The following is a 72,089-nucleotide window of genomic DNA, read 5'->3' as shown; positions in this document are numbered from 1 at the left end:
TTCGAAAGTAAACCCCATCTTTGAAAGAATCATTCTTCCCATTTAAATAAAGGGAAGAAAGATTCTTTTGAAGATGGGTTTACTTTCGAAAGAGCAGTGTCTACACTGGCTTTCTTCTTTTGAAAGAAGCTCTTTTGAAATTAGAATATGCAAATGAGGTGATGGATATGTAAATTTATCTCTTGCATTTTTATTTACCTCATTTACATACCTCTTCTGAAAGAGGAATTCAAGTGTAGACACACCCTATATGGATACTAACAACAGAAATTTTGGTCCTGAACCTTTTTGAAAATGTAGTGCTGTGTCCGTATGTGAAAATGTGTCCCCAAGAAATACCATTATAACGTGCCCTTCTGTCTGGACAGACAGCACAGCCTAATATCTGTATTTGTAATTCCTTAAATGGTGTTGATACACCTATTTCATACTGATACTTCATAATATATTCATAACTCTTAATACCCATTGTGTACATATATCAGACAAGAATGTTAGTGATAAGTGAGTTAGTTTTCAAATGAGACATCACATGGCACATTTATTGTAGTAATCTTTATTCGGCGTGTAAATACAGGGGTACTTAGTGTCACAAGTGTATTAATGGTCAGATTATAGTGCATCCATATTTGGCATCTTGGAAGGGTGAATTTGTGTAAGTCCATTCCTTGATCTTCTTGGCTATGTCTACACTAGCCAAAAACTTCAAAATGGCCATGCAAATGGCCATTTCAAAGTTTACTAATGAAGCGCTGAAATACATATTCAGCGCCTCATTAGCATGCGGGCGGCCGCGGCACTTCGAAGTCCCCTTATTCCTATGAGCAGATGGAATAAGGGGACTTCAATGCAGCCGGGGTCCTTCCGAAAAGGAGACCCGTCGGGATGAGCCACGCGGCGGCAAGCTGCGTCAATTTCGAAGTAGCCAGGGTCCATTTGAAAAGGAGCTCTGTCTGGACGAGCTGTGCGGCGGCGAGCTGCGTCAATTTCGAAGTGCCGCGGCCGCCCGCATGCTAATGAGGCGCTGAATATGTATTTCAGCGCTTCATTAGTAAACTTCAAAATGGCCATTTGCATGGCCATTTTGAAGTTTTTGGCTAGTGCAGACACGGCCCTCTTGAGACAATCTTAATCTGACCTGAGTAACATATTTTCTCATTGCATTATTATTAAGTGCTAACCCAAACCTGTGTTTCTCTGGACCATGAAGGGGCCCCTACTGTGACTTCATTGTTCAGATCCTAAAGAGTGCTATGCTCCAAGGATAGCGTGACCTATTTGTCTGCGTTTTAAAAGATTTAGAAGCTGTGTCTTTTCTGGACACAGGCCGTGTTCACTAGAACAATGAAAAGGGTTCACGTGAAATAATAATAGCAATATATGTTTTACAGCGTGTTCCAGTAAAGCAATTCAAAATGCTTTGCAAATTAATTAGCCTCACTGCACTCCTGTAGAATCTGTATTGGCCCCTATCTGTCTACGGTCTTGGAGGATGTCGTGTGGAGATGCTAGACAGAGGAAGCTGTGCAAGGGTGATTTACTCTAAACATTTTGAGTTGGTGGGAGAGCTGGGAATAGAATCCAGGAGTCCTGACTCTCATCTTCCTGGACTATGCCTATAAAACAAAAGCTAAACATGCAACATAAGTATAAATAGGCAGCACTGAAGATTTGGAAGGTGCTGGATTGATTGTTCATAAAGGCCACAATTTAAAAATTTGATATTTCTATTTCTGCACTCGCGCTGATGTGGCATTGTTTCCAAAGATGCCGAACCCCATGTGGGTAGAAATCAGGCCACTTGCATTTATGGGCCTAAATATGGATTGAAGTGCCTTACTCCAGGTATTCACTTGAAAAATGCTGATATTTTTGTTAAGTCAAAGAAAGAAATTTGACTGTTGGTTTCAGAGGCTTCTTGTCACTTATCAGTCTGAGGCATCCTCATGTCAGATCTATGCTGCAATTAAAATTGGTAAGGAGTGTTCCCAGGAGTACATGCAGGGATGTATTTCTGACCAGAAAAGACCTGCGCTGACAGAGGGCAGCTTAAACATGCTAACAGCTGCTGACTGTAGCTGGCAACGTTGTCTATATTTTCCACGTTGGGCCATATCTTTTGCTGATGTAAATCTGTGTGGCTCTGCTGGAGACAAGGGAATATTGCAATCATGGGTGGTGTGTATAAGATGCAAAGGGCAGCAATGCCTCCATGGAGTCTTAGTGCTAAACTTCTTCCTATTCCTATTTGACCTTACCTGCAGGCTCCTACAACAGGCTGTAGCAGCTTGCAGACTGATGATAAAACCACTTTGGGGGTAGGGCTGGATTAAGGGCCCACTGGGCTTAGAGCTGAGAATTTTTGATGGGCCTACACCACACTCTAGTATTCAAAATAGTAATTTTTATGAATTTTTTTTAAATAAAATAAAACACTCGGCGCAAAATGTCTGCAAGGTTACTTGCTTTACAACTTTCAAAATCTGCAATTACAGGATCTAGAGCCAATTGTTATGGGTCTGGAGCTTCAGTTCCCTCAATCCCCTCCTTAATAGGGCACTGTTTGGGGGAAGAGTCAATTTAAAAGTGAAAAGCCTTCCTGCTTGCCAGACCTATTAGCATAACATCAAACCTGTGGAAGAGCCATTTTACTAGTAATGAAAACTTTTTTAACAGGCATGCGTCAGCCCTGTTTACAGGCCAAAGCAGTTTGTGCATAACTATCTGCAGAATCTTGGTTTAATAATTTCTCTAAATAGTTTAATTTGTGGCTAAAGATTACAAAATTGCATATCTAAAAATCCTTAAATAGATGTTTAGATACAGCCTTAGACCCAAACTGTGGGTCACGACCCAAACGGGTCACGATTACATTTGAAAAGAATTGCTGGCTGGGCAGGTCCCTCGGTGGCTCTTAAGAAGCCATTCACACTGAAATGGTACTCATCTTCTTAATTAGCTTAACAGCCTCAGGGCTGTTAAGACAATCCACTCAAGTACTATTTCAGCGCTCCGGGGCAGGGAACTGCCCACCTGCCTGTGAAAAATGTACAGGGCAGAGAGCTCGGGAGCCAAAAAGCAGCACCCAGCTCAGGTGAGGTAAGTGGAGGGGGTGGGCTGGGGGTTGGCAGACTTAAGCCTGGAACTAGGGGCTGGGAGCTGGGCAGGGCTGAGATCCTACTGGCTTCCAGCCGGGGGGCCCCCATATGCAGCTGGGGTTCCCCAGCTGGCACTGCTGGACCAGGGCTCCAGGGGTTGAGGGTTCCCCCAACCCGCACCCAGTGGGGGATCCTGCGGCTGGTGCTGCCGGCCCGGACTCTGTGACCCAGCTGGCTTCCAGCTGTGGGGTCGTGGTTCTCTCCGCACCTGGGTGGCTGTCGCTGCCAGACAGAGCTCCACATCCCAGCCAGCTTCCACCTGCAGGAGTCCCTGTGCCTCCCCTAGCCCCCTCCAGTCCCTGCGTATGACTCCCCTAGACCCTGAGTGAGACACTCCAGCCCTGAGTGACTTCTAGTCCCCTCCAGACCCTGAATGTGACTCCCCTTGTTACCCATGCAAATTTCTCATCCCTTCCACACTTAGGGACATACACACCTTCACCCAATCCGTAGGCCTCAGGGCGTGACTGTTTATTTGAACTCCCACACTTACCCAATTCCTAGGGCTCAGGGCATAATTCCCTGCAGGTCTGCAGGATCTGTGCCACTGAAAAAGTCTTACACAGTCATATTCTTATTCTCTATTTATTTACAATTACCAAGAAAGCGGAATACATGCTAAGCACACAGCATCATGCTCACCAACCCTGATAAGGCAGTCAGACTTCCCCTGTTGGGGCAGACAGAGTCACTCTCTGGATGCCGGAGCTCAGGACCGGGGGTGTGTATGTGTGTGTGGTGGGAGGAGGGACAGGTGAGTCCTTCTTTCATCTTTCCTGCTTGATGTTCTGTTCTGTTTCCATCTTGGACCCCAGTTTAAGTAGTGAAACTTGAGTCCTGCTTAGCTGTACCTTGACCAACTATTTTAGTATAATTTTACTAACCAGTCATGACCTATTGTAACAGAATTACCTAACCAATCATAACCCACCACCTTAACTGATTTTCACCTAACAAAATTAATTATACCGCAGACAGAAGCAATTACAAATCAGACAGAGAATATATAGAAAACAGTAGAAAAGTGAAGACAATATTCACAGAATGGTGATTCCACAGCCTCAGCTACTGATAAGTCATTGCTTGCCAGATGAAATGCTGTTAACCAAGTTTTCTTTACCCATCTTGAGATCTAACAGTGGGTGGCATTAGGATTTGGTCATCTTCTTAACAGCCTGATGTGATACTATTGTATTGAAATGTAGCTGGAATGTGAATATGTGACTTGTAGCTTCAGAGTTAATGGCTGCTGCTCTTTAGCCTGGCTGCAGATGAGCTCTAGGCCTCTCATTATGGCTAGAGAAACCATATTGGTTATACTGTTACACCCTAGCCGCTGATTGCGGGGTTTAAGCCGGGGGAGCAGTTTGGGGATGACTTTCCACCACCACAACTCTGATTAACTATAGTAAATGTAGTGTTATTTTATTAATATATCCCCTCTTCTATGAAATAACTACAATGACTATATAAACATGAGGGGGCACAATTTTATATTCTTGCCTCAGGTGCAAAAGTAGCTAGTTAAGCAGCTTGTCCTGCCCTCCAGTACCCCCATTTTTGAATTGCCTTGGGTCACCAAGTCTTCCTGAATTGTCCAAATGGGTCCCCAGTGCTGTCCTAGATGCTTGGATCTTCAGACATATAGGTTTTTTTTTTTTTTTTTTTAAACAAATTCTAAAAAAGACCACCCTTATCTAAAACACCCATTTTAACTACTGTAGGACAAACATGTCCATCCAAAATTGTCTTGTAATTTTTATCCATCCCTACTCTCCTTTCACCCTCTTGAATGGGACAACATTCCCTTTCTTCCAAAAGCTGGACAACTGAGTTTCTCTTCTACCTCTATTTGCTGAACTGGTTTTAAGAGACCCCTCCACCAAAATCACTACTTTGTAAAGACAGAAAATCATTTGATGTGCCTAAAACTTAGGAAACATTTTAACAAACATAATTAAATTTCTTGTTATGAAAACTGCACAGATTTGTCCTCCCTCTTTTAAAAAATACAAACAAACAAAAAACCCTGTTGTTATGAACACCTCAAACTGCTCTGACTGGTTAATTTACTACATATTTAAGCTCACTGAAACAAAATACATTGTTTTTAACTTGGAATCATTATGAAGAACTGAAGAGTATATTTAAAATATAAAATCAACTTAGAAACACTGAGGAAGAAAATCTAAAACAGAGAAGAGCTGCATCTTGTATTACATACTATTTTAATGTTATATTCAGCAGGGCAGCTGACTTGCGCTTACTACAAAGATTTTGCAAATAAATCTCTGACTAACTTTAGGGTCTGTTTTTTTAAAGAAAAAAAACCTGTGATGTTTTTTATTCCCAAATTTAGTGCTTTTAATTTGGTACCTTCTGCATGTCCAGTCTTTCCAACCAGGCAAGGAGTAGAAAACATGCTGCATTTTCTTTAGAAATAAATTTTAGAGGAGGGTTTTTCTTTTTTCTTCCTTAAATGTTGTTTGCTAAATGTGGGTGCAGGGGTTTGGCTTGAATGGGTGAGTAGAGAGCAAAGGGGAAGAGTGGGGAGAAGGCAGGCCTGAGAGGAACAGAGGTAAAGTACAGCAGGGACCCCAGAGTGGGGAGCTTGCCTCCTCAAGCAGCAGCTTCACCCATGATAGCAATGTACAGTAAAGAGAAGTTGGCTCTAAAATCTACACTGTAACAGGTGACCATCTGCCTCATTTGTCTGGATGGTGAGGAAATGTCTTTGTAGGCGGGTGGCAGAAAACACTGAGACTTCTACCTAACAGTGCTAGCCCTAGCCTCCCTAGTGTGTATTTCCCAATGTACCCTAATGCTCTGCTACTGGGTTCCTGTGCCTGCTGACTCCTTCTCAGTACGTGGTAGGTAGAACAAATCATCTTCACATGCCCACTGCAGAATTTAAATAGATGTATAAAACTTCAATTAGGCACACCTATCAGTTCTATTAAAGAAGCCATGCACTTGAGGGACATAAATCCAAAAAGTCTCTGATGGAAAGAATGGAAAACTGTTTTTTCTCCTTTTCTATTCGTAGTTCATCTAGATGGGGTTATGAAAAAGCAATTGCCTTTCATCTTTGGGACCACAGTTAAAATACTCATCCAAAGGAAAACCGTGAGCTGTGCCCTCCCAGCTCACTCCATATTCTTCACAGCTTTTCATATCCCATTAAGAGTGTAAATGGGCTCAATTAAATTTATTAGGTCAGGGCAGCATAGGGAAGTTCATCTGGTTAAGGAGACATAGGTAACTTTCTGTCATCCATATGAGTGGATTAATGAGTTATCGATGGTGTGATTATCTATACATGTGCTTTAGACACACTGAGACCTGTGCTCCATCCAGGCACAGGTACTTGTTTGTGATGTGTCGTGCACTACCAAAGTATTCTAATCAATGGAGACAACTCAGTAAGCAAGACCCTTGCCTTGAGGAAGCTTCACATCTAAGAGATGTGAGAAGCAACAAATATTCCTAGTTATCTTTCTATGTGAATTAGTCTGCTCAAGATGGTGACTTAAGATTAACTAGCTTCAAGAGAGTGTATTTTGAGCAGGTAGATGGAAGCATACCTTGCCAGAATATGGTGTATCTCAGACTTAGCATTGAGAAAAGGGCTGAGATTGGAATAAAAAAAAGAGTAAGTAATAGTCAAATCATTCTCTGTTAGTGTTGTCACACTAGGACCTACTAGAAGTCAAATAAAAAAGGAATCGTCTTTTTGGAAGGTATAATGAGCTTTTTCGTTTTTTTTCATTTTGCAGGCCTCTCAGGAAGGTGATGGTGCCCTCTCGGGGTTTCATGTTTTTTCCAAATTCACTATGGCTGTTTCTACACAGGCCACTTCCGATAATACAGGGAGCGAAAGATGCTAATAAGGCATGGATGCAAATTCCCCATGCCTTATTAGCATAACGTCACATGGTCTGGAAGACTGGTCTTCTGGACTCCAAAATGCTGTGTAGAAGCGTGGCCACTGGGGGTGCTTCTGGAAGGAAGACCTTCTTCCGAAGGTCCCTTCTTCCCAAAAATTTTTGGGAAGAAGCGGTCTTCAGAAGGAGGGCTTCCTTCCAGAAGCCCCCCCTGGTCGCTGCACTTCTATACAGTGTTTTGGAGTCCGGAAGAACAGTCTTCCAGACTCCAAATCACGTGATGTTATGCTAATAAGGCATGCAGAATTTGCATCCATGCCTTATTAGCATGCCACTTCTGAAGGAAGTGGCCTGTGTAGAAAAGGCCTGTGTTCTTTTGATCCCTGACTTTAGCTGGACTCTGTTTTCTTAGTGTGTGGCAGTACTAAACAGTGTATGGAAAACAGATGAGTACATTTGACTGAAAGAGCATAAAACAGCTTATACAACGGCTACCTGCCCTATATTTGTTAGTGAAGTCATTTTAGCGCCTTTTTCTAAATAAATAATTTTGTCTTGTTTGCAACTTCAGCTTGAATTATTTCCAGTTTCCTTCCTGAGGTTAACTAGACTTTTCAACTGAATGGCCCCACCCTCAATTTTTTTCTGCCTTTTTTTGTCCATGAGAAAAGTCTTACACAGAACAGATTCTGTGCTGTAGAGGCACAAAAGGGGTGGTGGTATTTTTCTGAAACTTCTCCTGACCGAGCCTTATGTATTGCTTCTGAATCAACTGTTGTCATATTATACAGAAGTGTAACATTTCAAATATAATATTCAATATTTCTCAATTGTAGACTGGAGCTTATTTTTGAATTTGGAGCTTATTTTCCTGTGTTCCTTTTATGGTTGAGTTGACAGGTTAGATCCTATTTTCATTTTTAAAGAGAGAGAAGGTTCTCTGGGCTTTAAGGATTAGAACCTGTGCCATGTCTGGTAGCAGAACTCTTGCAGATCTGTACAGCAGAGGAAGTGGAAATACCTCCTGGTTGTTCTCCATGTATGATGGAGAAAGGTGTGAAAGGGGAAGAAGTTGTGTGTCTGACAGCGCTTTGCCAGTGTAGTTCCCAGCCTAGGCCCGCTTACAACCAGCCAGCAGACTTGGCCCCGCTCAGCTCTTAGAGCAGCACTCCTGCAGCAATTCAAAAGGGCTCAAGGCTCTGGCCGCTGCCACAGTAACGGTGGTGATGGCCAGGAGCTCTGGCACTGATGTATTGTAAATTGATTTTTTCTGGCTGTCCACTGAGGCTGCTTTTATGTTCTGACTTTCCTGTCAGAAGTGCCATGGTAACCAGGCAATTTGAAGCAGGCTAATGGGGTGCTAACATGCATACTCAGCGCCTTATTAACACAATGGCAGCCACAAGAATTTCGAAATTCAGACTCCAAATTACAGATTGACAGTGTAGATGGGGGCAGCTTTGAAATAAGTGCTCCTCTTCGATATTCCCTTTCTCGGATCTAGTTCTGTAGGAGTAAGGGAATGTCTAAGTCGGGCGCTTATTTTGAAGCTGCCCCCATCTACACTGTCAATCTGCAATTTGAAGTCTGCAGTTTGAAATTCATGTGGCTGCTATTATGCTAATGAACCACTGAATATGCATGTTAACACCTCCTTAGTCTGCTTTGAATTGCCCTGTTACCATGGCACTTCTGACGGGTGAGTGAAAGTGTAAAAGCAGCCACAGTGAGTGGTTGATGGGAGAAACATTTTTTCCATCAATCTCCCTTACTCCTTGTGGAGTACCAGGGTTGACTGTAGAGCTCTGGTTGTTCAATGAATTTTTTAAAGCCTGTCCTCACTAGGCATGCTAAAGTGAACCCTGGAAGATCAATCATGAATGAGTTAATCTTCCAGAGAGTGTAGGTGTACTATTATTGTGGCTTCTGTCTACCTTTGTTACAATCAGCAAGATGACCCTAGTATACTCCCAGTCCTGAATTTCCTCAAAACTATGTGCTTTGCTATGTCCACTCCTCTCCTGGACAGCTGAAAGAAATAATACCGTTGGGCCTATAAAGACACACAAGCTCATCACATCTTATTAACATAACTGGGGATAAATACAGTTTAAGGACGGCCCTGAATTCATTTATGGTACAATAAAATGAATTTATTAACAACATTATATAGGATTAAGAGTTGAACTACAAAGAATGAAGGTGTAAACACTCACAATCAGAACAAACATGCTCCTAAAAACTAAATCTAGCAAGATATGTTTTGTTCAGGATGGCTTCTTTCACTAGTTCTTGCCAGCTGTGGTAACTTTCCCTCAGTCTCTATCCTCCACCAAAAGGGGCTGATTTCCCTGGTCATCTTGAGTGAATGATCTTTGTTTCAGCAGGTGTCTCACCTATATTCAGTTCCAGACACATTAGGCCCCTCTTGATTGAAGGACTCATCTTTGTTAGCTTGTAAGAACTCCAGCATCCTGTGTGTCTCTAGTGATAGAGGCCCAAAATGGCTTTTTGCCCTTGCTTAGAACTTTCAGATTTCAGTGACCTACTTTCAAGAGTCAGGACTGACCTTTTGCTGGTCTTCCCTTTTGTGGGCTTCCCATTCTGCTATATGATTTCTGTGTAAATAGAGCTGCTATTGCTTTCTGGTTTCATTAGGCTTAATTTACATAGCCATCTACCTGTCTCCTACGAGCAGACTGTAGAACCTAATATCAAAGGGTATCCGTAATACCTTTACACAATAACATTTCACAGTGATCTTACATACCACTAACATACACACCACATACATACCACATACCACATACATACCACAAACATTAGCTTTCAGAAAAGACCTCACTCCACACACTCTCAACCCCCGCACCCACCAACAACAAAAGAAGAAGAACTCTATGTGGACTCCCCCTGACAGTTGTAGTGAAAGTCTCGATTTCTAGGTACAATGCTTCCGCAACCGTGGTCAGGCTGACGTTATACACAAACAATGCCAAATGAGACACAGTCTCAACTATGCTGAACGTTGTGCTGTCCAGTCTCAAAAATAACCCAGATATTATAATCAAACCAGCTGACAACGGGGGTGCTGTTGTCATCATGAATAAATCAGACTATGAACAGGAGGCAGCCAGACAACCCTCCAACACCACATTTTACAGACCTCTCTCCGCTGATCCCACTTTGGAATTCCAAAGGAAATTACAACAACTAGTTAAGGAACTCCCTGCTGCTATTCGGTACCTTATTCATTCAGACACACCATCTGAGCCCCAGCCTGGATTATACTATTTACTTCCCAAAATCCACAAACCTGGAAACTCCAGACACCCTATCATTTTGAGTATTGGCAGCTTTACCACTGGACTATCCAGTTACATGGACTCCCTCCTCAAACCCTATGCCACCAACACTCCCAGCTATCTGCGAGATACCACTGACTTCCTGAGGAAATTACAAAACATCAGAGAAGTTCCTGACAACATCATCCTTGCCACTATGGATGTAAAGGCTCTGTACACTAATATTCCACACAGACTGATTACAAGCAATCAGGAATATCATCCCTGATGTCAACACACCCAATCTAGTGTCTGACCTCTGTAACTTTGTTCTCACCCACAATTATTTCTGATTTGGGGACAATTTATATCTCCAGATTAGTGGAACTGCTATGGGCACCCACATGGCCCCACAATATGCTAATATATTTATGGCTGACCTGGAACAATGATTCCTCAGCTCTTGTCCCCTATTACCCCTCCTCTACTTAAGATACATTGATGACATCTTTATGATTTGGACCCATGGTGTAGAGACTCTAGAAGAATTCCACAGAGACTTTAAAAATCTGCACCCCACCATCAATTTATGCCTCGATTACTCCACGCAAGAGACAATTCCTGGACACTACAGTCAAGCCCTTAGGTGCAATTGCTTTTGCTCTGATCCAACGGACAGAGACCAAAAACTACAAGATCTCTACCAAATATTCATAAACTTGAATTACCCACCAGGAGAAAGAGGAAAAAAAACCAAATTGACAAGACCAGACGAATACCCAGAGACCAGCTACTCCAAGATCGGCCCAAAAAAGCCAAGAACAGAACACCACTGGTCATCACCTACAGCCCCCAACTCAAACCACGGCAACAAATTACTAAAGACCTACAACCTATCCTTTATCAGGATGCCATACTCCAGAAGGCCCTAGGTGACATGCCTGTTCTCTTCTACAGATAACCTCCCAACCTTATGAGGATCCTCACCAACAGCCACAGTCTATACCGCAGGAATACTAGTCCTGGAAACTTTCCCTGCAACAAAGCCCGCTGCCAGCTTTGTCCACATTATCTTTTCTGGAAATACCATCATGGGACCTAACCAGCTTATTCACAGAATCACGGGCACATTCTCATGTTCCTCAACTAACATCATATATGCCATCATGTGCCAACAATGCCCAGATGCTTTGTATATTGGACAGACTTCAAACTCTCTCAGACAAAGAGTTAATGGGCACAAAACAGACATCAAAACATTCCTGATCCACAAACCAGTTAGTCTACATTTTAATGGAATGGGCCATTCTGTTAACGACTCAAGAGTTTGCATCTTATGGAAGAAGAATTTCCAGTCTGCTTTGGAAAGAGAAACTGCTGAACTCTCTCTTTCACATTCAAATTCGACACATTAACACATGGTTTGAACCGGGATGCAAATTTTCTGGGACATTATAGAGGCTCTTTTGCATACTAGGCTTAATCTAATTCTTGACTTGCCCCCCACCCCCACCCCTCTGCTCTCTGATTTGCTCACCTTGATAATTTTTTTCTGATTTGTCAACTTTGATTACTGTTTTTGGTCCTCTGTGCCTTAAATATTGAGTCTGTTCTGGTCTGGCTGTGGTCTGAAGAAGTGGGTCTGTCCCACGAAAGCTCACCTAATAAATTATTTTGTTAGCCTTTAAAATGCTACTTGACTGCTTTTTTGTTTTGATAGTATATAGAGTAGCACGGCTCCCTCTGTTTCTAATAATACAGTATAGTATACAATTAGATAACTCAGTAGCTTATCACTTGAGGTTAAGCCACCTCCACCCTCAATGTTTATAGACCAGTAAACCTTTGAAATGGATTCTTCTGAAAAGAAAAAAGCCCAGACCAGGCTTCTCTTTCCTGCTCAGTGTAGACGTCAGACTGTCTTGTCTGTAACTTGTTAGTGTGAGGTTTGCCTCCACCCCTTGTTAGCTTGATGAGATTTGTTTACTGCTAATATGTGAATGGAGGTAAACATGCATTCCTTTGTTTATGATAGGGAGTTGTTAATACATCTCTCTGATATTGCTGGTTTACACACATTTCAGCCATTATTCTGGCATTTATTCATAACTCTTAGTAAGCAATTCTGTCTATATATCATGAAAGAATATTAATGAGTGAGTTACTCATTTTCAAATGAGACCTCACAAGGTCTGTTTTTGAACAAAGACTGTTACAATAGCGTATAGACCAGTATAGGGTATGAATGCAGGATTGCTTAGTATCACCCTCAAATGTGTTTGGCACGTTGATCTTGTTTGTGATGAGGTCTGGTACTTGAACAGAAACTCCAGACTCTGTGATAATGCTAATTTATTGCTTTATCATGTGACAGGCTGTTGCAATCAGGGATATTTTTAAAGCCCATTTTACCAATGATTATCAGTGTCCCATTAGGATAAAGAGATATTTTGTTGATATCTCAACTTAGTGTCAAAACTGTAAATAAACTTCAGTGTGGAATAGTAACAGAGAGGCGGCCGTGTTAGTCTGCACTCCAACAAAACAAAGCAGCAGAAATGTAGCACTTTAAAGACTAACAAAATGATTTCTTCAGTGACGAGCTTTCGTGAGACAGACCCAGTTCTTCACATCTGAAGAACTGGGTCTGTCTCACGAAAGCTCATCACTGAAGAAATCATTTTGTTAGTCTTTAAAGTGCTACATTTCTGCTGCTTTGTTTCAGTGTGGAACATCATCTCTGTAAGAGCAGTAAATTACAAGATGCAATGATGAAATTTAAAAGTGATGAATCAGTCAAATACAAGTTATCATTAACCCACGACAGCACTATATGCTTCCATGCTTCACCATGAGGTGACAGTACACTTTGGGAGCAGAATTAAGATGTCATAAAAATAAATAGATGGGAGTTAAAATGGATCTCTGTTAGCAAGAAGGAATACCAGTAAAGTTCCGAAAGGGAAATCTTGTTGCACCTGGTGTAAAACTGCTCCTTTATGTATTTGTATCTTTCTGAAATATAAATGCCTTTTTACATTATTAAAATAGCAAGTAATTAAGTACCAGTGTTCTTTTTCTACTTCAGAGGAAAAATCCTGCCAGTACTGTGGTTGTAGGCCCAGGGGGCTGCATAGGAGCACAGTAAGTGGAAGAGAGAGGGAGGAAACCGAGAATGTTTAACATTCAGAATTTGTCCACAGCTGATAATTTATTGGAACTCATCTGTAACAAGGCCTGGCACTGATTTATAAGTTGATTTGAAAAATAAATAAAAGTGATAGAAACCTGCATTCGGTTTTAATGATAGACTGTTGCAGCGTGAAAAGTAAGGATATGAAACATTGCAAGGAAATTAGATATTATGCCCTCAAGACAACTGCAGCTACCAGCCCATTAATTGTTAGATATTTATTATTAAAAATTTCTTTTCATGAGTGACTGCAGAATATTTGCTCTGTTAAAGTTGTTGAGTTCCGACACGAATGAAGCGTATTGGAGCTCATTTTTTTTGCTCCTCTGTGCAAGTGTGTGTATTTGTGTGTGGCCAACAAGCCAACCGAACCAAATAGGTGATGAATGTTTATGGCACAAACACACAAGTGCTGCCTCTAAATTGACGCAGAATAGGGCAAGGAATGCTGAGGAGTTGGCTGCTGTGCTGTACCTTAACAATGAAGGGCTAGATTATAACCTAGACTGGAGGACCTGCCGCTCCCAGGGAAGTCAACAACAAAACTTAAGATAGCCCTTCAATTGGTATAAATTGTCTTCACTCAGTCGCAGTTTATACCTGCTAAGGAGCTGCTTCATTGTGTCTTGCATGTTGCCAGAAGTTAACTTACCCTGCAGTAAAGTATCTAAACAAAAACTTGATGGTGCACACTGTTCATAACAGCTTGGAAGTGGGGAAAAGAAATGTGTGTTTTAATCACTGGTCCTGAGTAGCTTTTTTTTTTTTTTTTTTTTAAAACCATCGGCCTAGATGTTGTATTTTTCTTGCTCTTGGTGAAGAAGAATTTATTAAATTTTTGTGGGCCTTTTTTTGAAATGAAGGATCCACAAAAATAGTTCCCCCCCTATTGTTTCTCATGCTGCAGATCTGCCACTAAAAATAACCCTTGAAAATGCAGTAAGACTTGGGGTTGTGGCTGCTTTTCTGATCCTCCTATTTAGCTCAGTGTCCAACGACAGGGTGTCAGTGATGGTGGATCCGAGGTAAACGAACTCGTGGATGACCTCTAACGTATAGTTGTCAATGCTGATTGATGGGGATTCAGCAATATCCTGACCGAGTACGTTTGTCTTCTTTAGGTTGATGGTAAGCCCAAAGTCCTTGCACGCTTTGGAGAACTGATCCAGCAGTTTTTGAAGCTGGTCTTCTGTGTGAGACACTACAGCAGCATTGTCTGCGAACAGCACGTCTCTGATGAGGACTTCTCACACCTTAGACTTAGCTTTCTGCCTTGCAAGGTTGAACAGTTTCCCATCAGATCTTATGTGCAGCAAGATGCCCTCTGTTGAAGATCCAAAGGCATGCTTCAGGAGGAGTGCAAAGAAGATCCTGAACAATGTCGGAGCAAGGACGCATCCTTGTTTGATGCTGCTCCTGATTCTGAAAGCATCCGATAATGTGCCATCATATTGGATGGTTCCTCTCATGTCTTTGTGGAACGACTGGATCATCTTGAGTAACCATGGAGGACAGCCTATCTTGTGGAGCAGTTTGAACAGACCATCCCTGCTGACCAAGTCAAAGGCCTTGGTCAGGTCGATGAAGGCTATGTAGAGTGGCATTCCAGACTCGGCAAGAGAGTGTGGAATAACAACAAGCTGTACACTCACACCAAAATGCAAGTCTACAGAGCCTGCATCCTCAGCACCCTCCTTTATGGCAGTGAGACTTGGACCCTGTATGCCCGCCAGGAAAAGAGGCTGAACGTCTTCCACTCGTGCTGCCTCAGGCGCATCCTTGGAATATCATGGAAGGACAGAGTGACCAACACCGCCATCCTCAAGCAAGCTGGAATTCCAACCATGCACACCCTCCTCGGGCAGCGTCGACTCCGCTGGCTTGGCCACATCCACAGGATGAATGATGGAAGGATTCCAAAAGACATCCTGTATGGTGAGCTAGCCTCTGGCAAAAGACCTCCCGGACGCCCCCAGTTGTGCTACAAAGATGTCTGCAAGAGAGACCTCATAGAGGTAGACATCGAGCTGGACAACTGGGAAGAACTAGCAGATGACCTCAGCAGACGGAGGCAGGGGTTACACAAGGGCCTTCAGAAGGGCGAGGTGAAGATCAGACAACTAGCAGAGGAGAAGCGAGCGCACAAAAAGCACAATAAGGACTTGCCAGACACCCACTACATCTGCAAGAGATGTAGCAAGGACTGTCACTCTTGTGTGGGTCTTCATAGTCACAATAGACGCTGTAAATGAAGTCCTCAATTGAAACTTTAAAGGGCGCGATCCATAGTCTATGCAGACTGAAGGATGCCTACTACTACTAAGACTTGGGGAAAGATTATCATGCACTTTTATTGAGATAGGATTGAGGCTTCCTTAAGACACTGAACCAGCAGTCCTGTGTCTTATTCCAAATCTTACCACTGATCTGAGGGATTTGGACTAGGCGAATTTCATTTTGTTGTACCTTAGTTTCTCCATATGTCAAACGTACAAAATACTTATCTTTTGTACAACGCTTTGATGTCCACAGATAAAAAGACCTGTGTGTGGGGAGGAAAGAGGGGATATTTACTATTTATGTTGCAGTAGCATCTGAAAGCCTGAGCTCCTGTATAGCCAAGACATAAAGGGTGTGTCTACACTTGCATTCCTCTTTTCAAAAGGGTATGCAAATGAGGTATAAATTTGCATATTTGGCATCTCGTTTGCATATTCTAGTTTCAAAAGAGCTTCTTTTGAAAGAAGAAAGCCAGTGTGAACACTGCTCTTTCGAAAGTAAACCCATCTTTGAAAGAATCCTTCTTCCCTTTATTTACTTGGAAGAAGGATTATTTTGAAGATGGGGTTTACTTCTGAAAGAGCAGTATCTACACTCTCTTCTTTTGAAATTAGAATATGCAAATGAGGTGCCAAATATGTAAATTTATACCTCATTTATTTTTCTTCATTTGCATACCTCTTTTGAAAGAGGAATTCAAGTGTAGACACACCCAAAGAGATGATTGCTGTCCTGAAGTTCTAATGTTCTAATTGAAAGTCTTTTACTATTTTAATACCAATTATTAATCCAGCAGTACTGTATTAGAAATAGACTAGTAAGATAAAAGTGGAACTTTTTCCTATCCCACAAGGATTTTTTGAGATTGTCTAACACCAAATTGGGATGAAAGTCCAATCTAAAAAAAAATCAGTTTGGGTCAGTCAAAATGTGTTTATAAGATTTTTGTCCTTACAGTTGAAATGTATTGCTTTAGAAAATTTCAAACTTTGTTTTCCATAATTTTTCAGATTGGGAGATTTGTCTAAACAGGCTTCTTCTAGGAAACAATTTTTGTTTTGATGAATTGGCATTTCCTGTTGGAAAAGATGTTCCATTACAAAGTTTCCAAACAGCTGTGTAAGAGACACTAAACCTATTTAAATCTCTGTTATTTTGATCATAATGTGTCTGGTGCAATGATCACCTTTCCATCCTGTTTACAGCACCTTGAACAGTGGGCTCTCAATCATGACTGGTACCTCTTGGCTGTATCACCACAAAAGTCTAAGTAATTATTCTTGCACCTGTGCCCCTATTTTTTTTCCAACTGACTAACAAACTGTAATTTACCCCTTGTTTCTTTTCCCACTCATGATGATCCAGCAGACCATTTATATTTTACTTGGAGCGTTTTTCAAAAGCATGAGTGAAAGTTAGCTGCATAGCTTTCCCACTGATAACCCATATGAATGATGGGCCTAAACTGTCCTTTACCTTTTGAAACTTTCCCCTTACATAATTTAAAAAAAAATGGTTTGAAGCATATCTCTGTTGTAGTACTGTATGTTTACAGGCCTTTTTAGTTACTATGATGTGTGTGAGACCATACAGTTTTCAAAATATGGAATTAAAAAGTGAACTTGATTACATTTTCTGCAGTGCAAGGAAGACAACCATCTATTAAAGAAGATTCACCGTCATAGGCGCATATGAGTAGTAAGATTTTGCTCTTGAAATGAGAAACTAGAACATAAATTTACATAACCCTCATTAAAATAATTTATTCCCTCCCTCAAGACCCTGTATCAAAACTAGATCTTGGCCAAAAAAAAAAAAAAGTAATAACTTTTTAATCAAATTTCTCCTCTTTTTCTATTTGTGAATTGTGTTTAAAAAAATTCTTACGCTTACTTGTTTATTCAAAATTATTTGTCATACATTTGGACAATTCATAGTCTGAAATTCATTTCCAAGTGGTCAGATGCAAGTTTTAGCTGGCTGGCTTTTGAGAAGATGTATAGATCATATGATACATTTTTATTCCCTGATTGGGTGAGTGGAACTTGTAGAATCAGTGTTATTTTGATTACGCTGGATTACAACTTCTGAAACTTGCTTTCTTTATAATAAAATCCATTGCTTCCACGATCATTCTAAGCCATAACTCATTCACTCGGGCATGAGTGCTCAGCCTGGGGATCATGACTTTTGGGGTAGGTGCTAACAGAGCTAGAAGAAGTATATCCATGCTTTTTTAAAAGTAATTGTTCAGTTCTTGTCACAGCCACCCTCCTGCCTGCTATGGCAGAGTGCATGGGACTGTGCTCAGTACATGTGGCAGCTGGGGGATTGAAAGGCTGTGAAATGAATTGGGGTCTCTGGCACGGCCATTCAGAGCACTATTTCTGGGCCACCAGGGCAGCCCTGGAAGGTATTTTTAAATTACATTTTTCATTTTAAATCAGCTAGACTCAGAGTGGTTATCAAGCTAATGAAATTCTTACATCCCTCCTTCGGCTGATGGGAATAAAACATGCAGTACAGTGTCCTAAAACCATAGCAAAAAAGAGCAAACTAAATGACACTACAGTATAAAAAGAAGAGGAAGGGAGGCTGTGTTCAGATGCCAGACTAAGAGATGGAGGGGTTTGGTGGGGGTTATAGAGTGGGTTGGGACCTAAATCCTAGCTCTACCACAGATTTCCTATCTATTTTATCTCTGTGTCTTATCTGTGAAATGCTATTTCCTTCTCTTTCATTCTTCATTTCAGTCTGTTTATGTAGATCATAAGCATTTCAGGGCAGGAACAGCCTTTTATTATGCGGTTGTTCACAGATTTCCACATGGGGCTGTTTGGCCATCTGTAATGAAATTAACAGCAAAACCCACGATGTTTAAATTGCATGGAAATCATATAAGAACATGTATTATCCTAGTACCAAGCATTATAAACCCAGGAAATGCAGAATGTTTGCACTTGAATAAAATCAAAGTAATGAATGTAGTTAAGGCACCCAATCAACCTTTCCTCTGCTTTGCAGTGACGTATTGGTTTGCTTTGCTGTCTTGAAGAATTAACTATACTTACGCAACTATTATTAAAATATTTTAGTGTGTGAGGTCCCAGATTAAATTAAACCAATATATCTAAGGGTAGACCCCCACAACATCTTCTGCCTCCCATTCACTGCTTTGTTATGGGATACAGAATGTTAAATTACAGAACACCAATTGTAATCTTAATTCTGCTTCCATTTTAGCTGTTTTTTCTCTCTCTTGGAATTTCCTTGAGATATTTCAAACGACAGGTTATACCTCTCTAGTCCAGCACCCTTGGGATCTGATTGGTGCCAAAGGAGAGAATTTGCTGGACCACAGGAGGTGAATATTATCTAGCATATTAACAATTCCACTGCTTACTGGGCTCTTAGGGAAAAATTACAGCTAAGTAACAGCACAGAACTCCCAGAGCCAGGACTGTGGCTGTAAACAAACTTTACTTGATCACGGGCAACGTGGCCACACCCATGATAAGTGGACACCCATCTAATTAAAATCATGCCAGACAATGGATGTTGCTGGATGAGAGAGTTCTAGACTAGAAAGGTTCAATCTGTATTAAAAATTGCAAATGGAAACACTTAACAAGAAACCCAAAGAAAACATTATCATGTAATACTTCTAATGATTTGAAGATACAGTCTTTTAACATTAAGTCATTTAACCAATTGCTAACTTTTCAGGAACAATTCACCCAGAGTCAACCAGTGGCACAAGCCAGACGGCGAACTAGCCAGTTAAACTGGTCACTTTGTTCTTTCTTTACAAAAACAATGCAAAACAGACTCTTTAATTTCCAGTTCACTTACTGGTGTAGTGGGCAGTGCAAAACTGGTAGTATGTGAAGGGAGAGCCCAGTCCTAAAATCTGAAAAATCTTTGTTCTTTCAGGGTTTCCCAGTTCTCCTGCTTCTGTTCTTTCACAGCTGCAATGAACCAGAGGCAGCTGTGCCATTGTTTGCCTATCAAATGTTAAAACTAGTATGTAGCTATGGAACCTCTAAGAATAAAAACTAAAGGGGTTATTTAGAAATTTTTCCCCAAAAGCAAATGGTATTGGGAAAGTGCTGTGAAACTGGGTAAGATATGCTGTCTTTTCCATGCAAAGCAAAGATGCAGAATCCCTGCTTTAAATGCAAAATAGCGCTTAACCTTAATTCTGGTGGAACAACCTGTATCTTTATAATGTCCTGTGCCACTCTTGTTTTTCAATAATTTCCATGGGCCTCAATTTGTACCTAAAATGTTTGTTTAAAAATGATTGTTAATTCTGCTGCATCAAAAATGATTCCTCTGTGCATATTAAACATATGTACTGGTAATAGGACTCCTGTACTTCAACTGTTAAAAGTGTTTTAATTCTTTCTTTCACCTTTCTATGGGACAGATGTTCCTCCTGGGCTGCATAATGATCCCAGCTCTTTTTGTGTCAGTGACATATCACAAACATAAGGGGATTGGGTGGTGCAGCTAAAAAGTATTCTGAGACTACCTTCCTGTCAGGGTAAGGGGGACTTAAATTCTTCATGCAATGAAACGAATGGGCTTGTACTATATGGTGCTTATGTGTGTTTTATGTTAGAAATAGCATGCTTCACAAACTAAGTCAAATCCTTGCATACGTCACTGTGCTCCTTGCAAACCTGCAAGCTACATTAGTATGTTGAATACTAGAAATGTATGGAAACATCTGCTTGAATGGAATTTAAATGGTCCTGGGTAAAACCTGTGAGTAGGGTGAGAGAGAAGTTCCATTTCTCACAATGACCTCAGTCCTCTCCCTTAAAATGCTTCCCTTGCTGTGGTCCCGCCCTATTGTTAATCTGAATAGTATGTACCAAAACGGACTGCATATTCTGTGAAGAAAGGCGTGATTACATGTTATATAGGGCTATCTGAAAATTTCCCGTAAGTCCCCTTTCTGACAAAGAGCAGGCTTGGACTAAACTTTTTTTTGTGGAAAGTGCTTGTACTTAAGAAATTTCAGTGTTTTGTCAGAAAACTGGAATACTTTTTCATTCTGTTTTTGGGTTTTTTGTTTATTTGATTGATTGGATTTTTAGATTATCATTCTTGGCATTTAGAGGTTTGAAAAGAAGTTTAAAATCTTCTGGTGTGGGGGAAGCCCCATTTTCCAGCTTTAATATTATCAAATCCTTTATCTAAGTAATCCTACAATTCTCAATCTCCCATTTCCCCCCCGCCCCCCACCCTCACAGATGCAGGAGCAATTTTTTTTTTTTTTAACCAAAGGTGCTGAGAGCCACTGAACCAAACTGTAAACTCTATACGTGATGAAAACCACATCAAATGAAGGGGTGCACCCCCAGCCCTGCTACTTGCAGCACCTCTGTACCACTCTCACCTTAGGGTATCAAAGTTACAGACCCAAGTGTTCTCTGGAACGCTTTGGCTGCCAGTACTCCATGGGGAAAGAGGTAAAGTTTAGTTAAAATTATCACCACATACTTGCTCAGCTCTAGTTATTCCAAAGAAAACATCAGCAAGCGTATTATGTTCACACAATCTTGATTTATAGTCATAAAGGATATATCTACTCAGCAAAATTATTTCAGAATAACTGTGCTTGCATCCGTACAATACAACCTCTATTTTGAAATAGCAGGTGGCTTATTTTGAAATAGGAAAACCTCATTCCATGAGGAATAGCTATTTTGATATAGGGACTACATGCACAGGGAATTGAGCCTATTTGGAAATAAGCTATCGTGCATCCTATTTTGAAATAGGGTCTATTGTAAGCGGGTCTTTGCCCACGAAAGCTTATGCTCCAAAATATCTGTTAGTCTATCAGGTGCCACAAGACTTCTTGTTGTTCTTGAAGCTACCGACTAACACGGCTACCTCTCTGATACTGGTCTATTGTGTGTAGATGCTCTATTTCAAAACAGTTGAGGGCTATTTAAAAATCCATTTTGTGCTATGCAGAAGTACTTCAAAGGTATTCCAAAAGGCTGCGTCTACGTTACCCCTCCTTTTTGGAAGGGGCATGTAAATGCAAATGAGGCAAAGATTTAAATATTTTGTGCGTTATTTACATACTCCCTGCAGGATCTCGCTTCCGAAAGGGGCTGCTTTCGGAACACAAACAGCTGTGTGACAGGCTTCCTTCGAAAGGAAACCCTGCTTTCGAAAGCAAAGCACCCTTTTTCCCCCCCGCACCCAAACCTGGGAAGACAAACCTCACAGCATGTCCACAAAAAAAAATGCATTCTGTCAACACACTGTTGACAGAATTCAGCACTTTCGTCAGCAGCCTTCTGCGTCTCTCCGATGAGGCAGAATGCCCCTCTGTCAACAGGCAGGGCTTCCAGGTCACCACGCAGCCTTGTTTGCTGTGCTTCTGGTCGGCTGGTCTGTCAAGAGAGCAGTCGGGCAGTCCAGCCGCTGTTGACAGAGCAGATCGACAGAGTGATCCGCTTTCATGTGTGGCTGCGATCTGTTGACAGAAGTTTTGTGGGAACATCTATTCCAACAGTAACTTCTGTTGACAGATCACTGTAGTGTGGACGTAGCCCTATGGAGACCTCACCTATGTTATCACAGAAGGAGCGAGATTCTGCCACTTTACATAAAAGAGCTCCTGACCCCTTGTGGAAGGACGGGTTGACAGTTTTTGGACTAGACTGGTACTCAAGATATATGGATTCCATTTTTTGCTTTGCTTTACAGTTCTTCAAGCATCTTGGCCAAGTCATTTAATCTCTATGCATTTTGTTTTACCACCTGTGTAATGGTATGATAATGCTTTCCTACCTTACATGAATGTCCTGGGAATAATTCTATAAATACTCCAGGAGGCATCTAGCTAGTTAGTTACCCTAATGATTTCTTTACATGAGGAGTGGCCATTCATGCCTCCCCACAATACTGGGATTGGCATGTGAGGCCATGCTGGGGGGTGGGGTGATCTTCAAAATGGCATTTCTCCATCTGATACCAGACAAAATCATGCTGGGTTTTAATTGGTACTGAATCAAAGGACAAATCTTAGAGAAGCAGGAGAGTACATCTTAAATGACCTACCCTAGAGACAAGGAGTTGCTCTGGTGCAAATTAAGGTGATGCTGTGCTCTGCCTTCCAACATGTAGCTGATTTAGGATCACATTTGAGGCAAAAAAGCTTGTGTGATGTTTTTTTTTTTTGTGGGTCCTAATGGATGGACTGCCAGAGGATGATGCGTTCTATACCACCCTATTTGCTGTTTTGAGGAGGCTTTAGTCATCTGCCGTTCTTTATTACAGAAGGCTGAGGAAGTAACTGGTCACCAGTCCAGCTGCAGTGAGACATTAAAAGGAGGGGCACATGGAAAGTAGGCAGAAAACACCTTATGGCTACGTCTACACGTGAAGCCAACATCGAAATAGCTTATTTCGACGTAGCAACATCGAAATAGGCTATTTCGATGAATAACGTCTACACGTCCTCCAGGGCTGGCAACGTCGATGTTCAACTTCAATGTTGCGCGGCACCACATCGAAATAGGCGCTGCGAGGGAACGTCTACACGCCAAAGTAGCACACATCGAAATAAGGGTGCCAGGCACAGCTGCAGACAAGGTCACAGGGCGGACTCAACAGCAAGCCGCTCCCTTAAAGGGCCCCTTCCAGACACAGTTGCACTAAACAACACAAGATACACAGAGCCGACAACTGGTTGCAGACCCCGTGCCTGCAGCACGGATCCCCAGCTGCCGCAGCAGCAGCCAGAAGCCCTGGGCTAAGGGCTGCTGCCCACGCTGACCATAGAGCCCCGCAGGGGCTGGAGAGAGAGCATCTCTCAACCCCCCAGCTGATGGCCGCCATGGAGGACCCGGCAATTTCGACGTTGCGGGACGCGGATCGTCTACATGGTCCCTACTTCGACGTTGAACGTCGAAGTAGGGCGCTATTCCGATCCCCTCATGAGGTTAGCGACTTCGACGTCTCGCCGCCTAACGTCGAAGTTAACTTCGAAATAGCGCCCGACGCGTGTAGCCACGACAGGCGCTATTTCGAAGTTAGTGCCGCTACTTCGAAGTAGCGTGCACGTGTAGACACAGCTTATAAGTGCAGCTCTACCATACACCAAGCGGAGATGATAAAAAGTTAATATCTAAAAAGATTTACTAAGAATCCTGGTCAGCATAAATCCCATCATCATCAATATCCGTGGGCTCAGCACCCGTTGGTGTCTGATGCATCTCTCACTATTTCCTTCCATCTTTCCCTGTCCAATGCAGAGTGGCTTTGTTTCTGTAGACTAGCTCCGCACCAATCTACTACATCATCTACCCATTCTCTGTGGGGTCTGCCTCTCCTATTTGAACCATCCATTGTGCTGAATACCAGGGTCTTGATTTTTCATTCGTTGTTCATTCTGCAAATATGCCCAAATGGTTCTAGCTTCCGTTTTATAAGCTTCTGCAGCAGGTTCTCTTTTGGCTGTATCTTCCCATATAATTCCTCATTGGTGACTACGTGCATCCATCCTATTCTCAGAATCTTTCTATAACAACTCATTTTGAACACCAATATTCTTCTTTTCGAATCTTTTGTTATCACCCATGTCTCACATCCGTACAACATACTGCTGAATACACACGCTTGCAAGACGCCCAGCTTCGTTCTTAAGCTAATTGCTTTGCTTTTCCGGATCTTATCCATCACTTTCAAACTCACTCTTGCTTTCACTATTCTAGTCGCTATTTCCTTCTTACAGTCTAGATCATATGTTATGTTGCTCCCCAGATATGTGAACTTCTCTACATTTTCTAGTTCAGTACCTTCCACACTGATCTTCCTTCCTACTTCCTTATCTCCAAATACCATTGTTTTTGTTTTATCGATGTTCATAATCAGTCCGTACTGCTTCCCTTCTTTGTTTAACACCTGCACTGTTTTCGCTAGCTTCTCCTCATCTTCCTTAATGACAACTGTATCATCCACAAACCTCAAGTTGTTAATTCTTTTCCCATGCACAGATATCCCTTCTACCTCCTGCGATGAAGATACTTGGCAATATTGGATCTCCTTGGCTACGTCTACACGTGAAGCCAACATCGAAATAGCTTACTTCGATGGCTATTGAAATAGGCTATTTCGATGAGTAACGTCTACACGTCCTCCAGGGCTGGCAACGTCAATGTTCAACTTCGACGTTGCGCGGCACCACATCGAAATAGGCGCTGCGAGGGAACGTCTACATGCCAAAGTAGCACACATCGAAATAAGGGTGCCAGGCACAGCTGCAGACAAGGTCACAGGGCGGACTCAACAGCAAGCCGCTCCCTTAAAGGGCCCCTCCCAGACACAGTTGCACTAAACAACACAAGATACACAGAGCCGACAACTGGTTGCAGACCCTGTGCCTGCAGCATGGATCCCCAGCTGCTGCAGCAGCAGCCAGAAGCCCTGGGCTAAGGGCTGCTGCCCACGGTGACCATAGAGTCCCGCAGGGGCTGGAGAGAGAGCATCTCTCAACCCCTCAGCTGACGGCCGCCATGGCGGACCCCGCTATTTCGAAGTTGCGGGATGCGCAACGACTACACGGTCCCTACTTCGACGTTGAACGTCGAAGTAGGGCGCTATTCCTATCCCCTCATGGGGTTAGCGACTTCAACGTCTCGCCGCCTAATGTCGAAGTTAACTTCGAAATAGCGCCCGACGCGTGTAGCCGCGACGGCTCTTGTCTCATACCCCTCCTTGTTTTAAACCAACTCCCTGCATGTTCTCACCGCTGCCTATCTTTCAACAACTGTATCAGTCTGCTATCCACTCCATATGACTCCAACACTGCCCAAGTCACTTTCCGATCGATACTGTCAAATGCCTTTTGAAAATCGATGAAGCAAGCATATACATTTTTGTTCTTTCATCGAACTTTCTCCGCTCTCAGTCTTAGTGCCAAAATCTGCTGTATGGTACTTCTATCATTTCTGAACCCCGCTTGCTTGTCTGCTATATGTTTTTCTGTCTGCGATCTTAATCTCCAGTCAGTATCATCATCAGCACCTTACCTAGATGACTATCCAATACTTTCATTTTTGTAATACTTCATGGTTGTTCTGGTACTGCTTTCCCCCCGGCTCTCCTAAAAAGATTAAAGGATTATTTGTATGCACCATCACAGTTTTCCTCATGCAAGTCTCACTGTGCCTTGAAGAGAAGGAGCCGTCTCTTTTTTTTGGAATTATAATGGCAAAATTCCATTTTTTGCTGTGGTCTGTAGGCCAGGCAATACACTCTCTTGTGCATCTTTGAACCTCTGTCCAGAGTGGATCTCCCAGTGATGTCAGTGTAGAAAGATAAAAATACATCATGTGGGCTGGATCCTGTCCTAGACTGGGAATTTGACACCCTTGGCCAGGAACTTCTATCCTGCCACCAAAGCTCTAGTTACACCTGCATATGAATGTTAAATAACATTTCCTCACAACTGAGTTTATAAACCTGATGGATTTTTTTAAAAAGGGATTTAGAGAAATGGCTTTACAATTTTAATTTAGTTCTTCTGCCACTTAGAGTTTGCACATGATAGCAGAAAAATTATATTCTTTCTACAAGATATTCTGCTGTGTCTTTGTTATATGTAGTAAAACCCTCGAGTTACATGGGGGTTGCGTTTCTGCTAACCCCCAAGTAACTCAAATTTTCATGTAAGCCGAGGGGAGATGGGAACTTGGCTCCTGGGCTGGTCAGTTTCCTGGCTCCCAGATTGGCAGGGAGCTGGGAACTGGGGGAAGCCTGGTTCCCATCTGCTGGGGACCAGGCAGCAGCCTGGCTCCTGGCTCCCCTACACTTGCAGACGGGGGAAACTGAGCAGGGCAGCAGCCTTGGTCAGTTTCCAGGATGTACCCAATGGAGGGGAGCCAGGGACAGCCAGCCAGCTGCTGGCCCCCCTCCACTCCTTGGAGCCAGGAAACTAATCAGGGCTGCTGCCCTGCTCACTTTCCCAGCTCTGCAAGCAGAGGGGAGCTGGGACCGGGAAACTGCTCCTGTCAGGGGTATCAGCCTGACTTGAAGCTGCTGCCCGACAGGATCGGTTTCCCACTCCTGTCAGTGGTGGCAATTGTGCTAACCTGAGACATGCACAACTTGATTGCATGTATCTTAAGGTTTACTGTATACCTGCCATTCAGTTATTTGTATAATTTTAATCCATATATGCAACAAACTAATGTTTCCTCTATTTACTAATAGCACTGCTAGTTACAAACATAACATTCATATAGTTTGCAGGGTTTTAATAATTTGGGAAATTTGTCAAGGATTTTTCCAGCAGTGCAAGATTAACTATCTCAGACTTCGATAATCTGGTTCTGCTTTACTCATATGCCTAGGGAGCCAAAAGTACTAAGTGATAGCTCTTCTAACTCCAGGCAGCCATGTCTGATTTGTTAATCTGATATCATTTTAATCCCAGGAGATATGGAATTGGATTATTGAGCTGTGTCTAGTTTCAGCCTACTTACTTATCAAGTGGGGGAACAGGACAGGATTGGGTATGATTCATAATAGGGATTAGCTGCCTTTTGAAATGTCCTCTTGCCTATGTAGTTAGCTCTCACAGATGAAGATTTTTATTGTGAATGGTGATGTACCAAAGCAGCAAATTTACACCTCCTCCCACCAACAAGCACAAACACATCCAGACTTTGCCTTAGATTACACCTGGACAATGGGGTTGTACAGGTGTAACTGAGGACAGAATTTGATATCGACAGCTCATTTTGAATTGTGTATTTTGTAAGGCATCCAGAGAATTTCTCAACTCTGATTTTTCATTTTCAAAATATGGAAAAAAAAGTGTAAAATGATCTCAAGTCAGTGTTTTACTGGGAGGGAAATGCTGCCTTTTGATATGTTTTGGATTATATATTTCTTCATGCAAGAACTGGCATCCTCTATGTGACCCTATCAGGAGATTTAAGGGTGCATTTTCAAAGGTAATTAGCACCTAAAGATGCATAGTGAGGATGCTTGCCCGCTCCCCCCACAAGCCTAAATGCTTAGGTGCTTTTGAAAATCCTGCTAGTTCCTACCTTTAGCTTTCGTATAACTTCTTTGTACATTATCTATGTGCTGTATTAAAAACCAGGCCTAGTCCTGACTACTTCCTCAGAGAAACTAAGGACCAGATTTGATAGATTATTTAGGGGCTAAAAAGTTCTGTGCATTCTCTAGTATCTTCATTCTTTTTGTTTCCATAGTGTAAAAATATATGCAAGCTTGGTTTTAGTATGGTTGTGACAAGTTAAGGCTGTCATTCCACTCTGAACTCATGTGGCATAGTACAAAAACTTACATTTAATTTTTAAATCCTATTAATAGCTAGACACAATGGGATTGTTAAGGATGGTGATGGTCGGTTGTGAGTTGGAACCTCTCCAAGGACAATCTAAGTCATAGGAATGTATTTGTTCTACTCTGTTATCCACAGAATAGGTAACTTTGGACAAGTCACAAATTCTTTGCCTCTTCATTAGTAAAACAGCATAAATACTCTTTAATTTAATGACCTGACCAGTAAAGTTGGGCTTTTTCCAGCTCCCCAGGTTGTACAAACACAAACGTGGTCATAGCCAAGAAAAGCACACAGTCTAAAAACATCATGACCACGAGCATGCTCAAACACAGAGGATGGTTTATGCATGGGAGCAAGGGAGGAAAGAAACCAACGACTGATCAGTGAGGGAGGCACCCATCTCTCTGGGTATGACCATCTCTTTTACGCTAATATTGCCTTCAACCACCATCAGGCCTCACAGGCAAAGTGGCAGAAGCGTGATTTTTTTTTTTTTTAAATAGAAAAGCTGAATGAGACAAAGATGATGGCTTCATGAACAGGTTTTTTGGGGGGTGAGGGCATGCTGAGCATAAAAGAGAACATGGGCGGAAAAAAAGACAGGAACCTTTTTGAAAAGTGAATGACAAAGACTCCAGAGCTGTTGTCACTGACATGGAGCAAAAAAATGTGAAAGGAGACCAAGTCAAAGTTATAGGCAGGGCATGTGTGATTATGTAGGATCTTAAAGGTGAAAAGGTAAAATCTGTAGCCCAAATGACACTGATTTAAAGAGGACAAGTGGTGCATCCTCTGTTTGCTGGGAGATGAGTTTGTATCCCTAAATTTTACGTTAAACATAGCCACCAAGTAGGTAAGTTGTCCTCTTTAAATCATTTTGTTGGTGGGGCTGCAAATTTATCTCCTTAAGATCCTACATATTCTCACAGCCCCTGCCTCTTCCTAAACCTACAAAGGCATCACAAAATACCGAATGTAGGATACTTGAAACTTAACTTCTATAGCTTTAAACACACCTACACGTGAGAATAGTTGGCAGAACTGACACAGAAAGCTGATGACAGAAATTAAGTTGATTGTTATCAGTTATTTCAACACCTTTTGGTACAGAAAGATGCCCAAGCACACAGCAGTACAAACTCATGTGGGAAGGCCAGATGCAATCTCTTTTGAGAGAATCCGCCTCCAGTTCTGCAGTGACGTCTGAGCTGACGTGTGCTTGGGCTGTGCCCACTTATATCAGCAGATCAGATTGCAGAGGTTTACAATTAATTTTAATTCCATTTTATTGTTATGTAACTTTTTAGGATTAGTCCATGTGTCTCAGGTGGCCTATAAAAGGACAGAAGTTGTGTGGGAAGCTGGTGGGGAAATAGCCCCTATCTGAAAAAGCTTACAACAAAAGCATAAATGAGTGAGAGTCAGTGTGGAGCCCAATGAGATTCTGGCCCACAACTGAGTCTGATAGGTGGTAATGCAATAAAAATATTAATCAGCTTTAGTGACCTGATCATAAAAAGCCATTTATGAACAGCATATACATATGGGGGAATGTTCCAAAAATAAGCCTAAAGAACACTTTCTGGTTTGTAAGATTCCCTTATCCACTTGCATTATAAAGCTCATTATGAAACAGTAATTCACTGACGTAAAAATTCTCTTAATGTCACGACACCGTAGCGTAAGTAGAAGTCTGACTACAAGCTATGAAATTAAACATAATCAGGACTGGTGGCAAATTATGGGCTTTTCTCACCTTTGTGACATTTGTCTTTACGTAATTCTGTTGCACACAGGATTCGGGAGAGTTAAAAATCACACCTATGAAAACATAAAAAAAAAAAAAAAAAACCTCTCAAAAACAAACCTAAACCTTTTCACTTGCTCTAGTAACTGTAAACTCATAAAAAGATTAGTTTGCTTATTGAATCGAAGAGAAAATATTGCAAATACCAAGCCACCTATAATACAAACCAAGCAATTCAAAAAAATGATGACATTTTCTAATGCGTGGTCCACTAGCTCAATTTTGTACTAAATACAGAAGAAAATTATTCAGTTTAATTCCAACAACACTACAAACCGTTACCAAACGGTGAAATTTGAGACAAAAATGCTAATTTATAACAACGTAATTAGTCACTGTAATCATCCTCTCGTTTCTATTTCACAGAGAAGTAGTGATTGGACTTACACAGGATGTATGAATATGGCCAGGATATAATTAATACTTGTGGTGATTTTCATCTGAGGTCTCTAAAGAAATTATCCAAGGTCAATATTACGTACATTTTACAGATAGAAAAACTGAGGCACAGATACAGAATTCAGTAAAACACCGACACTCATCACAAAATTATAGTAAGGCAGCAAACACTGCAGTTAAGGTTGTATTATTCTATTTTCACTTGCTGAAAAAACGCTGAGAAATGTCTTCGGGATTGTGTTCTTCCAATCTTGGTCTCAGCGAAAAGGTTAAACATTTGCATCACATCTGAAGGGAATCCATTCACATATTCTTGAGTTAAGCAAGGATGAAAAACTCCCCCCTCCATCCTGAACTGGTAGAAAATTAAATACCTGGAAATTTTCCCCTTCCCTTCCAAATTTGGCCTGTGACTTGCTCTCACTGGAGACTAGGTGCTTAAGGCTGATATGGAGAGGAAGAAGAGCTATAATGGGGCGGGGCAGGGAAGAAATGTGTCTAAACTTATTTCAAATCTTCTGATTACCTCCCAATTAAATTTGTCAGCATCTTCAAGCCTCCCACATCCCACTCTATTTAGCCCTTCATTTTTCACTTTGCAGTCTTTCTCCTCTCTACAGCTTTGTCTTTAGTCTCGTTTGTCAGTGCTTTTCTACATAACCACTTAGTCTGTGGCAAGATGTGCTGTAAGTCAAATTGGAGTAGATCAAAGCACAACAGGTACTTCACCAGCCACCCGCTTTTTGTAGCGGCCGCACCAGGTCACCTACATAAAATGGCAGGGTCTGAGAACTGGAAGCAAAGGCTGGCTTTTTCGGGGGCGGGGGGAAGGGCCGGAGGAGCAATGACGGGGGGGGGGTTGTCTCACACTCCCAGCTCCCCCCACCCCAGAATTTCTTCACACCATCTCGTTTCGGAAACTACGGTCTATGGAGTACAAGGGGTTTTACTAATTTTTAAGACTATCTTACAGCCCATACTCTAGCAGTGTCTCCTACTTAGATATAAATAGGAACTTTGGCCTAAGGAAGTACAGCAAGATCAAGCCTACAATTCTGAACATTAACATTTTTATTTGTTTTTAAGCTATAGGTTTGTGTGCAAGAGTGCAAGTTTATAGCACAGATCAGAAGTGGCTTTACACAATCATTTAAATAAAAACAGAACATGTTGCTTAATACCCCGTTTATTTTATTAAGCACTATTAAATCTTGCAAAATAGTAGCATTGGAGAAATAAGCCCTGAATATAAAAGCCTTTTGCAGTGTAAGCAAATCAGAAGAGCAGTCCTTTTTTGAACTGGAATGTTAACTCTCTCTGTGCGTGCGTGCGTGCGTGCACATATCACAAATTATAAGCAGTCCTGAGGCACCGTAGAGACTAACACATTTATTGGGTCATGAACTTGGGCATGGATAAAACTAGTGTGTGTGTGTTTTTTTTTTAAGATGAATATGGACAGTATTTTTTACCCACTGAAGCGCATGACCATATAAATGTGTTAGTCTCTAAGGTGCCACAGAGACTGCTTGTTAGTGTGATGCTAACAAGGGTACTTCTCTGAGACTTTTTAGTATGCATCTGTATAGTCTTATTAGCAGAGTTGCAGCAAATCGTAACGGTAGTTCTGTGGTTGGAACTACTGCACCACAATGACTATTTTATAATGTATTTGTGGTTTCATCACAAACCCAAAAGATTTTGGAATATTTCACTTTCTGTCCAATAATTTTTTGCCCCTAATGTATTTTTCATCATGAATTATGAAAGTGGAGTATGGACATACTTAACTTCTGAAGGTTTTCCAGACAGTAAACTTTGAAGGCCTGATTTTACATGCCTACATCCAATATTTGTGGGTGCAAGTTTGCAAATGGATGTGTATATGAAAAAAAAGGACATATAGCTTGAAAATGCTACCTGTCTTGGAGGAGTTTTGGGGGGAGAGAAGGAAATGATCGGACCACAGCAATGGGATGGCCAGCTCTTGGTAGAGGGAGTGGACCACTTATGTCCTCAAACGCTGGAACCTTGTGCCCATAAGTGCCTGTGGGGGAATGCCTGAGGAAAGGGACTTTTCTGTGATGCACTAGCCATTTGAGGCGATGCGGCGGGAGGGAAATTAGGGAAACTGATGGAATACTAGACATTAAAGCCTCTTCAGACATCCAGAGGACATCTTCCTGTGACTGTTGCCCAATATTTCCCTCTCTTTACTTAAGATAAATATTGAGATGTGTTTCTAAGTAGCAGTTTGTCTATAACATCACTTATTTCAGAGGTCAGAACGGGATTTTTCCTCAGGGGCAAATTGGAGGCCTGCCAGGCGTTTTTGGCTTTTCTCACAGGGTTGTGGTGGCACAGTCAAGCATTAAAGGAGTTAAAAATAGGAATTTTAATGCTAGGCGGCAAGTTTTAGCTTATTGCAGTGTATGACTGGTAAAGATCCTTTGCCGTAGGAAGAAAGGGGAACCAAAGTCTTTGGGTGTGGGAGAGAGAAAGAGGAATCGGAGGATTCAAAAGGGAGTTGAAGGTTTTATGGTGTGATCCTTTTAACTCCATGCTGGACCCAATTAAATATGAGCTATGAGAGAGGATGGGCAGATAACAATGGGGAGGGGTGTTAACTGAATGTCTAGCTTACCACTTGAATAAATACTTGTGTGTCTTTTTACCCACATAGCCTGATCAACATAATGCTGTGTGTACTCTGTCCATTGGACAAGAAATCTCACTTACCTACTCATGTTTGGTGTTAAAGCTTTAATTTGAGGACCGTGAATCGTATGTTTAATATATTAATCTGTGTGCTGTTAAAAGAACTTTCTTTCACGCTTTACACTAGTACAGTAGGTAGCAGACAGCTCCTCTGATGAGGAGATAGTATTGCAAGCAGAGAGATCTTGGCACGTTTCATACTGGGATTAACAGCAAAGTCTATGGGCACTTTTCAGTACATTTTAAGAATTTAAACTGAATTTTTATTTAAAATGAAAAAATCATGACATACTGTATTCTACCTTTTCCAACTTAAAAACTTCAATTTGGTCAATCAGTTGATTAGCTTCCATTAAGTGTCAATCCTGTATTACTTTTAAATAATCTCACCACAACAATTAAAACAAAGTACTAATCTCAAATCAGCCACATCTGATATGATATATAAATGCCAAAATTAATCTTGTACTGTTCCCAGTTGGATCACAGTTCTTCAGCAGTCTGCCAGAAGTTGCTTTCCTTCATTGTCTTGATAATGCCTTCTGACACTGGGTTATAACCCAATGTCTAATTCAAGTGCTCGGAAGAGAAGGCTTATTCATGTCAAACCATCTGCAAGCCGACAATATGCCTTTAGCTCCTTTGGTTTAAATAATATTCCCTTTTGGAAAGGGAATCAGTAGAAGACTGTTCCAATAAAATAGTCAGATCCATGAGATGGCATAAAACTATTGTCTACACGGTTTGGGACAACGTCCTTGTCTTTCTTTCTTCCACAGTTTTCTTCCAAAGACTTCGTAGTGAAGGCAGCTTGATTTTATCCATGTTCTTACTGTAAACATTGAGAAATATACCGAGGACAACTAATAAACCTGACCACACATACCTAAAGGGGGAAGAGGAAAATAAACCTGGTATTAAGCTTATTTGTAATGCGCCAATGACATGCCTTGCATTCTACAAAATAAAAAGTCTCTGCCTGGAGAGGCTGACAATCTAAAAGATAGTTGCAGACAAAAGAAAAGCAGACCCAGACAAGATGTTAGTATAGATCTTTGATTTTTATTATTCTGTCACCTTCCTCTTATGATAAGTAGGCTGGAAAAAGGAATTTAGTGATATAATCTGTCCACATATACTAAGCTATAATTGATTTTAACAGTTATATATACAGTACATTTTCATGTTTATAGGGGATATATTTTATAACCTCTGATTCTAAATAGGGTTCTTTCTTGCATCATTATCTTGCATTACCTGATTTGCATTACTTTTTTGTCCTATTAATTAAAATTGTTTATCGTTAAGCTTTATGCTTTTGTAAGGCTTCACCTTTTTCAGAACTAAATTATATGTAAATATTTTGGGCATTTGGAAGAAAGTTTGCTTACTTTTCTCCAATACAACTTATTACTAGTATAGCAGCAATCAAGTTAAATGGTAGTTTTACTCCACAAGCCATTAGGTTTCATGTAATTCATTTCGTCTAATTAATAAATGCAAGTGCTTTGGAAAACATTCTAAAACCCTAATAAAAAGTTACATCAACATTAACTTGTATCTTTTAGTGGGCAATGTATCAAGATAATAGGTTACTTATGAAAAAAAAAAGTATATTGGGTCAGATTTCAAAGTTGAGCCCTATATAAGGAAAAAACTTTACTTTACAAGGTAAGGTTCTTAGTCAGTTTTCTCTACAGAATCAGCCTTCAAGCAGCTAAATTAATAAGTAAATGCTACATATTATGTAAGATGCAAACTACAAAACTAAAAACCCATCAACTTCTGACCACTCCCAATGTGTGCAACAGATTGCTCGTTCCAATGTTTTGGGAGAAAAAAATGATATTTTCCCTGGCATGAATATCAAGAAACCAGTCAATATTTAGACAACAAATATTAAACATATGCAAGAGAAATGAGAAGCAGAGTAAAAGTAACTAGCTATGTTATTCCATTTCATTGATCAAGAACCTGGTTTTATGAAACATGCAAGCCATAAAAGGATGACTAGCTACTTACTGGAATGTGAATGGCTTTGTAAAGAACAAAAAAGAAAGCACAATAGTCATTGCCTTTCTCCCTGTTGTTACTGTAAAAGAAAAACAATGGTTACTTCCAATTTAGATCTACTTATAATCCAAACTAAAGATGTTATTAGGAAATATTAATATAATAGGTAATTAAGATCTTATCTATAGCAGGGATATATGTACTGAAGAGCTTCACTAGTGCAACCCCCCAGAGTAGATAACTTGACACGTCATATTGGGCTTCTTTGTTTGAAACTGGTGCAGCACATCTACAGTAGCAAAACCAGTCAAGATATTCCTAATATAGACACTCTCAAAGTCACAAGACTCATTTATCCCAGTGCTCACTTTATCACTTTCCCATGATATCTGGCAATACTAAACTTCTGTTTGAAAAGCATAAGAAATCAAACCATGAAACCAGAAGAAAATCTGAACTAGATTCTGTACATATTTAAAATGAGATGATTATAAAAATACTAATAATCTTTAAAATTTAGATATATTGTAGCAGTAACTGGCACAATCTTTCTTTCTGACTGGAATCTACTGGCCTGGATGCTTGTTTTTGGTTTTATTTTGAAGGGGTTAGGTATTTGCACTGTAACATGTTTAAAGCTAGTAGAGTCTTATTTATGTAATAGCAGGCTTCAATGCAGAGAAATAACTATTGAAACCACAGACAACGTCAGAAGGCAATTACTAACCTCAGAAGGCCACACATAGTATTTTACTAATCTCTGCCTACCTGTGATATTGTCACAAGAAGAATCTGGTTGCAGTTGATAAGGACATAATCCAATTAACAGATTTAGGTAAAGTTAGAACCTGCTGGATTATGCCAAAACTAACTACAACTTCCATACACTGCACTGAAATACTATATGAATAATCACAGAAATGGACGAGACCTGACAGGTCACTAAGCCTAGTTCTCTGCATTTATGACAGAACCAAGCACAATCTAATCTATATGGTCATGGACAATGGGTGACCCCATGGCTTAGTGAGAGAAGCCCCCAGCCACATAACTTCCGCTCAAGGTCCCTGCTGCCCTGCACCATACCAACTGGCTTCTGTTCACTCCTCCTTGTCATACACACAATGGAGATTCTGGCCCCCAGCCCAAGAGATCCTAGTCCTGGAGCTCTGGGGAGCTGGTGGGCAGCATAGCAATAGCTGCATGCTGCCTTCCACAGCCTCTGCCACTCACAAGACTAGGCTGGAGGAGAAAGCGTGGGGGTCTCAAGTGGAGCCTGGTAAGGCAGTTTGGGAAAGGCATTGCCTTCCCCTGCCAACAGTACCTGTTGCCCCGGTATACCGTCAGGTTCTGCCTGCATAAATATATAAACCTTGGTTATCATGAGATTTGTAATCAACTGCTTATAGAATAGTCAAATATGACACTCAACATAACCACTCAGACGATCAGATGAATCTTTTTTCCACAAGCGTTCTCTTAAAACTTGGATTAACACAGGCAGAAGTATAAAACTGTTACCATTGTAACTGTTGTTCTTCTAGGTGTGATTCTCATATTTATGTGAGTTAGGTTTATGCATGCATGTGCATGGCTGTTAGAAAAAATTGCCTCAGCAACTACCAAATAGCAATAGTTTTTCCCTAGCAACTACCAGTTTTTCCTGAGCAAATACTTGGCAATCTGGATACTGACCTGTATATGAACTGGGTGGATGGTACTGGTATATCTTCTGCCAAGGAGTATAAGTCAAATGTTCATGGCTTTTACAGATGATAATCTCAGGATGGGTAGTGCTGATAGCATCAACCGATGCTACAGATCATAAGCTGTTGTGCCTTTGTACCCTGAGAGGGCAAGAGAGCCTCAGAGCGGCTTTTCCCTCCCCTCTCTTGTGGAGCATTTCTAGAGAATGTTATTGGACAGCTTCTTTCCTTAGAACGCTTTCTGCTTTATCTCCACAGGATTCCATCTTGTTACCTCTCCTCTCTTCTATCTAGAGCCCTACATAGATACAAATGTCTACCTGCCGATGTGGATATCTGTGGATACACATTGGGATCCGCAGGGCTCTACTTCCAAGAACCACTGTGGCCAAGGGAGAGGAATGTGGTTCCATCGTACCCAGCAGCCAGTGCCTTGCGACGGCAGCTCCTCTTATCAGTGAGGCTATACTGCCTCCACCCTTACCACCCATGAAGCTGTATGATCCCAGACAGGAGGTCCTGTTTGGGGTGGAAGGCAGTGCTGCTGTGAGAAGCTGCTGTGGCAGGATGCTGGCTCCCAGATGTGATAGGACCACACTCCTCTCAGTTGGCCACAGGGACTCTTACAAGTAGAGCCCTGCAGATCCTGATGTCTATACGTGGCTATCTGCATCTGCAGGTAGACACTTCTATGCACACAGATCTCTACTGGTATATATGTTTTTCTTAGAAACATTAGTATGAGCATAAGCACTTTCAGTATATTGCACCATACTAAGCATTTGGTAGAAAATGGAGTGTATATGCAAAGACTATCTGGAACAAGATTAGAGGAACACTGCAAAGTTGAGCAATGCTTCTGGAAGATCAGTTTATCTGTACCTTTATTTTTTTTTCTGATACCTCCCAACACAAGTTGCAGTCTAGATGTATGGTAAGATTTCCATCTGCGAATAAGAAATCAAATACCAATTCCCTTGGGAAAGTATTCGCGGGAGCTAGGATATTCAGCTTTGAAATTCTCACACTCTCTTGGTTTAAAATAGCTGTTATCTGGTGACCTGCAGGGCATGTCACAAAGCTCACGTAGTAGGTAAAATGGAACTGGTGAAGGCTGAAAGTTGAGTTACTGTGAGGAAGAAGAGCTGATCTGGTTTTTGTTTCTATCTGACATGGTGGTTTAAACTTTTGAAGGAACAAGATGGGCTGTTGAACTTACATTTATAGATGGTATTTATAATGGCTGTCAAGGTTGCTTTGAGCAAAGGCCTGGCACTTATTCTGTATTTTTTTTTTAAATTCTACATATCAAAATTAAGAAGTTAAATAGGCTAAGATGCCCTGTATCTTTCATCTAAGTCTTGACATCTACAACTTAATATGTCTTGTTATCTTGTCTTGATGAACAAGCAAGACTGCTGGGGAGGCAAAGAATTTGCTTTTTGTGATTTTTAAGCATCAAACCAGCAATGCAGTAAAATTTACTATTGCTTTAAGAGCATCCACTTACTGTCTGTAGGTACAAAGTCTTAAACAGAATGTGCTAAGTTAATCTATTGAAAATATATGTAGAAAGATTTCCAGGAATTTCTGAGAGGTTGGACTTTTGTTTGGAAAGCATGATACAAGCCTTTTGCACACTTATGTCCAATTTTATTTTAACACTTTTACCTCCTTTTCCGAAATAAGTCCTTTCTCTACTTGTTTATATTTTAGTGTATAATTCTGATTTCACAGATCTGTCAAGTGTGTTGTTGACGTATCTGCAATGTTTCTTGCGTTCATATATCTTTGCATGAAGTCCATCTAGGTGAAGGCACTGGGTTAGATGAACTCAGGTAAATCAGCTCACAAAGTAGAAGAAAACAAGAACAATTCTCACAAGCTCTTCCTAAATGGGAAAATAGGATTATGTTTTTATATTAAAATTTTAAATGTAATTTGTTCATACCTGTTACAGCCAGAAGGGCACCAAAGATTTTAATCAAAGCTAGAACAAAGGATATTCCAAAATATCCAGTCAGGGAAAAAAAGAATGCATAACCATAAGTCTGAATGGGATGCTGCAACAAGAAGAAGAAACCTGTTAGGAAAATGCAAAACAAACCCTAAGGTGTTACAAAAGGAAATAACACTATAGACTTTAATCAACTGCGTGACCAATAATAAGCTGTCCAACAATGCATTCATGCAAAGATTCTTATTTAATTTATATTAAATAATGGAAAAAATAACAATTCTGAACTCAGCTACGGCACTTTAAGCTTACCTATTTTGTCAAAGACTAAAAAACAATTAATTTATAAATTGGTCAAATTTATTTGTACTCCAGATCCCTTAACAGAATGGCAAAACTTGTGACACTATTAACCATAAACTTTATAGTGAAGAGTCCTCTGTACACAGAAAACTACTTAAACATTTTTATTTTAAAACAAGATTAATTGGTGTTTACCTTTGAACAGAATGTTACCGCAGGGCTTAATCCGCTAGTGCATGTCAATCCCAATAATATGTATAAAAAACCTATTGAATAGGAATAAAGAACCTGGAAAAGTTCAAATACAAAATTAGCTACTAGTAGTAAACAATTAAAATAGGAAATTAAACAATTTCCAAATGTGTTAGTGATAATATACTCAAGTAATTTTAAAATGTGGCACATAACATCTTCAGTATTTAAGTTAACTAAATGAAAAGTGAGAGTGGGTAATAGAATCGTGACCTTCCATTTTACCATTAAGCCACAGACATAAAATATATATATATATATATATATATATATTTCATATGCAGGAAGGCACTGGAGTTTTATAAATTAAGAATAGTTAAAATATTGCATATATTTATAATTGTTTAAAGTTTTACTTAAGGAACAAAATCCTGAATTAAGAGTATCTACAATCTCTCAGGTCTGGCCTGAGGATATTAGTAATTTGTTTTTCTAATTGAGGTTTTTGAAAAAGTAATGAAGAACCCTCCAAAAAGATCTTAAAGGTTGCAAAGTCAAGCACTCAAAAATTAGGAAATGGAAGAATTACATTTACCTGACCTGTTTGTACATATGCACAATTATCTTTTTGATTGCATATTATTTTTTCCACAGGACATCTGCCTTGTTCTGTGTGCACACACTGGACGATGCTTTGGGAATGATTCAAGATTGTGTAATGTATAAATTGTCAAGCTCTGACTATTTTCTTAAGTAATTTCTAATGGGGTTAGTTACTCTGCCTCTGTCCTGTATTGAGGATAGACTACTAAATTTGGAAGAGATCAAGTTTCAATAGATGTGCCTCTATTGATATCTGAAGCTAATGTAAGATTTCTGAATGTTCAGAGGCATTCGCCAATCATTTTAAACATTTCAGCCACAGCTACTGGCTCTTCTAAGCTTTGTGCATCACATTTTGTATACTTCGAGACTGAATAACATTTGTCAAGTCAATCTTAAGACTTCATTCTTGCTGTTTAGAAAATGAACTCTATTTCAAAAGTTTCTTAAAAATAAAATAAAAAGGGTGTCTAAGTTGGTGGTTTCAATTTAACAAAAGTCAGTCACTTGTGACATATAAGTCTATTTTTTACATTGCTTATGGAAAAGCTAGTTTAATTCAAAGTTCTGATTTTTTTTTTAAATTCAATTACAATGTTAAGTCCAGAATTTTGAAGCTTTTTCCAGCATTTCTGGATAAAACTGACTACAATAAGCTTTAGAAAATGCATGTGAATATATGCAATATAAGCATTATATGGTGGACTACTTTTTCTTTTCTAGTTTTATTTTTCTGTGGCAATTATGCTGTACTGTCAACTCAGTATCTATATTTTTTGGGGATTTCATTTCTCCTGTCTTCTTGCTCTTCCCTATACATATAACTTGCCAATACAATTTTGGATTTCACTGTTACTTGTCACACAGCTGCTCCCCCCACCCCCCTTTTAGGGTGCATCTACACGATTCATTAGATCAACCCCATCAGGATTCGATTTCACGCATCTAGTGGGGACGTGTGAAATGGAATTTTCAGGGGTGGACAGTTGACCCCTGTACTCCTCATCTTGAGGAGCAAGGGTGGTTGACCATTGACCTCCCTCAGTGAGGGTGGCCAGATACGTCAATCGTAGAGACGTTGATTCCAGCTATGCAATTGCTGATCTTCATTACATCTACAGCATTATAATGGATGGTGACTCAGGATCAGATTTTTAAAGAGTACTTAAGGACTAAGTAGGATTTTTAAAATGGCTGAACTCAACAGATAAAACACAAAATGATTCTATATAAGGGAACATTATTATTATAACTGGACTTGCACGGAAAACTCTTCACTGATTTCAGTTATGCAGTAGGGAGGCATAAACAAAGAATATACTTCCCATCTATACAAATATTATACAAAAATCGAGAATTACTGCAAATTCAAAACTTATTTCGTTTTATGTACAGATATGTGTAATTTTCAAAGTAAAAATGAGCAGCACAATACAAGCATTATAACCAATTGTTTTTTGTTGCATGAACAATAATATATCTTGACCGACAGAGAGAGTTGTAATTTTCTCCTATGTTTCAGAGATTCTATAGTAGTCTAGTCTGTCAGTGGTTTTCAGTCAGGGATAAACATACTCTTGGAGGTACACAGAGGTATTCCCAGGGATACATCAACCCATCTAGGTATCTGTCTAGTTTTACAACAGGCTACATAAAAAGCACTGGAGAAATCAGTACAAACTAAAATTTCATAATGACTTGTTTATACTGTTCTATACTATATATATATATATATATATAATATAGAAACAAACATTTTATATTCCAATTGATTTTTATAAGGTGGTAAAAATGAGAAAGTAAGCAACTTTTCAGTAATAATATGCTGAGACACCTTTGCATTTTTGTGTGTGAATTTTGTAAGCAGGTAGTTTGCAAGGTGAATTTTGGGGTACAGAAGACAAATCAGACCTATGAAAGGGGTACACTAGTCGAGCAACTTGAGAGCCACTGGTCTGTGTGACAGAATACGAAATTAAAGAGTCAGGTATTTACCATTTCTGAATTGGAACCATTGTGCAACTTCATAGCTTTTTCCTGCACATTTCCTATAACTGCATCTGCACAGAGAGCAAGGGATATAAGAACCACACCTTCAAAGAAAAGAAAAAAGGAAAAACAAGCCATATTAACAAAAGTGCAACGTTCCATTCTACACTCACATTCTAGTGATAAGTGTAGTGTAAGATGTTAGCTCAAATAATTTTCATTTTGCTTCAGTTCTAGAAGAGAGGAATTGCTTTATTTTACACGCATGGCGGGACTTCAAAGTTTGACACTTCGAAGTTGCCGTGGGGGAGAATTAAGCTAATGAAATGCTGCACATTAACCACAGCACTTCATTAATAATCTTCCATCACCCTGATTAATATGCCCCCTTCGAAGCTGGGGTCAAGTGTAGACCCAGCCTTAGTGTGGTATGTTTCATTAAGTATTTGTTGCTTTTGCACAGCAGTGCTTATTCTGGACTCCACTGATATAAAAGAGTCTTAAATCTAATTTACAAATTCTGGATGGCACAAAATGGACAAAACTATTCAGCCACTAGATGCTTCAAGTCCACTCCAGTTTTTATGTTTGTAATATTCTTATCAGACATCAAAGATTATTTGTTCCATTTAACCTCCCACCATAGTTTTGCTTCCTTAGGCAAGACTGCGATGTAAATAGATTTGCCCTTGACAATGTGTATGTTTTAAAGACTTTTGATTAAATCACAAGTATACAAAACAAAACTCCAGCTGGAATCAGACCAGTTTTGAGTAAATACTTTCAAGAGATTTATTAAAAAACCACCAGGAAGACATCTGACATTTAGTGACTAACAACAAGGGAACTTTGTAAGACGAATTCTTAGAAATATGTCATTTTAAAGTTATGCTGCAGCATAAAAATTAACAATATCTTGAAAGCCTCAAAAACTGAAGCCCGTAGTTCACTTTTCTTTTCACTCTGATAGAATGTGTATTGACATTTGAAATATATTCAGTTTCATAAGGGCACCTTTAGAGTGCTTTTTGTTCAGTTTGCTGTTCCTTTGCAAAGAAAAATATAGTTATTAAAGGACAAGGCACACCAAATTACACCGTGAGAAAATTCCTAAGTTAATTACACTGGCTTCAGTGCAATTACTCTTGATTTGTACTGATAGGTCAGAAATGAGATCACTTTTTAGGAAATGTACTAAAATGGCTCCTACCTCCATCATACAGATAATAAAATGAAATAAAACACCCAGCTTCTAAACTGCGGAAGCCCCCACTCATAATAGAGTAGATGACCTGGACAGATACAAGGTAGAAGGATGATACAGAGAGAACTTGCTCAACTTACATAGGAAGTAAACAGCACAGCAGGAAAGAACTCAGATCCAGTCTTCTGAAAGTAGACTGTGTTTTGAGCCCCAATCCTGTCCCCTTTTAGCTTTTTATACTGTGTGTGTCAAGATGCTACTTTGGTTGAAAGTGGTCCTACATACCTTAAAAAGGGCAAAAAGTACTGCTGTTTGTTTGACATCCTATACTGACAATGCTCAGACTATACACTGAAGATGTACTTACAGCAAATTATTTAAGGTCTTATAACCAACATGGGCTTAGTCCCTAAGTTTATGTATTTAAAAAAAAAAAAAAGGTGGTCACTCACTTTCTTGTAACTGTTGTTCTTTGAGATGTGTTGTTCACGTCCATTCCAATCAGGTGTGCAGGTGCTGCCTACATGCCTGATGGAAACCCTTTTTCCCTTTGCAGCTCCCCGGACTGGTGCCTCTGTGGTGCTCTGTAAATGACCTGCTGACCTTGCCTCCTTTTGGTTCCCTCTTGCCAGCTATTCCAAAAGAAGGGAAGGAGGATACTGAAATGGAAGTAACCAATATATCCAAGAACAAGAGTTGCAAGAAGGCAAGTAACTTTGTTTTCTTTAAGTACCAATCAGGTTATTCCCAAATGCTCCCTGGGAGGTGGGGATAGTGTTAAGAGCACTGCCCTGCTGAAAGCTGTATCTTCTCTGTCCTGCTGTGTGATTGGAGTAGTGGGCAATGAATGTGTACACTGAAGACCAGGTTGTTGCTTTACTTATCTTCTGGATGGGCACTTAGGCCAGGAAAGTGGATCATGAGGCTTGAGCCATTAGTGAATGTACCATAAATGGTGGAGCTGGAACCTTGGTGAGGTTGTAGCAAGTATGGATGCAGTCTGTGATGCATGATGACATGCATTGTCAGGAGACTGGAAGCCCTGTCATCTGGTCTGACACTGCTACAATTGATTTGTTTCCCTGAATGTGCTCACTGTAAAATGCCAGCACCTGGATATCTAGCAGTGGCGCCTCTATTCCCTTGTGCCAGCGTGTGGCTTGGGATGGAAGACAGGGAGAAATAGGTTCTGCCCCATGAGGAACTGACATGCTACCTTGAGTAGAAAGGCTGGATGAGGCTGGAGTTGCACCTTGTCCTTAGGGAGGGTCAGAGGTGAAGGCTTTCAGGACACCCTCCTGGTTGAAGTCACAGCCCCAAGGAAAGATACCTTCTATGGGAGTACAGAAAGCAGCATGTGGTTCAGAGGGGACCCCCAGCTGCCTCAGGTCGTTTTGGCTCCATTATCTCCTCTGCCTGCATGCCGAAAACATGGGCCATGAGCTGGAGTAGGTCCTGGTGAGCCACGCTGTCAATGCGACGGAGACGTGCCACTGCTTCAAGTGGAGGGGATGATGAGATGGTGAGAGAGGGAACAGGGTCATCCTGCCCCTGCAGCTGCCCTGATTGTTCCTGGGCTACGTTAGGCTCACCTGTCACTGCTGCCTGGTCTATCATGGCCAGAGCTACTGGCAGCCATGGAGTGATCTCTGCCATCTGTCCACAGTGCAATTAGGAGACACAGTAATGGTCACTACCACCCCCATGGAACAAATCACATCCCTGGGGATCTAGGCTGGTGACCTCCCGATGTCACCAACCTAGATGCCCTGAAAGGGCACCTGGGGTTTGGTGGTATGCCCTGGGGCTGAGGTGCTGTCAATGCTACAAAGTCTTTGGTGGCCTCACAAAAGACAGTTACCTGTTCTGTAACTGGCGTTCTTTGAGATGTGTTGCTCATGTACATTCCAAGTTGGGTGTGTGCAGGCGCACGCCCAGTCACCAGAAGCTTTTTGCCCTAGCTAGTAGCCATGGGGTTGGTGCAGTGCCAGCTGAAGTGGCGCCAATATGGCGACCAATATATGCACTGACTGCCCCCCTCCCTGACTCAGTTCCTTCCTGCTGGCTACTCTGACAGTGAGGAAGGTGGGAGGGTTTTGGAATGGACATGAGCAACACATCTCAAAGAACACCAGTTACAGAACAGTTAACTGTTTTTTCTTCTTCAAGTGACTGCTCATGTGCATTCCAATTTGGGTGAATATAAGCCAATACCTAGGAGGTGTGGTCGGAGCCCCAAACGGACTGCAGGACAGCCCTGCCCGCCGCTGTGTCTTCCTGTGCGTGCTGCGTCAAAGCATAATGTGCTCTAAACATATGAACTGAGGAACAGGTGGCTGCCCTACAGATGTCCTGGATAGGCACCCGCACCAAATACACCACAGATCATGCCGTCGGAGCCAACAATGATATCACACATGCCGAGGCTGGTGCCAGTGCTGGAGCATAGGGTACCTGAAACGGGGCCACGGTCTGCTGGGTTGGCACTGGAGCGCTTGGCACCAAATACGGTGTCGGTGCTGGCGTTGACATGAGCGCAGGGGTTGACACCCGTATCAAGTGCATGAGTCCCGATTGCACTGTTTCAGTGGTACGGTGCCTGTCTCCTACAGACAGAGAAGGACCCGACACCGTCATCTGCAGAAGTCCTTGTGCCGCTTGAAACGCCTCCAGTGTTGAGGACGGGTCCAGTGCCTACGGGCTCCCACTCCACGCCAGCTTCAACGGATGTGCCTTTTGCCCTTCGGCAGTGTGCGTCAGAGCCCTGGACTTGAGGTCGCCCCACTTCGACTTTGGCGAGCAATGCCTCTCATGCTTTCTCTTCATCAGCACTGGAGATTGACTCCTATGGTGCCGAGAAGACAATGGTGCCTGCACCTGCTCTTGGTGCTGGGGGTCCTTAGGTGGTTGCCAGATGGAGACATTTGAGGCCTATGAGCTGCTTCCATTAAGAGGACTTTAAGGCATTGGACCCTATCTTTAAAAGTTCTGGGCTTAAAGGCCTTACAAATTGGACAGCGATCATGCAAGTGTCCTTCCTCCAAGCAAATCAAACAGGCTGGATGGGGTCACTTTTGGGCATACATTTACCACACTTTGAACAAGTCTTAAGTCCTGGGGAGCCAGGCATTCCCCAGCGCTGAGGCAGACGGAAAGCCCCGCCTTAGCTATAAATTAAAACACTAACTATCAAGTACTGAAACTATTTACACTTCAAGAACTATTTAGACTACAATAGGTTACTAGCTAAAGAACTGAGCAGAGAAAGCAAGAGCTCCAACAACCGGCAGAGTGGGGAGAAGGAACTGAGTGGAGGCTGTGGCGTGTGGGATTGGGTGGTGCATATATTGGTTGCCATATCAGCACCACTCTAAGGGGTGCCGCACCGACCCTACGGCTACTGGCTAGGGCAAAAAGCTTCCGGTGACTGAGTGTGGGCCCGTGCGCACCCAACTTGAAATGGACATGAGCAATCACTTGAAGAAGTAGTGTCTGATGTTGAGGTTGACTCCAACACCTCTGAAAAGTCTTGCCCTGCCAGAGAGTCATGAAGCACTGGACTCAATGGTATTTGGTGCAGCAGAGTCAATGGCACCTGCTCCTGCTGTTTTGTGGCTGAGCCCTGTTTCTGAAGTCCCTGATAAACTTGGTGGTTTATCAGCTCTTTCAGGAGAGTGCCCTTTCTCTGCCATCTTATGGTACTTGTGTGGTACTGATACATGGAGCAGTACCGGGGCACTGCCTCCTGTCGTAGAGCCAGGGATCTGCGGTGCAGAGGGCTTTTCATGCCAGAGTTGTCGTCCTACACTGATTCAAGGACTGACACCAGGGCACTCTATGCTGACAAACTTTGTTTTCTGGGAAGAAGGATTTTTTGAAGATGGGGTTTACTTTCGAAAGAGCAGCGTCAACACTGGATTACTTCTTTTGAAATTAGAATGTGTAAATGACGTGCCAGATACGCAAATCTGCACCTCATTTGCATTTTCATTTTCCCTCATTTGCATACCTCTTTCGAAAGAGGAATGCAAGTGTAGACACAGCCTCAGTGAATAATATTTCTAAAAAGCCAAAAAAAAAAAAAAAGATTTCTTTCCTAATAAAGGACTTACTTAGTTTTAGGATCAACTAATGACACAAACACTTGGAAATGAAGGTTCCACAGTGAACTGTAAAAACAATTACTGCCTTTCATCTGAATTTCCTGAAATAAAAATCTTGCATCTGACAATGTGGGTCTTTGCCCACGAAAGCTTATGCTCCAAAAAAACTGTTAGTCTATAGCGTGCCACAGGACTTCTTGTTGGTTTTTGCCAAAATAAAAACAACATCAAAACTAACTGCCCTAAATTCCTACATTGTATACACGTGTTAATACTACTAGTATATTAATACCTATGGCTTATTACAGAGCACAAGCAACACAATAAATTCATGATCACTGAATGACACAACTTTGAATTTCATGACGTGAGATTATTTAAGTGTGTACCACCAAACAATCCTGCTCTCGAATTAGTTTAATGGCACTGTTAAATTATAAAATATGAAGTAATTTGTCTATATAATCTTGAGAACATATATATAGTTTATCAAAACAAAAGCAGTCATATAGCACTTTAAAGACTAACAAAAATAATTTATTAGGTGATGAGATTTCGTGCTGATCTGAAGAAGTGGGTCTGTCCCACGAAAGCTCATCATCTAATTAATTATTTTGTTAGTCTTTGAAGTGCTGTATGACTGCTTTTGTTTTGATAAACTATATATATATGTTCTCAAGATTATATAAACAAATTACTTCATATTTTATTAATTAGGTGATGAGGTTTCACGGGACAGCCCCACTTCTTCAGATCAGCACAAAAGCTCATCACCTAATAAATTATTTTTGTTAGTCTTTAAAGTGCTACATGACTGCTTTTTTGTTTTGACAGAACACAGACTAATACAGCTATCTCTCTGTCACCATACATACAGTTTGAATTATGTACCCAGAGTTATGCTTTCCTGTACACTCTAGAACGCATATGCAGTTTAAAGTAGCAGCATGGAGAGTAACAAAAAGGATGAAAGACTTGGACTCAGTTTAATGGTGATGGATATGTAAATCTCTAGTCCCACACACTTTAAGATGGACTCTCTCCAACCTTTCTATTGGAGATTGGTAACGTTAGTTTCAAAGTTGGAAGCCCTGTAATACACTAGGTGCAAACAGAAATAATTGCTTATTCAAATACATATCGTTGAGATTGTGGTGGGTGACCTGTGGCCCACTGAGGCTCCACCTGCAGCCCATGGACCTCTTATTTGTCCCCCGCCACCCTGCGCCTCTTGTGTAGTGGGGCACTAGAGCTCCACAATTTCTACTCCTCTTCCTCCCTCCCAGCACTTTAGGAATGCTGTAAACATTCATGGCATTCTAGCTCTGGGAGGGAGGAGAGTGGGCACAGAGCATGAATTAGCCTATTTGCGTTGCTCCTAAAGTGATGGGGGGAGGGGAAGGAGTAGAAAATGTGGGGCTCCAGTGCCCTGATGCATGAGAGGGGCAGACAGAGGGTCCACGGGGCCACAGGTAGAATACCAGTGAGTCATGGGCTGTGTAATGCTTTAAACAAAGCACATAATTCTTACAAGGACTCTCACAGAAAAGCAGAACAAAACAGCATTATAAATCAAACAATTAAGGCTTCAGCCTTCAACATCTTCCTGTAATCTTATTAACATAGACACAATACTAAAACTCTGTCTCTGCCCACTAAACTCACTAAATTCTAAAACAGAGACATATTCAATTAAACAACTTAATCAATAAAATATTAAATGTAGCAATGTAAGGTAACTTATTAACCCATTAAAGAGAATAAAACTTTTTCAACTTCAACAGCTGCTCCAGCCCACTGAGGTGAAGGAGGGCCACTTATATGGTCCACTGCCGATTTCTGGCTGCCCATTGCTGTTATAAATGAAACACTGTATTAAATTTGTCTGTTTCCATGTAAAGAGGTTTTTTTATGTCTTCGGGTCGAATGTCAGAGCAAAAACGGTAAAGCATTTTTGAGCAATAACAATAAAAAGAAGCAATTTGTTTGTATTAAAAATCAGACTTTTTTTGGAACATTGCTAATATCTTATGGATAGGGTGACCATCCGTTCCATATTAGATTGGATGGTCCTATATTTGGGATGCCAAAAAGGCGTCCCTACATTTTTAAAAGGGACTAATTGTCCCGTATGTGGGAGCCCCATCTCTGCCCTTCCAGTGGGCAGCTACCATATCCCTGCCACTTCCCCAGGGCTCTGAGGGAGGACCAGCGGCTGCTGTTTTCCTGGGGCTCCTGGAGAGCGCTGGCGGCTGCCGCCTCCTTCCTGGCTCCCTGGGGATTGGTGGAGGCAGGAGGGGCCAACCCTCCCCCACATATCTCCTTGTCCCATATTTGGGGAAGAGGCAGAAACTTGAAATTTGTGCAAATTTGAAATTGGTGCAAAGGTTAGACCAGCTGTGTGTTTTGGTGGTCCAGTGAAAGTTCCTTTTCGTTAACATTATACAAAAATGTAGGTTATTGAATGCACAGTGGTTTTTTTCCTTTTAATTTTACAGAGGATTTACTAAGTATCATATCAGTTAAAATATCATCTATTTCTAACTTACACGAAGAAATCGTACGTCAAGAGCACTAGTTCTCACTGAGGACTAAGTCTACAGCAACTGTTAGGTAAAGAAAAAGGGGTACCAACTGCAAGAAATAATTTTTCAGATTTAACAGAACATCTTTGTAATCTATTTAAAGCATTTCAAAATAGGTCAAATGGAATTTTATCAAATTTCTCAAGACCTATTTACTACTTGACTACCATGAGATATTTCAGCTCCAATGCTAATTACTGGGGAAGTCACAAGTGCTTGAGAACGAAGGCTTAGAATGATAGCGTCTCTCCTACTACAGCTGCAGTGCTGCTGGTAAAATGATAGAGTAAAATCTACCTTTCTACTATGACATCACAAGGCAGTACAACCAAAAACTCTCAGAACTATTATACAATGCTCCCTTTAGGCAAAATAATTATTAAACCATAAAGAAAAATGCTTATTTACCTGTCAAGTTGAAATTTGGTGCAACTGTGCTGTCAGCTAAAGTAAACCATATGAGGCCAAGACTCATACACATTGCAGCGGACACATCTGCAATATTATAACGTTTTCCTATACAAAAATACAAATGGTAAAAAGAATAAGGCCATGTAATAGTCTTAATTTTACCTCTACTTTACTTGGGTGGGGAATGGTAGACAAAGGAGGAAAAAATCCTCCTACTCAGTGTATACCCAAAACATGGACCTAACATTCTCCCTCCTAATGTATAAGTAGAAAGTTTAGGTACAACTCTGTAATAGCGGTTCTCAAAACCTACTACATACTACAGCTCCATAAGGCAATCTTGTGGGAAGTAGCCATTACCATTCTCAATGGTACAGGCCACATGTCCTCTTCTAAAGTGATGACATCATTTCTTCAGCAACCTTAGCAATTACTTACATGATAAAGTAGTTTTAGGAATGTAATTAGTTATCTTTAATGTAACCTCACAGAAGGAAACAAGAACCAATACCATTTGGTAAGCCAGCTATCTATAGAACACGTGCAAAAGCTCAGCAGACCAGTTGGGGAACTACTGCTCTAGAACTCAGCAACACAACCAGCTGTATTTTGGCAGGGGTAAAGGAGGAGAGTCCTGAAAATAGTAGTTGAATAACATGTTCCATTCCTTCCCAGAGGCTATGTGAAGCATGTAAGCTGCCAGAACAAAAAAATAACATCTACTACCTTTTAAACTATGTTCTCCACTTTCAAGAACCTAACACTATATGACCTAAAAACCTGAAAGCTCCAAATTTAAATGACAAGAAAATTTAATTATACTGACCTGCTGTACTGAGTTGTACAGGCCTGAGTTGTTAATTGTACATACAATATTTACTTAATTTTAAATTTGGATATTTGATTTTCTACTTTAAACTGGTTTATTATTGCTCCAGTATCAATACAGATATATGTAATGTTCCACTGTAATTATAAGACACAATTATGGTAATAAAAGTACTGTATTCTGGGCTCAGTTCTGTAGTCCTTCTCCATATGGATGATCTTACAATATATCTATATTGTGAAAGTCAGCAAGTGTCAGGGCCTGGCTTGACAGATTCAGGTTCATGTAATAGCACTAAAAATAGTTGTGTAGAAACCGTCACTCCTCCTTGGAAGGCTTCAGAGCCTGGACCACAACATCTACACAGATGTTTTTAGTGCCACAGCATGAACCTGTCTCTGACTCACTGGCACTTGTATAGATGTGGCCTTAATGACTTTGAGTAGCAACAGTTCTACTGATATAAATGAGATTTTTTTTCATAATATGTATTATAAGGATTATCAAAATATTAATATGCTATGTATTTATTTACTTGATCAGAGTTAAGAGCCTTAGTCAGATTCATCATACAGAACCTCTTCCGGTATATCACAGCTTCAAATATAATTTTAGAGACTAATCCTGTATTCTCCAAGCATCCCAAACTGGAGCTGGTTGGTTGGTTGGTTGGTTTTGTTTTTTTTATTTTGTAAAAAGCGTTGATTTATCAAAGTGAAACTTGTTGTGGGAAAAGGTCTCTGACAAATTTCCCACTTGAAAAGATTTTTGAAATTGGTCAATGCATCCTATTTAGACATTTTTGAACATGAAGGGTGTTTTTTTTTTTTTGAAGTGGGTGTCCCAAATTACATTGTGTAGAATTTTTTTTTTCCCTAAATACTTGTTTAAAAAGGTCAAAATTAAAATAAAAGATTTTGATATAAGCCACGCTGTTTGGGAGAAAAGGATTTTCAAATGGTGAAAAATTTCAAGATTTTGTCTTTTTTTCTCGATTTGATAGGAAAGGTTTTTGAAATCTACACTTTCTTTCCCATGACAAGAAAGATTTCCTGACCAGCTCTACTCAAAACTTCCATTAAAGTCAATCGAATACAGGATTTTGCCTTTGTGGTTATCTTCTAACACGAACAATATTTAATAGTAGGAACAATGCATACCTTGTATAAAGACTCCTCCTATCATAACAGGAATCAGTTTACAGCATTTAAAGATGACTTGAGTAGGATAATTCAGATATCCTAGGGAGGTATTTGATAAACCCATAGTCCCTACAGTTAGAAAGGCTATTATCATGTAGGTTTTGCCTGGGATTCTGCAAAATATAAATGTATGACTCTTGGCATTATGAACATATTACATTTCTAATATGTGAGACTTTCACACTAGGGAAAAGCTACAAGAAAGGGTACACTAATAATAAAACTGGATTAAAAAAAATGGGTCAAACTTTCACTAAAATTTCACACTTTCACTAAAATTAACAATTACTCTAAAAACTGTAGAAGCTTTCCATATTTTAACTGGATGAATAATGCTTTAACCTTCTACAATGCCTTCTATATAAGGATTATAAAGCACACTGTAACTGTTAAAGGACCTAACAATATCCGTTAGCAATGATGCCTATTTAACAGAACAGGAACAGAGGTACAAAAGGTGAAGTGACATCGACTACATCTACACTACTGCAGAAAGTAGTATGTAAAGCCATGTACATGAATAACGTAGCTGGAGCCAATGTACCTTTGGCTGAGTTATCGTGGAGTCAGTGGGGGGAAACTCTCCTATTGACTTCCCTTACTCTACTTGTCTGCGATAGAGTAACAGGGTCAATTGCAGAGTGATTTTTGTTTGATTTGGCAGGTCTTCATTAGACCCACTAAATCGACTGCTGGTCGATTGATTTCAGAGCATCCTTTTATGGCGTATTAAAGATGCATCGTTAAAAAAACACATTGGAAGCAGGAACAATACCCATGTTTCCTGAATTTCGGCTAACTCTTTCATTAGCCTTCTTTCCTAACTGCGTAACTATTCCTTTTGCAAACACCTCCATTTTAATTACTTGTAACTTTTTGAAATCTCTCTGTTGGCCTGGTCTTTGTTTAATTATGGATTTATTTGTGGAATTTGAACAAAAAGGTTTCCCAAGTAAGCAGAAAATGGGGGGAAAATACATATCCCATGTTTATAAAATAATTATTGTGCCTTTTTATAATTCCAGAGAATGGATGAAGACAAAAATTTGAGATTTGGCTTTGAAATACCTTCACCAAGAAGCGATTTTGAGTATTCTGGTAAATATGCTGTTTGATATGGTGCTTTCTCCTGCTGACACCTGCATTTTGCACATGTACATTTTAAATAATTACAGCACAAAGTTCAAGTGAGCCCTTAAAGGACATGATCTATGTACATATGTGGCTAAGTTAGCTGCATAAAAAATACTGTGAAAAGGGGTGCAGTGACAGAGGAGTGTTCTTGCTGGAAGCTTTGCTTTATTCCTAACACAGTCTGTACCATGTTTCTAAGGACATGCCACCAGTTTTGACTGACGAGGTTCCTTTTTTGTCAAAGACATTAATGCCTTTTTAAAAATAAGTTAATTTGTTAAACATTTCTGTGTAACCTGATAACTCAGACTTCATTTTTAAAAGTCAGATTTTTTTATAATTTAGAATCTATCAACAATTAAAATATAATGCATGTTTTTTGCTTAAATTTGTAATTTAACTGAAGAAAAGTATCTTAAAAAACCCGTTAGTTAATAGGATCTCAGCTGAGGATCACCATTGTTGGGGAGATACTGAGGACGAGAGAAGCTGATGTTTAATTCTAAAAAGTCTAAAAATCAGACTGATCTGAGATGCTAGTGTGTGCATGGGAAATGTGTAAAGACTGTGGCTGCCTACCACAGAACCCAAAGAACTGTAAAGAAAAAAGCAAAATTTGAACGAGGGATCATTTTTAGATATCTCTAGAAATTAATATTTTATTAATAAAAGAGAAAATGTAGTCATCCTATAAAGTTACTATGTCCAATTTGGAGAAGGCGTTCTGTCAGAAAAGTGTGAAATAGTTAGTCTGAGATTTGCATCTAAGCAGCACTGAAATCCAACTATGGAGTCACTATCAATGCTGGAAATAGTGTAAATACACTTCAGAAAAAAAAAACATGCAAAACTAAAAAAATAAAAATATTAAAGGTAAGTTAAGTGAAAGAGGCTGCCCTGAAACACCTGTAGCTCCAACCAGCTTCAAAGTTCCCGAGGTTTGAAACTCAGAAACTTACACATCTGCTTAGCTTTATGGTTGAGCATTCTCCCATTGACTTCAATAGGACTACAGTACTACGTTCTTAACGTTAAACGTAGGATGGCCATAATTTTTTGCATCAAGGCCTAAACGCGAAACACTAGCCCTTTGCTTACATAAAAAGAATATACAGTATTGTACTTGTTCCACCATCTTCAAAATAAATGTATACAGTGTAATCAATTAGTTTATTAACCTCATCACTCAAACATGTAACATCATATCCTGATATTCATTAACACAGGCACATCAACTTAAAAGGTTCCTCACACAGTGTCAGGAATATACTATACCTAGAACTTTGACTTCAGAGTGCATGTGTGTATTTTTAAGTCAGCTATTGGTGCTAGTGTTTCATTTCACTATTAAAACAAGACAGACAGAATAAAGCACATGAGTATATGGTTGAAAAGAAACAGTGGTATAGTATAATTTCATGAACAGATTTGCCATTGAAGATATACATTTTATCTCATCATTAGCCATAAGACTCAACTCAGTTATCTAAAATAACAGCAATATTCAAACACAAATTAATGAACTGATTACCTCAGGCTAACTTACACAGTTTTGGTAACTTAAAAGGTATCAAAAAGGATAAACCTTTTAAAAATACATACCGTCTCCTTTTATCTTGAATAAGCTGCAGTTCTATTAGTCCAAAAATGGAGTAAAACCCAAACTGCACTAAAGTAAGGTACCAACCAAAGGGCTTAAAACCCTCCACTGAAAATATCAGTTCCTATAAAAAAAACACACACACCACAAATGTTAAATCAAAACTTAATCAGCAGACCTATTTTCTTAATGTATACATACATGTAATTTACTAAACTTAGAAGAACTGGAGTGAAAAAATTGGGCCAAATTTCTTGCTGGTGTAATTCCACTCAATTAACTAAATTAGTCATAAATGAATAGTATTTTACCCATAAACATTCATCTCAAATTAGAGGTTTCATGGTTGCTTTTAACTTTATTTCCAATTCATTTTATTCAGTATGTGCTTGTTTCTTGACGGTATTCTCCAGTGACCCATAAAAAACATTAAGTACGATTTAACATTAACTTATTTAAAAGACAAATTTACTGGTAATTCTAATTTCTTAGGAATCTACAGACATTTTAAACCAAAATGTTATAGAAAAAGATAAATACTAGCTAAAGAATTAAGTAATGTATCACTTTTAGCCAGCGCTGTAGCAAGGCTGATAGTTAAGACTGCCTAATAATATTCCATCATAAGACTCTATTTTCAATTATTCATGGCTTTGCCAGATTTAACTATGGGAGGCATGGTGATCTGTGTGCAGCTTGTTGGGGCTTAACAAGGTGGGTGAAAGCAAGAAACCCCCTAACAGCAGTGCCAATCTGATTTAGTAAAAATTCCTTCCTAACCCGATATATGGCAATCAGTTAAACCCTGAGCATATGAAAAGAAACCAGTCGGGAAAACACCTGAGAATGGTTTGTGTCACCCCTGCACCCAGTCTCAGCCTGCCCAATGTCTTATCTCCAGTTATGGCCATTCCTGATGCTTCATAGGAAGCTTTTTCAATTAAAAAAAACCCCAAAAACTTTCTCCCAGAAGTCAGACTGGGAAACGGGAGGGCAGGAGTAGAAAGGCATAGCACCTCTACAGAACATTTGCCTACAGAAGCGGGAACAGAAATAAGGATTCGGGAGTCTTAAACAGAAATGTTAAATGGATAACTGATATGCATACTGATAAGCATGAGGCTTACTGATTAACCAACTATGGCCAGGGAACTCTGATGGCAGCCAGCTAACTCAGGCTGGAACAACCCTGGTTCTGCGGGGAGATCGGAAGCCATGGCAGGACTCCAAGGTAAAAGGGTTAACTGCTCTCATTGTTGGTTTACCATTTTAACATCCTTAGTCCTAAAACTCCTCTGCTGTCTAGACAATAGCTGCAAAGCTCAATGGCACAGAATGCATCTCAACCCACTCTAGTTAATGTGCAGACAGATAAGAGCCTGCTAATAGATCCTGATGGAGTGGCTGATGTGGTTAGGTCCTATGATGGTGTCACTTGCATAGACATGTGGACAGAACTGGCAAAAGGGGTTTACTGCAGGAATAATTCCCGGGCTAGTGTTTCTCTGGTATGGTGTGTGACTGTTGGTGACAATTTTCTTGAGGGTGGGCTGTAGGAGAGGACTGGCCTATCAGTTTCTTTGAGTGTGTGTAGCATAATCTCACTGTAATTAGTGACAGATTAATTAATCCTCTCCTATGGACAGCAGCAATTTCTCCACCTTTGATATTTTTCAGGAATGGGACACATCCTACTTAATTTGCTTCATCTACAGGTGCTACTAGTGAGGTAACCACCCCTCCTCCCCACTATATAAACCCTGAATTCTAAGACTACATCTACACTTTCCAGGAAAGATCTAATGTTTAGGTTTGATCTTCTGGGGCATCGTTTTGTACACGCACTAAATGGCATGTTCCGAGGTCCATATCGACCCCTTAACTACTTACGAGCCGCAAAGATTAAGGAATGTTGGCGGGAGGAGTGGTCCCATTGACATTCTGCAGTGAAAACAGGGACTGATGTTGACAGCTGCAAAACCTATTTTAGGTACACAACTGGCATACCTAAAACTGCGCAGCATCCGTTGACTTTCCTAGTAAGTGTAGATGTAACCAAAGTGTCCACTCCGATGATCTGAAGAAGCATGCCTTACCCCCTGAAAGCTCAAGGCATGATACGTTTGTTAGTCTTTAATGTGCTGCTGGACTGCTTGTTGTTTGTGAAGTTACAGAGGAATACTGCTACTCCTCTGAGACTTTCTAATTATGTTATCATGTACTTTCTCCTGCCCAACTCCAGTAGTTGACTGTTCTTTTAATGCAGTTTTTTCAAAAGTGTATAGATTAGGGCAGAATTTCCAACCAAATGAAACAGGTACTAGCATAAAACAATTACTGTATTTACCTGTAAATAGCCATAGATCAGATAAAACATAAAAACTCCAGAAACGCAAATAAAAAACTGAGTTGGTTTGTTAAATCTGCTGAGATTCATGCCAAGAACTATTACATCATCTACTGATTTGATATGAGGTGACATGGCTTGTGACTTGGAAGGTACGCTGATCGATACATATTTTCTTGAGGAATTGAATTTCAGATCCATGATTTCTAGTTCGCTGCATTCAGTGTCATTGGAGTCTTCTTTTTCTTCCTCGCTCTTTTTGTGTCCTTCGCTAGGAAGCTGAAAGAAACCCTAAAAGTGAGAAGCCACACGAGTATGGAATGCCAAATTAACACAGTATACAAATGTGAAATTTAATAAAACTGCTTCACACAAAAAACGGCATGGACATTTTCCAACTCAACTTCAATACTTAACAGGAATGCCTAAAAATCACAATGCTGTCTCCCTATGATACTACTGCCTCCATAATAGATCTAATATAGTGGTTCTCAAACTTTTGTACTAGTGTCCTCTTTCATATAGCAAACCTGAGTGTTACCCCCTACATATAAATTAAAAGGATTTTTATGTATTTAACACTATTATAAATACTTGAAGTAAAGCAGGGTTTAGAGGGGAGATTGACAACTTGAGACCCATGTGTGTAGTAACTTCCAAGTTTGAGAGCCCTTGATGTCGTGAAAGAGGAAGAATTAGCAGTAGCATTACAACACTAGTGCTAAGCATTAATGCATGAGTACTTTATATGGGGTCTTGGGACATACTTATCAAAGCTGCTGTTAGCATACCCCGATCAACATAGCTATGCTGACATAGACATGTCTACACTGGGAGTTGTGTTGACAGAAGAATGCTTTCACTGGCCTAGCTACTGTTTGGGGAGTTGGTGTTTCTGCAATGACAAAACATCCCTTCTGTTAGCATAGGTTGTGTGTACACAATGGAGCTATGCCAGTACAGCTTCCTTAATGCACACGTACACAGAAATGGAAAATGCTATAGCTCACTTTATTGGTAACTTTTCATGTTTCAGAAAAGAAAATATAACACCACTTAAAGTCCTTCAAAAATAGTTTCTGTTAAGTGGGAACTGGTCTTTCTATTTCATACAGAAAGCATTGGTGCATAAACCCCATCACATAAGCATCATGGCAATAGGGTAAAGCATACACCTTCAGCCCAGGGCCAAACCCAGCCCCACTGTACCAATGTTTACAGGCACGAAAATATTGTATATTGTAATGGATGATCCTATTGCTGAAAGTACTAGCGCAGAAGTACTAGGATTGAGGCCAGTCTACTTAATTCGAATGGCAGGGTGCACCACACTCATCACATATATGTGTGCACACACACACAAACACACACACGCATCTATATGCACAGCCTATCTGTGAAACTAGATAGAAACCTTCCCTTTGTTTCCAACTCCCACTTTTGCTTAAGATTACCTGTGAAGAAAAAGGGTGTGGAGAACAGTAAAAAAAATCATAGTGACTGCCCAAGAAACAACCAGGGACTCAAATATGGTCACATGACAAGAATATCATGGCCCCCATTTTTTTTACAACAATTATCACATGCTTTCATCTCCAATTGTAACATGAGTTATAACTGAATGGGTAGATCCAAAGACAAGGAATTTAGTAGAGTCCTGGACTGGGCAGGCAAATCATTCATTTTTGCACATCAGTGAAGTATGTGGTAGCTGATGTTTGAGGTTATTTAATTTTTTCAGCCTCTAACTGCACTGGCCAATTGTGGCTCCCAGGATGTCTTAGTGCAGGTCAACAGCTAGTTCAGCTCACAGTCAGTAATTACATTTTATTTCTCTACAATTGTTTTTGGTTATTCCAGCCCAATGGTATTTTTCCACCGGAGTATCTTCCCAGGACTCTTTTATGGCCACCATTTATCAGCTAAAGGAAACTGAATGAGGCTCCCATCAGAGTCAATGATGCTTATTTACTGCACAGACCAGTAACCAAAGTGTTAAGAGAGCTGCTACTTTCAACAGATGAAAAATGGTATGCTATTTAGTACAGGCTAAACCTCTCTAGTCCGGCACTATCTTGTCCAGGAACATCAATAATCCAGCATGATTTTAGTTAGCCCAATATCTGCTTATGGGTGTGTACAAGTTTCCCATGAGGCCATAAAGTTTGTTTGCAGCCACCTGACATTTATCCTTAAATGTCTTCCAAGAGCTCAGGAAACAGTGGAAGTGTTGGTAATGCTGCTGGACAACAGCGACCTCCCATGGTCCAGTAAATTGTCTCATTTGGCACCGGTCAGGTCTCAAGGGTGCCAGATGAGAGAGGTTCAACCTGTAATGCTCAGACATCAGTTAAGGTGAAGACATTTATAAACTAACATACATTTCTATTGCCTTATCTGGCCTCTGTCAACTTCTTACACCCCTCGTCTACCCCCAATACCAGTACAGTATGACAAGCCTTTTGGGTAAGAGAAGTAGCTAATGATGTAGTCTCAGACCTGTGGTAAGGAGCAGCAGCCATTAGCTAAAAATAGGGAGTTGTTCCATCGAAATAGCACCAAAACAATATCATATTGTTAAGAAACCATTCTAGCCCCAAGGAAATATTAGCACATTGGTTCTCAAGCAGGGATTTGGGGCCTTCTGAGGGTCCATGAGCAGGTTTCCATGAGCCACCACATGGAATTAGACTTGTGAGGGCTCTGGACAGAAAGCTGAAGCCTGGGGCTCTGAGTCCTGCCAATGGGGGCTGAAGTCTGATCAATCCAGATTCACAGGGACCCCTGTGCCATGGTGTCCTGGGCAACTGTCCAACTTGCTACTTCCTGCTGCCAGTCCAGGCTTTTATATGCAGAAAAGCAGTTGTTGTGACACAGGTAGGACATAAAGTTTTTATAGCGTGTTGGGGGCAGAGGTGAGGAGGAGGGGCAGAGCTCAGGAAATAAAAGGTTGAGGACCCTAGGTATAAAACAAACCGTATTTATATAGACAGACATTAAGATTTTTAATGGAAAACTTTCCAAGAAAACACCCACTGTCTGGCAGAACTTCTTATAAGCAGTTTCAGTTGGGACATCTATAATTCCCTTTCGCTTTACTTTTAGGTATTTCTGCCCTTTGTTTATTGCATAACTGATTTTGCAGAATTTTAAATTGATTCTTGCATGTAAAAGGTAGCATGCTACGACCAGCAAAAAAAATTGTTTTTATACTTTAAGTCAAAACGATTATAGTATAGATAAGCAGGACCTACCTAAGTTTGACTATATAAACTGGGCTCTAAGAAGAAATTCTTTAGAACCTAACTCTAGGACATAGCTCAAGATCAAAGCTACCTGAATACACGGCATGACCATTGTGTGCAGAAGTCAGAGTCACAGAATGATTCCCATTGGCCGTCAGGAAGAGATCACCTGCTTTATATGAAGTGGTGGGTGTTGTTTGCTTGGCATGTTGATCAACTACTCATAAATTCAAATTCAAAATGTTACTGTGTAAAGGCTCTCTTTCAAAAAGGTCCAGCCACCCTGCAAATAGGTAAGCCCAGTGCCCAGGATGAATGGGGGAGGGGTGTCCTAGACTTTACAGATAATGTGAGAGCTCAGCTTTGGTATGGCTTTTGATATGGTGTCATATGAGAACACAGAAGACGTAACTGACTTCAGTGTGGTTAAAGAATTGTTCTTATCCACTGAAAACAGGAAAAAACACAATGGGTTTAAATTGAAAAAAGAGAGATTTAGATTAGGAAAATCCAGAAAAACCTTCCTGTGTGGATAGTTAATCACAAGAACAAATTGCTTGGGGGTTGTGGAATCCCTACCTATGGAAGTTGTTAAGAGCAGGCCAGACTAACACATGTTAAGAATGGTCTAGATAATACTTAGGCCTGCTTCACGGAAGGGACTAGACAAGATGACCTATGAAGAGCTATTCCAGTCCTATATTTCTATGGATTGAATATATGCATATAGCCATTTCCCAGCAAGAGTCATAGCTGTCCAACTAATTCTACCTGCTTTTATTTCTCCCATTTCCCTTCCCCTATCCCAGGGCTCTCCTCTGAAACTGGGCCGCAAAAGATGTGATATGCCTAGATAAAGCCAAGATCATCAACTAACTCAAGTAGTTCATTTTTCCATTCATGTCTCTTTTTCCTAAGTCTCCCAGCAGGCAATGGTGGATTGCACAAATGTCGTCTACTTTACAGAAGAGTTTCTTTCTGGCCCAATCCAGATATGATTGATCACAGCTGCTGCTGCAACTGGTGCAATGTTAAAGAGGACCGGAATAATCATCATTTTACCTTAGAATTTCAGAAGTCCAGGGGACCACAAAAAAGATGACTTTCTGCAAATCTCATGCTAGCTAAGGTTTATAACAATACAGAAACTATATTACACCGCTGCTTTAGCTATTACCAGTAAATGCAAGAACCCTGAAATTAGGTCACAAGACACAGAGGAACTGATTATAAAATATTTTATTTTCTCATCGTGTAAGACTGTTTTTTGATATTGAGTTTGGATTTACAGATACAACTTTTAAAAGTAGCATTTAATCAGTACCTGAATAGAACAAACTCTAATGAAGGACACCAGAGTAAAAATGAGAAAGTGTTTGTTCCACCCACGGCAGAGCTATACTACAACGTAAGGTTGAATTAATGTATGCAATTCCAGCTGCATTAATTATACAGCTGGAGTCAACAAACCTTAATTCAGACTTCTGCACTGTCTCCTCTATGGGAGGTGAATGGAGCATTTGCTCCTGTCAACTTCCCTTACTCGTAAAAAGGGGCAGGGTGACACAGTGGCTCCTACCCTGGTCCAGGCTCAGCAGCTTGTCCCAACCAGGCTGGGAAGGACAGGACTTCCTCTTCGCCTTCAAAGGGCAGTCAGGGTTGGGAGAAACCTCTCCTCCGAGCAGGAAGCTACATGCCCTCCTCTCCTCTGCTTCCTGCCCTCATTGTTCCTCAGTTCTAGAGGGAAGGGTCACTATACAGGGAGCTGCCTGCCTAGCCTCCCAACCCTTTGCAAACCCACACTTCTACCTGTCAAGCCTCACACCTTTGCATCCCGACCACCCCCTCTGAGCCCAAACCACTTTCACCTGGACCCACCCCCATTCCACTCCACCCCTCCACACATTCAGTCATTACTGAGCCACCTACACCCAGAGAGAACCCTCTCATACTCCCCTATTCCTCCCACCCATACCCCCTATTCCTCCACACTTAGATCCTGCCAGGCTTAGCCTGCTCAAGCCATATCTGGATCAGGGCTGGGCATGCATGTACGCAAGACTCTTCTTGCTCATTATCTTGGTGTGTCTGGCACGGAGTGGCAGGACTAGCGTTTGTGCTGTGTCAGGGTTGGGCACAACCTTGCTGTTGAGAGCTTGTTTGGGGGTTGGAAAAATGCTTTAGGGTGGTCTCCCACCTGGAGTGGTGAGTCTGTTCTCTCCACTGCAACACTGGAGCCTCCACATTTATTGTAAAATCAAATGTGCAGAATTTTAAAACATAATTCTTTCAAAGTAAAGGCTTCCTCATCTATACATTGTGTTGTATTTTTATTTTTTTTTGTTTCCCTTGCAAAAATGGTTTGCTAAAATGAAACATCCTCAGGCAAGTTTTAGACAACAGCAAAGCTGAGCTAAATCTCCTAAAATAAGAGAGACCTTAAACTAAGCTCCAGTGATGTGAGTAACATCAGCAACTGTAATTAAAGAGAGCTTCAGATCTGGAGCAACTGTTGAAAATAAAAATGAATGCAGAAATGATGTTTTGTTTTCTGTTTATACGCAGGCAGGAGAGAAGATATTTTTATCTTTTCTGCATCTTGGTCCATCAGACAGGGGCAACATCCCATTCTGAAAATGTCTGTCTTTGGAGGGAAAATAAAGAATCAAGGGAGTTAAGTAATTTCTCTTACTGGGCCAACTTTGTGGTCTCCTCTGGTCCTATGATTCTGTTGCTGATTGAGACAAGCTTTTAAGCCACTCAAAGCTTATGTTCATGACTAAGTTCAAGAAGAGCTTTGGAAGGCGGTGTAAAAAACAAAAACAACAAAAACTCTTTACATCTTACCCATAATGTCTCTAAAATCCTGGGACATGGCTATGACACTCACTTATGCAGCTCATGTGTGACTATACCAGCCCCATAAACAACAAACTACACAGGTATAAGCATGAATATGAACCTTTCCTGACAACATAGGTACACCCCCCTCCCTCCCACCCACTGAGACAGCCACTGCTGCTAATTGGCAGTGGGAAGCATTCATTATGTCAGCTCTGTCCTATTGACATAGACCATCCACACATAGACTCAAACCTCCCCCTCCCTGCAGTTAGTACTCTCTGTGGTGCCATAGGTCAGTGCACTTGGCCATTAACTTAATGGGTGGTGATCTGAGCCCCCCCACCCCCGACACAGTGATGTTAAGGCTGTGCTCCTGTGAACTCCCACCTTACTGAAAGCCCGCCCCCCCCCCTCCTTTTGAGGGGGCAGGGATAGCTCAGTGGATTAAGCATTGGCCTGCTAAACCCACAGCTATGAGTTCAATCCTTCAGGAGGCCATTTAGGGATGGGGGCAAATAGCAGGGATGGCACCAGGTCCTACCAAGAGGACAGGGGACTGGACTAGATGACCTCCTGATGCCCCTTCCAGCTCTAGAAGATGTGTGTCTGAGGGATGTGCTGCTCGCTCCCCTCCTGTCTATGTTTTCAATCACACGTGGCTCATTTTCCAGAGGGTTTTCCCTCCCTTGCTGCCACAGGGAAGATGCGCCCAGACCCGACACCACTTCCCCCGTCACTACGCCGCGGGGCGGGGCCAGACCCAGTGAGGCCGTCAGGGGGAGGGGGCGAAACCCTACCCGGTGCCCCAGCCCGGGGCCTCTCACCGCAGCAGGCGACGCCCCTCCGAGAGAAGAGGGGCGAGGTCCGGAGCCCCCAGCCCGGCGGGGGAGGTTCGGCGGGGCCCCGGCGGAGGCAGGCCCCAGCGGCCCCCGCCCAGCCGCGGAAGCGGAGCCGGCCGCTTCTCCCCCCGGGGCTGCCCTCACGGCAGGGGCTGGGCTCGTCCCGTCCCGTCCCGCCCAGCGCGGCCCACGGTGGCCCCCCGCCGAGCCTCACCGCTCCACTCATGGCCCCCGCCACAGACTCCGGCCGCCGCCGCCGCCACCTTCCGGAAAGTCCAGTCCGGCCCGGCCCGCCCCGCCCCCGGGGAGGGCGCAGTACCTGCTCGAGCCACGGGGGTGGGTGGGGGGAGGGGACGCGGCGGCCGCCGCTGTCCCGGTGCTGCCGCCGCCGCTCTCCCCTCGGCGGTGCCGCAAGTGGCGGTGGGGGTGTATGCGCGAGCGCCGAACACATCGATCCAGCAGGGGATCCATCTGCTCGGCGCTCTGCGCGCGGCCCTGGGCCCCTTGTCATTGCCCCCGCCCCGGCAGGTGTAGGGAACTCTCCATGCGGGGCGCCGGGGAGCCCCTCCCGCCCCGCTCATCCACACGCAGCGAGGACCCCCCCCCCCAGGAGATCCAGGCACAGGGGAGCCCCACACTCAGTGGAGAGACCCATATAAGAACCCCCCCCCCCGGGAGAACGGACCCCCCACCCGTAGCGGGGACCCTGTGAGAACCTCGCCGCATGGAAACCTTTCACCCCAAATAGAGACACCCCACTAGGAGGAGACGCACAAGCCCAGTCAGCTACCGCGCAGGGCCTCAGAGCAGTGTGGACGGTTTTACGTGGCCACGGAGCCCTTTTAAACTATAAATACTTTTGCGGAACATTATTCCCAGGCTCTACCCCACTCGGCTTCTAAGACCGCCCCACATCTCCAGGCTTTACGTGTCTCAGCCCCCCAAATCTGCCCCCTGTCTACAAGCTTCACCCTCCCACCCCCAGGATAAATCCACATCAGAGCCAAAGTGGCCCCCGGGACTAACCCATCTACGGTGCTGGCTGGGGAGCCCATGCTGGGCAGCCCCGTGTGCCCAGCGGAAGGAAGGCTGGTGTGGAGCTCTGCCACTGGCACTGGGGAGCCGAGCCACACCCACTAGAGAGGTGTGGCCACTAGGCTAGGGTGGCGAATGAGGGGGCTATACTCTGCCCTGCCACCACTGCAATAATGGAACTAAATTCAGTTGGTTTAATGGCCGGATCCCTCCCAAATCTTAAACAAATTAAATTGAGTTCCACTATTTCAGCGGCAGCAGGACAGGGAGCCGCGAAGGAGTCAGCCACTGGAATGGAATTTTGTCGCAGAACCCGGGAGAACACTATTTGGGAAACACCCACTTGGGGGTGCCTGAGATTGTGAGAGACTTCTAAATACAAAAAAATGCTAAATGTCAAGATTTACATAATTGCTTAAAAATAAAAGGGACGGGGCAAACAGACTCTAAAACAGAAATTATCATCCTGTTTTGTCCTTTCTGTTAGAATAATACACTTTGTTTTTCCATGGGAGTTTCTTAAACGTGATATAGCTTAGGGCAGGGGAGGGGAAACTTTTTTGTAGTGGGGCCATTGACCCACAGAAAAATCAGTTGGGAGCCACACAAATGAGAATCAAAACCAACCTCCCCCCCAAAAAAGATCCACCTCCAACCCCACACCTCACTGAAATCCCCAACAAAAAAACAGAAAAAAACATGCCCCTCTCATTTCCGCTCACGCACCAGCTTCAGAGCCTATGGGGCTAGAGCTAATAGATTTTGTGGGCTAGCAGATTTTTGGCTCCACTCCTAGGTTCAGGGGGTTGGACGAAACCAGGGCTTCAGTGTAGGATGGGGCTGCCAGGAAGCAAGCTTGGGGTGTGGGATCTAGGCAAGAGCAGGTGTGTAGGAGTGGGCTGAGGTGTGGGACAGTTAGGGAGGGGTGGTAGGGTGCAGCAGTGAGCTAGGGATCCGAGCAGGTGAGCAGCTGTCTGGTCAGGAGGTGGATGCAGAAGTGGCTTGGGTGTGGGAGGCTGTGTGGGAAGAGATGCATAAGCAGAATGGGGTGGAGATCTAGGCAGAAAGAGGTGGTGCAGGAGCAGCTGGGGGTCTGGGCAGGAGAGGGGAGCAGGAGTGGATGGGGGCAGGGGAGTCTGGGCTGGAGAAAGATGCAGGAATGGGCTGGGGATGCAGGGCATGGCTGATGCAGGGCACATGCCTGGTGCAGCTCCCTAGTGGCACACGTAGCTCCATGTCCCCCACCACTCCTGAGCACTGTTCCTCACTGCTCCTATTGTCTTTAATTCCAGCCAGTCTGAGTGGAGGGGGAGAAGCCTCCAGCCAGTGCTAGCCTGCCTTGTTCCCCAGCCCTCCCCAGGGGAGAGGAAGGAGAAAGGGCAGCAGCAGTACTAGTAGTACCAGTACCACATGGAGCCACTTCTTGCACCCGCAAGGCAGAGTCTATGGACTGGATCCGGCCCCAGGTTACCTGACTGTGGCGTGGGACGCTGGAGCCAGATTCAGCCCACAGTCTGTAGTTGCCCCACCCTTGGCTTAGGACCTCAGCATGTCTTAGTCCATCTTTAGACCCTTTGTAGGAATCCCCAACCATGTGAGGAGATTTCCTCCCCCTACACAAGGGAGTGCCTTAGCCCTGTATCTGGATACAGCCTGTGATGTTGATGAGGAACAAGTTGACAGCCTCACCTTTTGATTCCTTCACTCCATTGGAAATTGCTTTGCAGCTGTGTTTAGGATGAGACTTATGCAACGTTGGGTACCTTTCTGCAAGTTATGCTTTGTACCTACTCTAATTTTGAGGTTGGCTATGATCTGAAGAAGTGGGTCTGCCCCATGAAAGCTCATCATCTGATAAATTATTTTGTTAAAGTGCTACTGGGCTGCTTTTTTGTTTTGTTTTTGAGGTGCTCACTTTTGTTAATTTTTCAATCTCCCATTAGTTCATAAAACAGGAATTCTGCTGTAAAACTAGTACTGCATTCATGTTTTCTTCTCTAGATGAGGATTTGACTGTAGCTATTATAAAAACACCTTTTTATGGCCAAGATATACCCTTAGCAAGTAACATCTTTAGCTCATTCTAGCGTACAAAATATACAAATATAATCCTGCAACTATAGTATGAAAAAAGTTATTAAGTTAAGATTTTGCTAGCACTTTAGCTAAGACCAGCCTAAATTTAGCTATTTTTCCTAAAAAGAAAAGGTGGTGAGATAATATCTTTTATTAGACCATTTTCTTTGGGCCCAAGATAAGCTTTCAAGATCCCTGGAGATCTTCAGCTCACCAACAGAAGTTAAGCCAGTAAAAATATTACCACACCCAGGTTGTCCCTTTCATAGGCAGAAATCAAAATGGCTACAACCATACTGCAAAAAAGTCAGGACAGCCATGCTCATTATTAACTGAGAGGTATTGTTGGAGGAGGAAAGAAGCCTCAGCTGTTGTTTATTCAAGCTAGTGGAGAATAGATTACAGCTCCTGATTGCAAAGCTGTGTTAACATAACCTCATGTCTCACTGAACCAGTTAGTTAGCACTGTGATCTCATCTTGTGTTTCTTTTCTTCCATTTGACTTTAAACTGTGTGATTCTGATGGTGAGAATGGATGTTTCTTTACTTTGTGTTAATATGCTGTGGATACTACTGAATGTAAATACGAGCTCTGAGGTGCCTATAGACCTTTGAAGGTGAGGATGATGGAAAATGTTGTTACTTATATGTAATTGCTACAAGTTCAGCTGTTTTTTTTTCTTTTTTGGTAAAGTTAAAGTAGTATTTTGCTATAAGATTTTTTTTCCCCCTTCAGATTTAAATGCATTGAAAAGGGGTACTGGATTTTATTACAGATAATAAATCACCAATATGAGGTGGTAGTTACAAGATGTAACTTGGTGTTCAGTGAGAATCAGACTTCTTGCTATTATGTGAAACAAAAAAACAAAAATTAAAATCTTTGAAAAGCACTTTAGTGAAGGCATCAAAAGGCAAACAAGTGAACACACACCTTTGAATATACAGTAGCCAACCCCCCAAACAAACAACAGACAAATACCTGTCTAGAACAGCAACGAAGGGTCCTGTGGCACCTTATAGACTAACAGGAAAGTTTTGAGCATGAGCTTTTGTGAGCACAGACTCACTTCATCAGATGTTTCCCAAAGTATGTAAAAGGATGTCAAGGGGTACATGGCAGAAAATAAACTACCAAATATTATAATATTGGCACTGGGTGGGGCAGGAGGGAGTATGCTGTTAAGGCTGAAGCCCTGAAAGGGGTACAGTTTAAGTTTGGTAAACAGTGGTATAAAAGAATGACTTTAGTTATGAAAAAGTAAAACAATATAGAAGCACTTTCACAGGGAAATTTGGATTAAATAGAATTATTTTAAAACTAATCCACAAAGTAAATATTAATAATCCATATCAAGATGGTATTCTGCATCAGGTCTGTGCCATGATGCTATTTTTATCTAGAAACAAAAAAGGCTGGTTATTAAGAAAGAGATATTGCTAGTTACATAATAGATCCTTTCAGGCTGAAATTGGTGAGCTATATTGGTTTTAAAAGATTAGCTCCAGAAGCATGCAAGGGGGGAAAGTTGTTATAAGGCAAGTCTGTTTTGGGCATAGGATAATGGGAAACAGGGAGTTAAGGAGAATACAAGGCAGTTTTGATGGTGTTTTAATTAATGGCATTCCCAAGATTAGTAATGGTTCACAGGAGGGAATCCTAAATATTTAAAAAAGACATAATTATCCCTAAGCATTCGAAAAACAACAAACAAACAAAAAAACCCTAAAATTTACTTGAAAAATCATGAGATTTAAAAATAAATTCTGGTTTCTTTTTTATTTTTTTCTCTGGTGTTAGGGCATTTAGGCTTTAGTTTTTCAAACATTTCTTTGCAAACATGAGAGTTTATTTCAGAAAACTTGCAAGATCTCAAGACTAGTGATAACTTCTATTCATGTATTTTGTAATTCCCAGTCTTTATCATGTTACTGACTCTCATAAGGTTATCTGAATGAAGTTATTGCTGAATTTGTTTTAAAACAATATTCATTAGTATTTGTTAGACAGAGGAAAACATAGCCTTCTCCTTTGCCATAGAAAGCTATCCAACAGGTAAGTGAACAGGCATCTTCATTTCTCTTTTATCTCAGTTGTTTTTTCTCTTTGGCATTCAGAGCTGCACAAACCCTTGCTAAATAGGGCTAATAAACTCATTATTCCAGTTTTATCTTTATATATACACACAGCGAGACTGTTAAGAGTTAAAAAGAAAAATCACCCCTGTATGGCAATTTTTATAGAATTCTCTCAACCTCTCTCTTTCAACCTCATGGGAAGAAATCTGAAACACTGTAGATGTATGCACTGCCCACATTGTTACTTCTTGTCTGCTGGCTGCTCAAATACCAGTTATGAATATGTATTCTTTGTCTCAGAATATTTTAATGATCTTTTAGCCATAATTGCAAGGTTGGACACCAAGATGAGCTTACAATAACAGAGAGAGGTGGACTTTGGCCAAATCCCATTTTAGTCTACGGTAAAATTTAGTGACTTGAACAGTGTTAAATAGAAGAGCTTGCCAAAGGCATGGAATGTCTAACAAATGTGCTGGTCTGATATAATTAATTTAAGCACCTGAAAACTATTCAGGATTTGCATTGAAGTGCAAGAGGGGTGAAGTTTGAGAATGTACTGCTCGAGATGGAAGCAAAAGCCTTGTGGAGGGTTCAAATACCTACAGTGCTTTTAATTATGTGATTTGAAAGTGGCAGAGAGCCCATAAATCTTCCCCCTTTACTTATTTCTATGCTTTTCAGACACTGGGTGGATGCTGTGTAACCTGACTCAATCTTAATTGTTATTAAAGTACTGTATTAGTAATATTGAGGGGTTTGTGTGCTAGTTTACTAGTTGCTGCAATGTTGCATAGAATATATTTCCAGGCTCTCACTCTACAATAGCAAACTGATTGGAGACTGACTGGAATTAGGAGCCTGGTGCATAAAGGGGAGAGTGGGATGCTGGAGGGGGGATGCACAAGCAAACTTAATTCTGCTATTTTTGAACCTCTGAGTGTTTCATTGCCATTTTAACATTCTTTTAAAGTAGATTGTAGATAAAAATGTATAAATGAGGCTGTTCTATTGGGCATAGAAGGTTTGCTCTTATGTGGCAATCTATCTTTTTGAACAATGGTGTCCAATAGGAATTCAAAGATTGTCACACTTGTGGTTGCCTTCTTTCCCTATTTGCCACATTCTCTCCCCCTCTGGCCCCACCCCAAGTGAATACCCTGCCCCTCCCATAGAGCAAGGAACCCCATAGCTGAGGGGTTAGCAACTTGTCTGAGGCAGAGTGCCTGCCTAGGCCTCTCAACCCCATTACCGGTAGGGGATTCACTGCAGGGGCTCCGACCCAAGCCCGGGCGCTCCAGCAGAGCCCCATGGCAGGGGCTTGGGCTTCAGACACAGCACCACATTCTAGTGGGGGCCCTTGGCAAGGGGCTCAGGCTCTGGCCTGCACTCTGGGGCTAGGGGGCTATCCTGGGCCCACACTCTGGGGGGCCCCGTGGCAGGGGCTTGGGAACTAGCCCCAGCACCACATTCTGATGGGGGCCCTATGGCAGAAGCTTAGACTCCAGCCCCAGTGCCCCGTTCTAGTGGGGGCCTCATGGCAGGGGCTTGGGCTCCAGCCCTGCACCATGCTTCAAGATCCCCATTCACCACAATTATGGTCTCCTATTCACCACACGTGGGAAGTGGAGATCTTACTGGACACTGTGGATTTAGAATCATGCTGATTTTTTTTTTCTCTCTAACATTTCACTCAAGATGGAAATTGTAATGTAAAATAGACATATGCTGGAGGATGTTCTCTTTAAAGCTTTCTATGGAGTCTAAATGTGAACCACAAGTAGGATGTTTATTATTGATCTCACACCTGTTTTTGCTGTCTGCAATATGAACTCAGATATAGAGTACTGATAAAGCCAGAAAGCAAATTACATTTTCTCTGATAGTTTTTTAAAATGAAGTTAGGGTTTATGAAAGTCACTATACTCACACCTCTGGAGAGCAAAGTTCTCTTTTAGCCACAAAAAGGATATTGTACAGCACAAACAGCAGCTGTGGCAGTATTAAAGCTCTACAAGTTCCCACACTGTCAAAAAACTGTGCCTGATTCTTGGTCTGGAAATGCCAACTCAAGAGAAGAGCAGGTAGTTTAGTCGCTGCGCATGCATATTTGTTTTTTGGTCTCTCTGCTGAATTTGTAAGGGTGCCAACTAAGAAGATGATATTAGTGGACACAAATTGATATAAGTAGGATTAGGAGAGAGAATTCAAAATTAAAGTAGGCTGGACCAGATCATGACTTATGCATATCATAGGCATGATGTGGACATTCTGTATATGCCTGTGGATGAGAAAACCAGTGAACCAATTGTGGCTTTGCTTTAGTTAATTTACTGCCCATTGGATACGGTGTGTGTATTTGATGGGCTCATATGATGTTATTATTGAGGACATAGAAACAAACAAACAATGAAAAGTGTGGGTGGATGTTTTTGAATGAAATATATAATTAAAAGTAGAGAAATTGATACCTAAAATGTAATTTACAATGGACTAAATGACAGAGTATTGAGAGTCAGAACCATTCACTCGTACTTCTGACTTCATAAACATACTTGTTTTGTGCATTTCTAATTCCTCAGTTATAAAATGGTATAAACTCGTCAACTGCACACACCTTATTCAATAAGTAGCAAATTAGCCAAATTGAAGCCTTTATTGGTTTTCTCAACCACAGACTTATTTGACATGTTCTCAAGGAGCAAACTGATACTACTGTTTGGT

At 41.3% G+C, this 72,089-nt stretch overlaps 1 protein-coding gene across 3 annotated transcripts; it reads right to left on the bottom strand.

The window, feature by feature from the left end:
- Positions 1–31,410: 31,410 nt before the first annotated feature.
- Positions 31,411–65,220, bottom strand: SLC35B3 (solute carrier family 35 member B3). Of its 3 annotated transcripts, none has more exons than XM_074987699.1 (10): positions 65,202–65,220; positions 57,248–57,526; positions 54,903–55,024; positions 52,125–52,279; positions 50,133–50,240; positions 41,839–41,936; positions 39,244–39,336; positions 38,740–38,851; positions 35,092–35,161; positions 31,411–33,955 (listed from the first exon to the last, which is right to left on the bottom strand). In XM_074987699.1, the coding sequence occupies exons 2-10, from the start codon at positions 57,446–57,448 to the stop codon at positions 33,805–33,807; spliced, it is 1,110 nt and encodes a 369-aa protein (XP_074843800.1). In that variant the 5' UTR covers positions 57,449–57,526; positions 65,202–65,220; the 3' UTR covers positions 31,411–33,804. The 3 variants fall into 3 exon arrangements, with proteins under 3 accessions (XP_074843800.1, XP_074843799.1, XP_074843798.1); XM_074987698.1 differs by lacking the exon at positions 65,202–65,220 and adding an exon at positions 64,495–64,509; XM_074987697.1 differs by lacking the exon at positions 65,202–65,220 and adding an exon at positions 64,390–64,475.
- Positions 65,221–72,089: the final 6,869 nt, after the last annotated feature.

This window comes from Carettochelys insculpta, chromosome 2 (assembly GCF_033958435.1).
Source record: "Carettochelys insculpta isolate YL-2023 chromosome 2, ASM3395843v1, whole genome shotgun sequence".
Taxonomy (NCBI): Eukaryota; Metazoa; Chordata; order Testudines; family Carettochelyidae; genus Carettochelys; species Carettochelys insculpta.
Note: the sequence above shows the minus strand (reverse complement) of the source record. Positions and strands in the feature narration are given on the sequence as shown.

Coding starts and splice junctions, on each gene's coding strand:
- SLC35B3 (XM_074987697.1), bottom strand. Junction 38,852..39,243: donor CGGTAACATTCTGTTCAAAG/GTAAACACCAAT, acceptor TTCTTGTTGCAG/CATCCCATTCAGACTTATGG. Junction 33,956..35,091: donor ACAAAGCCATTCACATTCCA/GTAAGTAGCTAG, acceptor TTCCCCCTTTAG/GTATGTGTGGTCAGGTTTAT.